The following is a 63,205-nucleotide window of genomic DNA, read 5'->3' on the forward strand; positions in this document are numbered from 1 at the left end:
GGAAGTGGGCAGCGAAGCAGCAGAAATGAGCCTTAAAACAATGGAAGTTGGGAGCCAAGCAGCAGAAGTGAGCCTTAAAGCAGCAGAAGTGGGCCTTAAAGCAGCAGAAGTGGGCCTTAAAGCAGAGGAAGTGGGCCTTAAAGCAGCAGAAGTGAGCCTTAAAACAGTGGCAGTGCTCCAAAAAGCAATGAAAGTGGGCAGCCAAGCAGCAAAAGTGAGCCTTAAAACAGAGGAAGTGGGCCTTAAAGCAGCGGAAGTGGGCCTTAAAGCAGCGGAAGTGAGCCTTAAAACAGCGGAAGTGGGCAGCCAAGCAGCAGAAGTGAGCCTTAAAGCAGCAGAAGTGGGCCTTAAAGCACCGGAAGTGGGGCTTAAAGTACCGGAAGTCAGCCTTAATGCAGCAGAAGTGGGTAGCCAAGCAGCAGAGGTGAACCTTCAAACAGTGGAAGTGGGCAGCCAAGCAGCGGAAGTGGGCCTTAAAGCAAAGGAAGTAGCCCTTAAGGCAACAGAGGTGGGCAGACAAGCAACAGAAGTGAGCCTTAAAACAGCGGAAGTGGGCAGCCAAGCAGCAGAAGTGAGCCACAGTGGGCAGCCAAGCAGCAGAAATGAGCCACAGTGGGCAGCCAAGCTACAGAAGCAAGCCTTAAAGCTGTGGAAGTGGGCCTTGAAGCAACAGAAGTGGGCCTTGAAGGAGCGGAAGTGGCCCTTAAAGCAGCAGAAGTGGGCAGCCAAGCAGTGAAAGTAGGCCTTAAAGCAACGGAAGTGGGCAGCCAAGCAACAGAAGTGGGGCTTAAAGCAGTGGAAGTGGGCAGCCAAGGTGCAGAAGTGAGCTTTAAAGCAGCGGAAGTGGGCCTTAAAGCAACAGAAGTGGGAAACCAAGCTGCAGAAGTGAGCCTTAAAACAATGGAAGTGGGCAGGCAAGCAGCAGATGTGAGCCTTAAAGCAGCAGAAGTGGGCCTTAAAGCAGCGGAAGTGGGCCTTAAAGCAGCAGAAGTTAGCTTTAAAACAGCAGAAGTGGGCCTTAAAGCAGTGGTAGTGGGCAGCCAAGCAGCAGAAGTGAGCCTTAAAGCAGCTGAAGTGGCCCTTAAAGCAGGGGAAGTGACCCTTAAAGCAGCAGAACTGGGCCTTAAAGCAATCCAGTGGGCAGCCAAGCTGCCCAAGTGAGCCTTAAAACACTGGAAGTGGGCAGTCAAGCAGCAGAAGTGAGCCTAAAAGCAGCAGAAGTGAGCCTAAAAGCAGCAGAAGTGGGCCTTAAAGCAGCAGAAGTGGGCCTTAAAGCACCGGAAGTCAGCCTTAATGCAGCAGAAGTGGGTAGCCAAGCAGCAGAGGTGAACCTTCAAACAGTGGAAGTGGGCAGCCAAGCAGCGGAAGTGGGCTTTAAAGCAGCGGAAGTGGCCCTTAAGGCAACAGAAGTGGGCAGACAAGCAACAGAAGTGAGCCTTAAAACAGCAGAAGTGGGCAGCCAAGCTGCAGAAGCAAGCCTTAAAGCTGTGGAAGTGGGCAGGCAAGCAACAGATGTGAGCCTTAAAGCAACAGAAGTGGGCCTTGAAGGAGAGGAAGTGGCCCTTAAAGCAGCAGAAGTGGGCAGCCAAGCAGTGAAAGTAGGCCTTAAAGCAATGGAAGTGGGCAGCCAAGCAACAGAAGTGGGGCTTAAAGCAGTGGAAGTGGGCAGCCAAGGTGCAGACGTGAGCTTTAAAGCAGCAGAAGTGGGCCTTAAAGCAATGGAAGTAGCCCTTAAGGCAACGGAAGTGGGCAGACAAGCAACAGAAGTGAGCCTTAAAACAGCAGAATTGGGCAGCCAAGCAGCAGAAGTGAGCCTTAAAGCTGTGGAAGTGGGTAGTTAAGCAATGGAAGTGGGTAGTTAAGCAGCGGTAGTGGGCTTTAAAGTAGCAGAAGTGGGCCTTAAAGCAGGAGAAGTGGGCCTTAAAGCATCGGAAGTGGGCCTTAAAGCATCGGAAGTGGACCTTAAAGCAGCGGAAGTGAGGAGCCAAGCAGCAGAGGTGAACCTTCAAGCAATGGAAGTGGGCCTTAAAGCACTGGAAGTGGGCAGCAAAGCTGCAGAAGTCATCATTAAAGCAGCAAAAGTGAGCCTTAAAGCAGCAGAGGTGACCTTAAAGCAGCAGAAGTGGGTCTTAAAGCAATGGACATGGGCAGCCAAGTAGCAAAAGTGAGCCTTAAAGCAGCAGACATGGGCCTTAAAGCAATGGAAGTGGGCAGCCATGCAGCAGAAGTGAGCCTTAAAACAGTGTCAGTGCTCCTTAAAGCAATGAAAGTGGGCAGCCAAGCAGCAAAAGTGAGCCTTAAAACAGAGGAAGTGGGCTTTAAAGCAATGGCAGTGGGCAGCGAAGCAGCAGAAATGAGCCTTAATGCAGCATAAGTGGGTAGCCAAGCAGCAGAGGTGAACCTTCAAACAGTGGAAGTGGGCAGCCAAGCAGCGGAAGTGGGCCTTAAAGCAACGGAAGTGGGTAGCCAAGGTGCAGAAGTGAGCTTTAAAGCAGCAGAAGTGGGCCTTAAAGCAATGGAAGTAGCCCTTAAGGCAACGGAAGTGGGCAGACAAGCAACAGAAGTGAGCCTTAAAACAGCAGAATTGGGCAGCCAAGCAGCAGAAGTGAGCCGCAGTGGGCAGCCAAGTAGCAGAAGTGAGCTGCAGTGGGCAGCCAAGCTGCAGAAGCGAGCCTTAAAGCTGTGGAAGTAGGCCTTAAAGCAATGGAAGTGGGTAGTTAAGCAGTGGAAGTGGGTAGTTAAGCAGCGGTAGTGGGCTTTAAAGTAGCAGAAGTGGGCCTTAAAGCAGGAGAAGTGGGCCTTAAAGCATCAGAAGTGGGCCTTAAAGCATCGGAAGTGGACCTTAAAGCAGCGGAAGTGGGGCTTAAATCACCAGAAGGGGGCCTTAACGCAGCAGAAGTGAGGAGCCAAGCAGCAGAGGTGAACCTTCAAGTAATGGAAGTGGGCCTTAAAGCACTGGAAGTGGGCAGCCAAGCTGCAGAAATGAACCTTAAAACAGAGAAAGTGGGCCTTAAAGCAATGGAACTGGGCAGCAAAGCTGCAGAAGTCATCATTAAAGCAGCAAAAGTGAGCCTTAAAGCAGCAGAGGTGACCTTAAAGCAGCAGAAGTGGGTCTTAAAGCAATGGACGTAGGCAGCCAAGTAGCAAAAGTGAGCCTTAATGCAGTGGAAGTGGGCCTTAAAGCAGCAGAAGTGGGCCTTAAAGCAATGGAAGTGGTCAGCCAAGTGGCAGAAGGGAGCCTTAAAACAGTAGAAATGGGCAGCCAAGCAGCAGAAGTGAGCCTTAAAGCAGCAGAAGTGGGCCTTAAAGCAACGAAAGTAGGCAGCCAAGCATCAGAAGTGAGCCTTAAAATAATGGAACTGGCAGGCAAGCAACAGATGTGAGCCTTAAAGCAGCAGAAGTGGGCCTTAAAGCAGCGGTAGTGGGCCTTAAAGCATTGGCAGTGGGCAGCCAAGCAGCGGAAGTGAGCCTTAACGCAGTGGAAATGGCCCTTAAATCAATGGCAGTGGGCAGCCAAGTAGCAGAAGTGAGCATTAAAACAGTGGAAGTGGGCCTTAAAGCAGCAGACGTGGGCCCTAAAGCAGCAGATATAGGCCTTAAAGCAATGGAAGTGGCAGCGAAGCTGCAGAAGTGATCATTAAAGCAGCACAAGTGGGCTTTAAAGCAGCAGAGGTGGGCTTTAAAGCAATGGCAGTGGGCAGCCAAGCATCAGAAGTGAGCCTTAAAGCAGAGGAAGTGGGCCTTAAAGCAATGGCAATGGGCAGCCAAGCAGCAGAAATGAGCCTTAAAACAATGGAAGTTGGGAGCCAAGCAGCAGAAGTGAGCCTTAAGGCAATGGAAGTGGGCCTTGAAGTAATGGCAGTGGGCAGCCAAGCTGCAGAAGTTAGGCTTAAAACAGTGGAAATGGGCAGCCAAGCAACAGAAGTGAGCCTTAAAGCAGCAGAAGTGGGCCTTAAAGCAGGGGAAGTGAGCCTTAAACAGTGGAAGTGGGCAGCCAAGCAACAGAAGTGAGCCTTAAAGCAGCAGAAGTGGGCCTTAAAGCAGGGGAAGTGAGCCTTAAACAGTGGAAGTGGGCCTTAAAGCAGCGGAAGTGGGCAGCCAAGCCACAGACGTGAGCCTTAAAGCAGTGGAAGTGGGCCTTAAAGCAGCAGAACTTGGCCTTAAAGCAGCAGAAGTGGGGCTTAAAGCACTGGAAGTGGGGCTTAAAGCACTGGAAGTCAGCCTTAATGCAGCAGAAGTGGGTAGCCAAGCAGCAGAGGTGAACCTTCAAAAACAGTGGAAGTGGGCAGCCAAGCAGCGGAAGTGGGCTTTAAAGCAGCGGAAGTGAGCCTTAAAGCAGTGGAAGTGATGCGGGGAAAGATTCCAATCTTTGATTCCCAACCCCCCTAGGTAATGTAAATTGCCCTTTGACTCACAAATCCTGGTCCCTTTGAATTCCAATAGAAGGTCCGGACCTGTCCCAGCCCCACCGGGATCTGCCTGTCCCAGCCCCACCGGGATCTGAGCCAACTTTGGGGCTACACCCCAAAGCCCATCGAGCTAAGTCTCCGACTTAAAAGGATCACACTGGGAACCCCTCTTTGCAGAGATTCCAAACATGGTCGCCATGTGAGGACCCTCTGTCCACTGGACCCTCTGTCCAGTGCCCTCCTTATCTCTACCTTCACCTATCTCCTACTTCTAAACTCAATAATAAACCTCTTTTATTAATCTAGCTCTCTGGGCCAATAAATGCTTTTATTGGGAATTCTGCGCTGCTACTACCGCCGTATCCTTGTGCCGAATCCAAGGGGGTTGCAGGGGAACTCTGTTTGACTCCCTGTACCCCAAACTTGCCACTAGACCTTAACTAAACCCTAATTTCATTTAGGTACCCCAAATGTAGACCTCAACATGTGGTCTAGACCTCAACATTTGGTTCCAGACCTCAACAGAAGCGGGCCTTAAAGCAATGGAAATGGGTAGGTAAGTAGCGGAAGTGGGTAGTTAAGCAGCAGCAGTGGGCTTTAAAGTAGTGGAAATAGGCCTTAAAGCAGCAGAAGTGGGCCTTAAATCAGCGGAAGTGGGCAGTCAAGCTGCAGGAGTGAGCCTTAAAGCAATGAAAGTGGGCAGCTAAGCAGCAGAACTGAGCCTTAACACAGCGGAAGTGGGCCCAAAAGCAGCAGAGGTGGGTCTTAACGCAGTGGAAGTTGGTAGTTAAGCAGCACAAGTACGCCTTAAAGCAGTGGAAGTGGGCAGGTAAGCATTATACCTCCTTGGGGCTGCTGTTGCTACATGGGGTGATGAGAGAGATGAGGATGCAGGGTCCCAGTCCTTGGGGGTGGGGTGACAGATATGGTATTGATCTGGTCCACACTGATAAGCTAGTAATACCTAGGACAATGTGAAAATTCTTTACAATTTGTGAAAACAGTTGCATTAGTGAGGATGAAGGAAAGAATTTGAGGAGAAGATGGCTGCTGACTGCTCCCGGGCAGACATGGAGAGCACTGATTTGGACTTACTGGGTGGTCAAATATCCTCCAGATGGATATACTGGGCAGCATGGGCAAAGATGCTGAGAAACCATATGGCATAGTCAGGGCTGCGGGGGCTATGGAAGGGAATAGGGTGAGGTTAGTGGTGGGAGATTTGGGAGCCAGACTGGAGGCTTCAGGCCTGCAATGAGAGAAGTGAGGTACTCTCATATTGGAAGGGGTGCCAGGTGGAAAAAGTAGCACACTTGGTCCCCTTGTCAAAGTGTCAGAGAAGAGCATTTGGGGTTGTCCCCAAGAGGTAGGAGAGGCCATGTTGGTTCTCTGACAAGCACAGGATTATTGGGGAGCTCTCTGGCTCCGGCAGCTTCAAGCCAGGACGGTTTGGCTTGGGGCTTTGTGTAAGCCTAGCACTATGAACATGGCCTGGTGTCATATTGGCCCTTCATAAACACTTGTTGAATTGAACCTGATTAAACTAAATGGCACTGTGGGTGCAGCCGAGGAGCTCAGTGTGAAAGTTGAGATTGATTGAGGGACTCAGAGTTGTCTGGCCCCTTCCCCTCAGAAGATTCTGTTCTTTTGAAAGCTCACAGCCCCACTCAGTCTGGGGTAACTGGTCGAGAAATCCAGGGTTTACCATTTGGGGAAAGCCCTGCTCTCTGCCCCAAGTTGCCTGATCTCATTGCCTTTGTAGGCTTGCCATGGGCTGTGAATCCCTTCTAGGGAGAAACAGCACCGGTGGACCCTGAATTCCACACAGTTCAAACAGGAGACACATGCAAACACAACACTGTCCAGACAAGGTGTAGACGGGGTAAGGGGGGTAGTGGGGGTAGAGAAGGCACAGAGACACTGGAGTACAGGGAAAGCTTTTTGCTGGAGGGAGGGCTGTGCATAGTGTGTGTACTACGGAACTATGTACTCCTAGGAACGAGACCTTCTCCCCATGGAGAAGGATTTAAAGCAGGGGGCTCCTGGGTGTGCCGTGGTCCAAAAGCCCAGCTAGCTAAAAGTCTAAAAAGGGCAAGGCAAGTGAATGGAGCTGGAGCCATCAAGAATGGGCTGCAGCTGGTGGTTTTGTTGACCCCAAAGGATAAGGCAGGGCCCCCTTCCTGCACTTCCCAGCAGCTCCCTCCATCCTTTTTGTCCAAATCTTTCTCTCCCAGGGACCAGGCCATCTCTGAAGAAATGTTTCCTGAATTTCCTGTTCTTAGTAACAAGACCCATTTAATTCCCTTTTTAACAGGGCAGACACTTCCAATTTGCTTTTCTATGATCACAGATTTAGAACTGAAGGGGACCTCAGAGGTCTTCCAGTAACTGTTGGAAGACCCGACTATGAGCTGAAGTGCAGGCTCTGGGCTTGAGATGAAAGGACTGAGGCACTATCTTACCAAAAGGGCTGACGGAAGATGGAGAATACTCGGTCTCCTTAGCTCTAGGGATCCAGAATGATGGACAAGGGTGCATTTGGGCTGAGCCTTAACACTAAGGGTAGTCTGAAAGGGCCCTCTGCAGTGGAGGAAGGCCTGGCCCAGGCCAACCACAAGCCCAGACTGTTCCGGCTGCTTTATTTTTTTTTTCTGGCTTGCTAGCACCTCTGGCAGTGCCGTGAACCGGCCTCATACTTAATAAATGCTTACTGAAGGGAAATGAGTTATTAGAGCTGGGGATGGCTTGTGCCCTCTGACCTAGATTGCCCTAAGTGCCTACCATATGCTGAGGGGAATGCTGGGAAACAAGCCTGGAACAAGGTCCATCCTCTACTCAGCTGTCAAATGAATCTGCCCAACTTGGTCATGTGGCTCCCCATACTCAAGAAACTCCAGGGGGTCCCTGTGACCTCTCAGGGTCAAATCCAAAATCCTCTGGCCTTCAAGGTTCAATGGGGGACTGAACCTGTCACAGGTTCTTTTTTAAAACCTGTCACAAACTCTTCCTACCTTTGCAGGTGCTCTGCCAGATACATCACTATGTAGTCTTCAATCCGGTAAGACCGGCCTCCTGGCTGTCCCCCAAACAAGCCCCTCCATCTCCTGACTCCGGGCATCTGCTCTGGCTGTCCCCCATGCCTGCAAGGCCCCGTCCTCATCTTTGCCTCCTGGTTTCTCTGGTTTTCCTTCATGTTCTAGCTAAAGACCCGCCTTCTCTGAAAAGCCTTTCCCAATCCCCATGTACTGCTGCCTTCCTTCTGAGACTGTCCCCCATTTCTCCTGTGGCCATCTTATTTGCTCAGAGTTGTTTTCACAGTCTGTCCCCCATTAGACTGTACGTTGTTTTTCTTTGCAGCCCCAGAGCTTAACCCAGTGTCCAGCACAGGAGGTGTTTAGTAAAAGCTTGTCGATGTGGCTCTGCTGGCTCTTGTTAAGCTCCTTCAAGCAGCAGAAATGCACTGACCTTGTGCTTGAGAGAAGAGACGGGTTTAGGACTGAAATTCCCAGGATCGAACCCTCCATCCTCTGGCATCTTCCTTCCTTCTAGACCTACTGGAAGCCGGTCCAGGTGGAGGTCTCGGGGGCTGCCCGAACCCTGGAGAGCGAGGAGCAGAGACGCACAGTAGGTCAACACAGTACATTTCTCAGTTGGGGAACTGACTGGTCAAGAGAGAAGAAATGTTGTTTTGGAGTTTCCTGTATTAAGAGGAGCTAGATAGTTGGGAAAACATTGGGTTACATCCCACAAGGGGGCACCCAGAGTTCACAAGAGGATCAGTGGGGCCGGTGAATCAAGTCAAATCAACAAGCTTTATTAAGATCACTATTATGTGCCAGGCACTGTGTGAAGCACTGGGGATGGGGTGGGTGGGGCTGGAGATACAAAGGATGGCAAAACACTTGCCCTGCCCCTTAAGGAGCTTACATTCTCCCTGGGGAGACTGCATGATCAGATTTATCCAAGTTCGTTAAACAGATGATGTTCTTGGAGGGAAGGTGCTAAGGTTTCCGGAGGAGCCCCAAAGGCTTCTTGGGGAAAGTTGGACTTTAAGGAAGGAGGCCATTGAAGCGAGGAGGCCGAGATGAGGAGGGAGAGCACGGTCCTGGCAGGGAGGGCAGCCGGACACATGCAAGAGGATCCTGGGTAAGGAACAATGCACAGCAGCATCACCAGATTGCAGAGTAAGTGGGAGGAGACCCCAAGGGGAGCAAGGGGCCAAGCAAGGAGGGCCTTCAAGTAAAGACATTATCTTTGAACCTGGAGCTAATCGGGAGTCGGTGGAGTGTGCTGATTGGAGGCAGGGTCACCAAGGAGGAGAGGCCAGCCCTGTTTCCTGTGTGACAGCACTCCCGGAGACTTTCTTTACCTCCTGGGGAGCTGGGGGAGGAGGACAAAGAGGATGGGGCTTGAATGAGGGCCAGAGGAATGAGAAGTGGCCAAGAGAGGCCTGCGGCTTGGAACAGGGGCCCTGAGAAGCCCAGATGAATGAATTCTGTGCGGGGAATCCCAATGACTGGGTAGCACTTTTCCTAGCGACCTTTCCAGAGAATCACTGATCGAGAGTACAGATCTTTCATTTCACAGAGGGGACTGAGTCCCAGGTGGCAGGCTGGGTACCCCTCCTAAAGTCAGAAGGAATAAAAGGGGGAGGCCAAATTTGATTATTAACCCACCCAATCCCCAACCAAAGGGTTCTTTTTATTTTTGTATCCTACTAGAACAATAGAACCCTAGAATGCCAGGCTTCCGGGGCCACTAACTGTAAATACCCGTCATCGCGTGACGATTCCTTCCTCTGAGCTACTGCTGTGGCTGCTGTGGGACATAAAGGAGGAAGGTAGGTTTTGAACCCTTGGGAGGCCTGGGGGACACACAATGGTTTCGGGGTTACCCACACCTGATAGTTCATTCATGGGAGAGTTCTATTAAACCTTCATCCAGAAGAGGGATTAGTTAGTGGCGAAATCCGAAAAGGTTTCAGAGAGGAAAGGGCACGGGAGGTGGCCTTTTAAACACGAATGTGACTGAACAGGGCTGATCGAAGGAGGTCAAGAACGCCCCATCCATGTGGAGCGGGCATCATGGGCAAAGGCCTAGGGCTGTAGCTACTCGGCTTCCTTTTTTCCTCCACTTAATAGGATTTTATTTTTCCAATTACATGTAACGACACTTTTCAACCTTCATTTTTGTAAGATTTTGGGTCCCCCAATTTTTTCTCCCTGTCTCCCTCCCCGAGACGGCAATCTGATCTAGGTTCTGCATGTGCAATCAGGGTAACATATTTCTATTTTTCAGGCTGAACATTCTGGGTTTAGGAAGAGAGAAGGGGGAGGGAGGAACAATTGTAACAGAGGTGCTCGGGTGGAAGAGGGGGACACACTTGGACTCCTCAGCTTCAGGGAGTGCTGGGGGAAGTCATCTGTAGGAGGGGGCCTAATAATAAGGACTCTTCCAGGTTGAAAAAGGTGCCTCAGGGAGCACCTCCTAGATAGTCCAGGAAATCTCCCTGTACCAGGATGATTTCAGGTACAGGCTTCTTCTGCAGGGCCTGCTGGCCTGGCATCTGGTAGCAGACACTTCATAAAATTGGTTCAGTTGAATTGTTGACAATCATACTGCAGGGTAAGCTGGGATTGGACCTCAGAGTTGCCTGTCCCCTGTCCCCTGGAAGATTCTGTACTTCTGTCAATTCACAGGTATACTAAGTTTTGGCTACTGATAACTAGTAGAGAAATTAAAGTGACTCCAGTGTTTACTATTTGGAGAAACCCCTGCTCTCTACCCTGGGCTGCTTAATCTCACTTTGTGTGCTCACTGGGGGCTGTCCCCTAGTAATCTGCCAGGTCCTATCTAGTGACTGAGGGTTCGGGCCTGAACAAGCAGGGTCTGAAGCCCTGAGCCTGTGAGCCCCCTTTGCTTTGGCCACCAGCATGATTGAGCACTGAAGTCCACGGGCCTGCTTCTGTCCTCCAGTCCAGACTGTCTAAATACGCAAGGTGACCCAGCCCGGCGATCCCAGGAAAGGCTCACATCCGCAACAGCTGTTTTGAGCAGCAAGCGACCAGGTAGCTCAATGCTCGGCAGAGAGCTCGGGCTAGCCATCTATTGATTTCTCCTCAGGTTGCAGCCCTCCGGACTTCTCCATCATGCCCAAGAAAGCTTTTCATCGTCCTGCAAGATCCCTTCAGCTCTGTAACATGACTTCCTGCGGCATCCTGGGCACCCTGGTTTTAGAGGGTGAAGATATCTCCTCCCAGAAACTCCAGCGAAGGAGGGCCCACAGGCCAGCTGTCTCCTTTCCCACCCCGCCACCTTCCACCAGATGTCTCCATGATGTCCCTGCATGTACCTTCTCTGCCCCACCCCCTTCCACTTCCTTTTGCATGTGGTCTAACCCCATCAGATCGTTAGCTCCTTAAGAGCACGATCTGTCTTTTACCTTTGGAACCCCAGCACTCAGCGTGGCTTTAAGGCACTTAATAAAATGTTTGCTGACTGACCGACCGACCGGACGAACTGACCAACTGACAAATGTTCTTGGCTTGTCTCTCACTTGAGTTAATGTCACAGAACCGCAGATTCTCATGGTGGCGAGGGACCTGCCTGATCTCCAGCTACAGCCCCTCACCCCCACTCTGATTTAATCATCCTTTTCTCTAAAGATGAAATTAAAGGCCGGTGAGAAATATAGCTCCTCCTAAGGCAGAAGATCATCCCCTCTTGGTGCAGCTCTCCTGGCTAGGACCCATCTCCTGAAATCCAGGTTCAGTCTGGCTCTGGACAAATCCCAAGAAGTAGGACTGAGCTAGAAAGAGGGCTGATGGTCATCATGAGCCCAAGAGTCCTGGTAAGAGCAGTGACCGCCCTCTCCTTCTAGGGTATTGCCCAAACATCTTACAGGGGAACCCCTATCCACGTCCTTCAATTGAGCTAGGAAAGAGATAACTCTTGTGGAGGAGGGATTTGCCAAGCCCTCTTTCCCCCAACACTTATTCTAATTGTCAACAGTTACCCACAGAGCTGGTAAGACTGAAAAGTTGGCACAGCAGAGCCCCTGAACTATTAGTCTTGCTTCTGGTCTGTTCCTGAAGCCACCCTCAGGAGAGGGAAACCCGTGAGGTGTCCCTGAGGGTGCTACCCACTTCAGTAGCTACCCTCAAACTCTTTGGCCCACGCTAAAGAAGCCCAATGTCGCAAGAGAATGGGGTGTCAGTGGAAACGCCAGGGAAGAAGCTACGTGACTGTCTGCTTGGCAGTTGCACCCCAGCCTGCCCATTTCCATCTTACTATCTGGGTGCTCTGCCCCAATTAGGATGGGAACTTTGTGAGAGCTGGGATTGTCTGGCTTTTTTCTTGTGTAGGCCCCAGGGCTCTACACAGTCCTTGCGAGGCCCAGAGCAGGCCCTTCAGAAACACCTTTCCTCCAGATTTTCAGCTTCACCAAGTTCTATACTTAACCAACAGAAAGCCGACACCCAGCGAAGTGAAACAAAGTGACGAACATGGGAGAGACTTGGCCAACCCAAGGTCGGGGGGCGAGGGAGGCCGGGGAAATGGCCAAACAGGTCAAGTCAATGTGGCAGAATAAAAACTGGCTTAATCCAGTGGGTGGAAGAGGAGAGAGTCAAGTGGATTGAATGAACCATTTTTTTTTCCTGAGACTGGGATGTCCTTTGTACTTTTTAGACCCCTTCCCCAAAGGTGAAGGCAGCAAGTCCAAGGCTGGGACACCTACCTCCTGGGAGCGTGGACTGTCTCTGGAGAACATTGCCATTTCAGTTTCTACTCTATGGCCATGGTTGATTCCATTTTCAATAGGGCGGACCTTCAACCTGCTTTTCCAGGATCACTGAGAATAGAGTGGAACCTCAGTGACTTCTAGCGCAAACCTTGCATTTGACCAATGGGGAAAATGAGGCCCAGGTGGAGGTCTGTGCCTTTCCCAAAGTCACAAGGGTTATAAAAAGGGGAAGCATTGAACACATTCCATCTGACTCCCAATCCTCTCCTCGCTTTGAATTTTACTGGGACATCATCACCCTGGAATTCTAAGTTTCTAGTGCTAATAACTGCCACACTCCAAACTTTCAAAGAGAACCTGTCCTGGGCTTCTCTGGCTGCTGCATAAGCAAAGAGATGAAGGAGGTGAAGTCCCAGGGCCCTTGGATGTCTGGCTGAGGGACATACCGGACGTTTCTACAGTACATATATATAAATGTAATGTCCAGATTCATGTGAATATCCCATAAAGGCTATGGAAACAGTTGGCGTTAGTATGGGAGGAAAGGTTCTATGTGGGCAGTGTGTGGGGAAAGGCTTCACTGAGGAGATAGCACGTGACCCCAAGGGCCTTGAAACGTGGCTAGGGTGTAACCTGGACTTGCAAAAAGCACGACAAGAATTTAATCAGGGTGCCTAGAGAAAGGTGCTGCCCACGGAATGGGCGGTACGGACAAGGGCCCAGAGCTAGGAAAGCATATTGTGGAGTCAGGGAACTTTTTAGACCATAGAGGTACATGATGGAGGATAGTATATCAGTTCAGGGAGGAAGATTGAGAGCGAAGCTACAGATAATCATGCTCTGGGTTTAGGAAGAGAGAGGGGTAAGGGGGTATTATAATTGAGGGACTCTCATGTGGAGGAGGGCCCGCTACCCTATCCACTGTGCCACCAACTGGAGCTAGTTATCGTTAAATAGCTATGGTGGTGCCCCACTCCCAACTCATTAGACAGGTCAGAAAATAGGTTCAAGGTATTCTGAGAGCACCATGCTGGGCACTTAAGCCCTTCAGAAATGCTTTCTCTACCATTCAGCCCTTCATCTAATCTAAGGCCCTCAGTAAGGAAACTGAGGCCCCGTGAAATGAGTTTACAAAGTATGTTTGTCTAGGTAGAAACCAACCAAGCCAGTTTGGGGCCCAGGTCATGTGACTCCACAGTCCCTAGTCCCGCCATGTCTCCGGAGTCCTATATGAGATGTAAAGAAAAGGCTTCGTTCAGTAACAAAGGCTGACACTCAAATGAAGGTTCATTTGAACCTCAAAGCCATCTGGTGGGGAGATACCTAAATACTCTGGTATTTTTAAAAATGGATAAACTAAGGCTTAGAAAGGGAAATGGTTGGGGTAGAGATCTTCCCCGTATCAGGGCCTCAGACTCGAATTTACAACATTTGACAACGACCGGAACAAGTCTTAGGGTCATTCAAGAGAATTCAAGGTGGGTATGGGGCATTCTAAGCACAGAGAATAGGGTGGGCACTGGTGTGGAGGGGGGAGATGCAGTGAATCCAGTTTGCCTGAATGTGGAGGGCTGAGATGACTTGGGATGACGCCAAAGGGGTGGCCACTTTGGGGGTATCTAATTAAGCTGCTTCGAATGGCAGAAACTAAACTTGCCTGGGAGGGAGGATGAATTCAGGACAGAGTTCCCCACAACTGAGCTCTCCACCTTCAGCACTTCTTTCTGTGCCCACTGGAAGCAGAACCAGGGGGAGCTGTTGGGGCCCCCTGGAGAGCAAGGAGCAGAGCATACTCACTGTAGGTTAACTCAGTGTGTGCCTCAGGTCTGCGCCACCATTGGGCAAGGAAGGAGAAAGTCATTTGGGGATTTCCCATTCTAACCAGAGCCAATTGAGGCCCAGATTTGGGAAAGACTGGCCTGTGCTCCCCAAATAGGAACCCACAGTTCATCCTGCAACCCACAGGGCAGGGGAGGAGGCTAGGCTTTGCTACTTGCCACTCCCCCAATCTTGCTACTCTAAACTAGGCAAGGGAAGGAGGGAGAGGTTGGCATCTGGATGAGAGCTGCCCAAGGAAGACAGAGAAGCTGCTTCAGATGTGGAAGACTACCCAGGGGCTCCCCATTTCTGGGAGCTCAGATCCCAGCTGGCAAAGAGGCAGGTGTGCGTGGGAGGAGGGAGAAAGAAATTGGCTAGGGGAGAGGAATTGGCCTGAGACGCTCAGCAGGGAGCAGGGTGACCCTTAACTCAGGGGGAGACGTGGTGTTAAGGGACAAATGGCCTCCCATTAGCTGCGAGAATGGGAAGGGAAATTCAGGTGAACTCGGTCACTTCTCCTGTGACTGAGTGGCTACGGTAGAGCTTTTTTAGACCTGCAAAGGTGAAGGCGGCACCTTTGAGGCTGGGTCACGGATGGCTGGCTCCGATCCTTTTTGTTCAAAGCCCCTTCTTCCAGGGAACACACCTTCTTTAGAGAACATTTCCATTCTGGTGTCTTATTTCCCATAGTAAGAAACATCAAATTCTCTTTTCAATAGGCCAAACCCTACCTACTTTTCTAGAACCTCGCTGCTTCTTTTTTTATTATAGCTTTTTATTGACAGAACATATGCATGGGTAATTTGTCAACATTGTCTCTTGCAATCACTTCTGTTCCGACTTTTTCCTTCCCTCCTTCCAGCCCTACCCCTAGATGGCAGGCAGTCTTTACATGTTAAACATGTTAAAGTATATCTTAAATACAATATATGTGTACATATCTATACAGTTCTCTTGTTGCACAAGAAAAATCGGATTTAGACAGAAGGTAAAAATAACCTGGGAAGAAAAACAAAAATGCAACATTCATTGCCCAGTGTTCTTTCGCTGGGTGTAGCTGGTTCTGTTCATCACTGATCAGTTGGAATTGAATTGGATCACCTCCTTGTTGAGGAGGGCCACATCCATCAGAGTTGATCCTCATATAGTATTGTTGTTGAACTGTTTAATGATCTCCTGGTTCTGCTCATTTCACTCAGCCTCAGTTCATGTAAGTCTCTCCAAGCCTCTCTATATTCATCCTGTGGTCATTTCTTACAGAACAATAATATTCCATAACATTCATATGCCACAATTTACTCAGCCATTCTCCAATTGATGGGCATCCATTCAGTTTCCAGTTTCTAGCCACTGCAAACAGGGCTGCCACAAACATTTTGACACATACAGGTCCCTTTCCCTTCTTTAATATCACTTTAGGATATAATCCCCTAGTAACACTGCTGGGTCAAAGGGGATGTGCACAGTTTGATAATTTTTTGAGCATAGTTCCAGATTGCTCTCCAGAATAGTTGGATCCGTTCAAAACTCCGCCAATAGTGCATCAGTGTCCCAGTTTTCCCACATCCCCTCCAACATAACTTGTTATTTTTTCCTGTCATCTTAGCCAATCTGACAGGGGTGTAGTGGTATCTCAGAGTTGTCTTAATTTGCATTTCTCTGATCAATACTGATTTGGAGCATCTTTTCATATATGTAGAAATAGTTTCAATTTCATCATCTGAAAATTGTTCGTATCCTTTGACCCTTTATCAATCGGAGAATGGCTTGATTTCTTATAAATTACACTCAATTCTCTATATATTTTGGAAATGAGGCCTTTATCAGAACCTTTAACTGTAAAATGTTTTCCCAGTTTATTGCTTCCCTTCTAATCTTGTCTGCATTAGTTTTGTTTGTACAAAAGCTTTTTAACTTGATATAATCAAAATTTTCTATTTTGTGATCAGTAATGATCTCTAGTTCTTCTTTGGTCACAAATTCCTTCCACAAGTCTGAGAGGCAAACTATCCTATGTTTTCCCAGTGTATTACTTCCCTTCTAATCTTGTCTGCATTAGTTTTGTTTGTATAAAAGCTTTTTAACTTAAGATAATCAAAACTATCTATTTTGTGATCAATGATGATCTCTAGTTCTTCTTTGGTCACAAATTCCTTCCTTCTCCACAAGTCTGAGAGGTAAACTATCTTCTTATGCTCTTCTAATTTATTTATAATCTCGTTCTTTATGCCTAAATCATGAACCCATTTGGACTTTATCTTGGTGTACGGTGTTAAGTGTGGGTCCATACCTAGTTTCTGCCATACTGATTTCCAGTTTTCCCAGCAGTTTTTGTCAAATAATGAATTCTTATCCCAAAAGTTGGGATCTTTGGGTTTGTCAAACACTACATTGCTTATAGTCATTGACTATTTTGTCCTGTGAACCTAACCTATTCTACTGAGCAACTGCTCTATTTCTTAGCCTGTACGAAATGGTTTTGGTTCTCTTGCTTTATAATATAGTTTTAGATCAGGTACAGCTAGGCCACCTTCATTTGATTTTTTTTTCATTAGTTCCCTTGAAATTTTTGACCTTTTGTTCTTCCAGATGAATTTTGTTGTTATTTTTTCTAGATCATTAAAATATTTTCTTGGGAGTCTGATTGGTATAGCACTAAATAAATAGATTAGTTTAGGGAGTATTGTCATCTTTATTATATTTATTGTCATCTTGATTATATTTGCTCGGCCTATCCAAGAGCCCTTGATATTTTTCCAATTATTGAAATCTGACTTTAAATATTTTAAATCTGACTGTAATTTTGCTCATATAATTCCCGACTTTCCTTTGACAGATAAGACTCCCAAATATTTTATACTGTTGATGGTTATTTTAAATGGAATTTCTCTTTGTATCTCTTGCTGTTGGATTTTGTTGGTGATGTATAAAAATGCTGAGGATTTATGGGGATTTATTTTGTATCCTGCAACTCTGCTAAAGTTGTGGATTATTTCTAATAGCTTTTTAGTAGAATCTCTGGGGTTCTTTAAGTATACCATCATATCTGCAAAAAGTGATAATTTGGTTTCCTCATTGGCTACTCTAATTCCTTTAATCTCTTTCTCAACTCTTGTTGCCAAGGCTAGCGTTTCTAATACAATATTGAATAGTAATGGTGATAGTGGGCAACATTGTTTCACTCCTGATCTTAGTGGGAATGTAGAACCTAGCTTCTTAAACTGTGGGTTGTTGCCCCAAATGGAGTCATGTAACTGAATGTGGAGGTTGTGAAATTATGATTTACAGCAAATGTAAATGTGTGTATTATTTTATGTACCTATATATCCAGAGTCACGTACAGATTTCTCAGGTGAAAAAGGTTGGGGAGTGGAAAAAGTTTAAACAGTCCTGGTGTAGAGGATCAGTGATTGGGAGTAGACTTGTACCTAACCTGCCTGAGAATATCTGCATTTTGGGCTAATCCATCCTTCTCCCCAAAGTTGTCGCCTCTCCTTTGCCCAGGCCCCTGCTCCTGAGATAATTAGTCCCAGTTTGGGGCAACTCTTGCTTTGGGCCTCTCTCCTGATGTCCAAGTCCAATCTTTACAGAGTGATAGAACTCTTATCAAGTGAGAAGGGATTTCCCCATTATTGGGGACCCCATTATTGGTCATAGCTATGTTAAGAGGGAAAAAGCCCTGTGGAGAAGGCACTGCCATCCTTGCCATCCCCAAACACTAGCAACCAAGTGCCTCCTTGGTATGGAGCCTCACAGGAGGGGCATGTGTGTGTCCAGCCCATTGACCTTTGCTACCCCCTGGCCTGCCGCCTCCCCTCATACTGCTGGAGAGGCCGGCCAGGTTCCTGAGACCAGAAGGCCTGCGAATACCAACCATGGGAGCACCGACCTTGCTTCAGTCTGGCTCCCCTAGTCATCATGGTAGGGTATGACACTTGTACAAAATGGCATCTTCACCATCACCCGTCACCCCCAGCTGGGCAAGCTGGGTTTAGGATGGGCATCAGACAAGGCTTTATGGGGATCTGAAGTGGGCTTTAAAAGAACACAGGAATTAAATGGGTGACAAGATAGGTGGAGGATGATCTGGGCAGAGAGAACAGAGCATGTAAAGGTGGGGTGGTAGGAGAGGGGCCTGAATGTGGAGGGGAACAGTACAAGACGAGCCTGAAATGCCACATTTTGGAGCATGGCCCTAAAAGTTTCTTCAAAATGCAAACACTTGTTTTCCCTTGATGAAGAAATTGGGAAGTTTTCGGTGACTTGGCCCACCCCAGGCCTCTGTTGAGACTCTGAAGTCCCTTCCCAGTATTGTCCCTTCCCTTCTGGGCTTCAGTTGCTGGTCTGGAAAATGAGACTGTTGGGTTGGATGACCTCTGACACGAGTGTTCCTAGAATCTGAGGCCCCGTGCGTCCCACTTCTCAGGCAATGTCGCCAATGTTTCCAGGGCTTTATCTTGCTAACATATACCATGAGCTGGCGACATCTGGAGCCTAAGGCTGGGGTCCTGCTGGGAGGATTTCTGGCTTTGGATTCAACCTCTGTCTCTTGCTGGCTGACTGGGTGCCCCTCTCTGAGTATTGCCACAACATGAGTCAATCTTAAGGCTGTGTTGAAATCCAACACAAAAGTCTTTCGGTGTCTCCCATGGGTAAGGGTCTGGGGTTACCAAGCTAAGAGATGAAGTAGCTCCTGTTGTCCTGGTGAAACTGGGGCCAAAAATGTGCCCGCCATCCAAGTGGCATTAGCAGACGCGGCCCTTTTCTGGCCTCGGTGCCTCTGTTCATCTTTGTTCTCTGCTTTAGAAGCTTCCTTCTCTTCTGAGAGATTAACCCAGTGCTGGGAGTTTTTCTAACTGGATTTAAATCCTTATCACCTAAGGCAACACCAAGCAGACCCGAACTCTGTCATTTCAAGAAAATGAAGCTCCCTTCGAACAAAAGGAATGCCCTTTGTCGGCTCCTAGACCTCGATTTGGGGAGGGTCTCACTTATATGTAGATCATGGCCCGATATCTGAGTAAACTTATTTTATCATAGCTTTTTATTGACAAAACATATGCATGGGTAATTTTTCAGCATTGACCCTTGCAAACACTTCCGTTCCACCTTTTTCCCTCCTTCCCTCCCCCCTCTCCCCTAGATGGCAGGCATTCCCATCCATGTTAAAGTATATGTTAAATCCAATATACATATTTATACAATTATCTTGCTCTGAGTAAACTTTTCTATGGTGGAGTAACATTCAACAACCTTTGGTGGCTCCCTGTGGCATCTGAGACCACATGACCATGCCGACCCCTCAGCCTGGCTTTTAAGGCCCTTCTCAGCCTGGCTTCCACTTCTGTTTCCAGCCTGATTTCCCATCACTACCACCTTTTACCCAGTGTGTACCCACCAAAGCAGCCTGCTTGCTCTCTGTACCTCACGTCTGGAAAGCAGTCTCCCCCTCCCCTCGGCCTCCCAGATTCCTCTGTAAAGCCTGGCCTCCGCCTTTGTTTGTACTTGCCTTTCAATAGATTCTCTTGTACCAGAAGGTTCCAGGAGGGCCACTGTTTCCTGGGGCATGGCACGTCTGAGAGTGGGGGTTCCCAACTTGCTCCTACCTGCCAGTACTCCAGAAACCACCTGGCCTTCAGCAGAGCAGGGTCTTGAGTGTCCGAGAGGGAAAGCGGGGGTCAGAACAGGAAAGGGCGCCAGGTCCCCAGGTCCCCTTCCGAGAAGGGCCAAGGCTCCTGTGTTCTTGCCCCATCTGGTGGCTTCACTTGTAAACTGACTCATGGTCTAGCTCTGAATTGCTGGCTGGCTCCCAACTGTCAGTCACCAGAGGCAGAGAAGGAGGCCGAGACCCAGCCCTACCATCAGATTCTTTTTTTTTTCTCTTTGCTTTTTTTTATAGCTTTTTATTGACAGAACAAATATGGGTAATTTTTCAACATTGACCCTTGCAAAACCTTCTATTCCAATTTTTCCCCTCCTTCCCCCCACCCCCAGATGGCAGGTAGTCCCATACATGTTAAACATGTTAAAATATATGTTAAATCCAATATATGTATACATATAGTTCTCTTGCTGCACAAGAAAAATCGGACTTAGAAAGAAGGTTAAAAATAACTTGAGAAGAAAACCAAAAATGCAAACAACAGAAAGAGTGCAAAGGCTATGTTCCCACCTTCAAATTCTTAATCAGCTAGTGAAAAACTTAATAGGAGGCCAGACTCCATTACCTCTCTCCTGTACTACTGTACCAGCTCCCTCCTTTCTCCCTGCCTCCACTTCCTCCTCCTTTTTGTCCTCAGAGGATGAAGTGTTCTCAAAGCTCAGCTGTGGCCTTCATTCTAATTAATTCTAATTCACTCTTTCATTCTAATGTGTGTGACATCAAATAGAAAGTCCCCATCCTAGCACTTCTTCCGCCAATGTGTATGTGTTGAGGCAGCCCCATGTCCAAGCGGCTCTTTCTCCTCTGTGGGGAGTCCTTTTCTTCCAGGTCCGGTTCCAGGGTCCTTTTTATTATACATAAAAGCTTCTCAAATACCTCCAGCTCTAAAGATGCCCCCCCTCCAAAAAAAAACAACAGCCTTTTGTCTAGCTCTCTGCTTAGCCTCCATCACTGCCATTCTTGGATTAGGCTCCTTGGTGTTTGCACCCAAATCCACTGCAGAAAAATAAAAGGGAGAAAATATAAGTAAAACAGCTGTGCCATTCTTAATCCCAGGATCCCTAGCACCTCACACAATGCCTTGTACTTATCACACACTTGAATGAATGAATGAATGAATGACATTAAAAAGGAGAGAAACCAAGGAGAGGCCCCACCACAGTCTAATTGGGGAGACATTGACCGCCTGGTAAATTAGAAACAGTTGAATTCTCCAGTATTTCTGAAGAGTCCAGAAATATGAGTGAGAAGTTTTCAAAGCAAGGAACCCAAACTATTAATAACCAGATGGAGAAGTTGCTTCCAATCACTGTTAATTAGAAAAATGAAAATTCGCCCAGTCCTGGAGTTCCCCCTCACCCCTGTCAGATTGGCCCAGATGACCTAAGAGAGGATAAATGCCGAGCGGAGGGGCTGTGTGGAAATGAGCCCACATTCACCACGTCGGTCCGCGTGTTCTGGACAACAGCCTCTGAGCCAGCACCATCACTATGTGGTCTACTGCTAGGTCTAACTAAAAAGTAACCCAGAGCAAGGGCAGAGGATGGAGAAAAGTACCTCTAGGTATAAAGATCTAGCAGCTTATTTTTATAATGGCAAAGAACTGGAAACAAATTGGAGAAAGGTGAAGAAATGACCGTATATATGTAAAATGGAATCTTCTACCAAGGGAGTAGATGGAAGGGTAGGAAGACAGTTTGACTATCTCAGACAATATGTATGAACTTGGGCAAACCATCTGGCCCTTCAGCCTCGGTTTTCTCATTTGTAACACGGGGATAATAACACCACCTAGCTCATAGTATTACGATGAGGATCAAATAAGAGATGTAATTCATTTGTAAACTTTAAAGCCACCCAAAATGATAGAAATAATATCCCGGAAATCTGGGAAGATGTATATGAAGTGATGTGGAGTGAAACAAGCACGACCAGGAGAACCATTTATACAACATTGTAAAGACAACTTGAAAAGACTGGAGAATGCCGATGAATTTAGGGACCAACCATTCCCCAGAGCTGATGAAATTTGCCCCAACCTCTCACTAGAATAGTGAGCAACTCAGGATACGGAATAAAACATGCTTTCAGCCTCAGCCAATGGAGGTTTGTTCGAATTTATGTAGTTGTTGCAAAAGCTTTGGGTTTTTTCCATTTTCCAAAAGTGGGATGATAGAACAAGGGGTGGGAATAAGGCCAGGGGAGCAAAGAGAAAAAGGAAAAGTTCTGTAATATCACTTTAAGGTTTGGAAACGTTATATAGATCATCTCATTTGTTCTTCACAAAAGTCCTAGGAGGTAGGTACTATGATTATCTCCATTTTTACAGATAAGGAAACTGAGGCTAGCAAGATGAACGATCTACCTAAGAATGACCTGGAATCAGGAAGATTGAAGCTCAAATCCAGCTTCAGACACTGCTGTGTTACCCCGGGCAAGTCACTTCACCTGACATCAAGCTTGCTTACTTAAGCTTTAAAATGGGGATAATAGCACCTGCATGTTAGGATTTTGTGAGGATGAAATGAGTATTTGTAAAGTCCTTTAAAACTGTTAAAGCACTATATAAAAGCCATTATTGGAAAGCAGTTAATGCCCAACTCCAGCTTTCAAGTCTAGCATTCTCACCAGAGCACCATCCAGCCGGCTAAGAGAATGAGAATAGAAGCACTTGGAAATCTGTTTTTCTTTTAAAATTTTTTTTTCTATTGGCAAAATTCCTTTCTCCCTTCCTTCCTTCCTTCCTTCCTTCCTTCCTTCCTTCCTTCCTTCCTTCCTTCCTTCCTTCCTTCCTTCCTTCCTTCCTTCCTTCCTTCCTTCCTTCCTTTCTTTCTTTATTCCTTCCTTCCTTCCTTTCCTTCTTCCCTTCTTCCCTTCCTCCAACTCTTATGTCTTTGGACTGGCTTCCTCCCCTTCCCAGAATGCTCTCTCTCCTCATCTAGACTTCCTAATTTTCCTGGCTCCCTTTAAGACAGCTCAAATTCTTTAAATTCCCCACCCCACTCACCACTTAATATTTTATTTTTTCTAATTACAAGTAAATATCGTTTTCAATATTCACTTTTATAAGATTTTGAGTTTCAATTTTTTTCTCCTTCCCCCTTTGTCCAAGATACATCCACATTGGTTATGTGGTGAGAGAAGAATCAGAACAAAAGGGGGAAATCCCAAGAAAAGAAAAGTGAAAATACTATGCTTTGATCTGCATTCAAATTCCATAGTTGTTTCTCTGGATGTAGATAGCATTTTTCCATCATGAGCAAAATGATGGAATAGTCTTTTTGGAATACTCTTAGATCATTGTATAGACGAGGAGAGCGAAGTCTATCACAGTTGGTCATTCTATAATCTTGCTGTTACTGTGTACAGTGGTTCTGTTCTCTTCACTCACCATCAGTTCATGTAAGTCTTTCCAGGTTTTTTCTGAAATCCGCTGGCTCTTTTCTTATAACACAGTAGTATTCCATTCCATTCATGTACCACAACTTGTTCATCCATTCCCCAATTGTTGAGCATATCGTCAATTTCCAATTCTTTGCCACCACAAAAAAAGTTGCTATAAACACTTTTGTATGTTTCATTTTTATGATCCCCTTGAGATACAGACCTTGTATGTGGTGTTGCTGGGTCAAAGGATATACATATATATAGCCCTTCGGGCACAGTTTCAAATTGTTCTGCAAGATGATTGTATCAGTTCACAACTCCATCAACAAAGGGTATTGGAGTTTCCATTTTGCCACATCTTGTCCATTTATAATTTTCTTTCTATTAGCCAATATTATAGATGTGAGGTGGTACCTCAGAGTTTTAATTTGCATTTCTCTAATCAATAGTGATTTGGAACATCTTCATCTGAACACTGCCTGTTCATATCCTTTGACCATATAGCAACTGGGGAATGATTTGTATTCTTATAAATTTGACTCAGTTCTATATATATTTTAGAAATGAGGCCTTTATCAGAAATGTAAAAATTGTTTCCCAACTTTCTCCATGCTTCCTATTATTGGCGGTCCTGGTTTTGTTTGTGCAAAACTTTTTTAATGTAATCAAAGTGGTCCTTTTTGCTTTGAATCATGTTCTCTATTTCTTGGTTGGTCATAAATTCCTTACTTTTCCATGGATGTGACAAGTAAATTACTCTCCCAAATTGCTTCCAGTATCACCCATTTTGACTTTACCTTGGTGTATAGTGTAAGATGTTAGTCTATGCCTTGTTTCTGCCCCATTATTTCCCAGTTTTCCCAGCAGATTTTGTCAACTAGTAAGTTCTTATTTTAGAAGCTAGAGTCTCTGGGTTTATCAAACAGTAGGCTACTATAGTCATTGTCTGTTGTGTCTAAGCTATTCCATTGATTCATCACTCCATTTCTTAGCCAGTATCAAATGCTTTTGTTGATTGTTGCTTTATAATATGGTTTTAGACCCGGTCTGCTTTTAATTCCCTTGATATTCCTGACCTTTTGTTCTTCCAGATGAATTTTATGATTTTTTTCTAGCTCTATAAAAATCACATGTGGTAGTTTGATTGGCGGGGCACTGAATCAGTAAATTCATTTAGGGGGTAGTGTCATTTTTATCATTTTACTTTGGCCTACCCATGAACAATTGATATTTTCCCAGTTATTTAGATTTGACTTTGTGTGAAAAGTGTTTTGTAACTGTGTTCATATAGTTCCTTAAATCCCTTCTAGTGAAGACCATCTTTCTGGGTCCCTCTCGCTGCTAGTCCCTTTCCTGAACTTCTACCTACATTGTCTATATCTCTTATACACATAGTTTCCTATGAGCCGTCTCCCCCATTAAAGTCCAGGGCAGGGAGTGTCTTTGCCTTTCTTTCCCTAGGAAACAGCTGGTGTACTTTTCAGCACTTAAAGCTGATTTCAGAAATAAGCTTCTATTTCTAGAATTCAGAAGCTTCTTTACAAAGGAATGGTTTTGGATTTTAGAATTTCCCTTGGAAGTCTAGCAAACCAAACCAAATGACCCGTCTTTAAGATCCCAGCTGAGAGGTCCCTGGAATCGCTAACTTCCAGAAGCCCCCATTAGCATTTCCAGTATGGCATGGGTCCTTGTTCTTGGAGAGATCCAGGCAGTCTCTGTCCACACTGCAGATGCTGCAGAATATCTGGATACATACAAATACTCAGAAGCGGCGACCATCTGAGAGCAAGTTGTGTCTGTCCCAGAATCCCCACTAAAATAGCCATGATAAGTAGTTATCCTTTCCTTGGGGGTATTTAGTGAGAGGGCATATACACAAAACACCTGTTCTGGGTCTCATCTCGGACCTGAAAAAAAAGTTCTTCCGAATGTTCCAAAGCCTGACTGACTCAGTTTCCTGTGAAATAAATTTTCTCATAGGCAACGTTAATGTTAAACCAAAGGAATGATTCATGGGAAATTAAGACTGTGGGAGGAATACAGAGGAATATGCGTTCTGGAGGCTTTTCAAAACTATACACAATCACCGAATGCTAAAGATGGGAGAGTTCTTAGAGGTTATGTAGTTACCAGCTTCTTAAACTTCACAACAGAACCCCATTTGGGGTTTCATAACCGAATAACTCAACAAAATTATGATTTATTATCAGTAAATGTTTACTCTGCATCCCTATTTTATATCCCTCTATCCCTGGGGTCATGTAAAAATTTCCTGGGTGAAAAGGGAGCAGAAGTGGAACCAATTTCTATTGATGGGCATTGAATTCCAGAGAAGGTCGGGGACTTGGTTAGTCGTTTTTAACATTTTAGGGCCACACCAGAGGCTTCTCCTACTTCTTCCAGACACAGACCAGTGTGACTCTGGTTAAGCCACTTAACGAATCTACCTCAGTTTGTTCATCTGTCAAATGGAGATAATATAGCACCTAAACTCCTAGGGTTGCGAGGACCAAAGAAGATGCTTGTAATTCGCGCTCTTTACAACCAAGCCCTCGTGTAAGAGAGAACACTCCAGGAAAGAGGCTGGAAAGTTTCGGATTCCGTCCGAAACACGAGGGCAGGACGGGGAAGCCCCGTACCAAGGGCTCAGTGTAGCGGAAGAATGGGGCATCCCAGCCTTCTAAGCTCAAACCGTCCGGCGGCGGATAAAGCCGCAGAGCCGCTTCCTAGCTCTAACTTGGAGTGGAAGGGCTCTAGGAACGAACCACCCCCCCCCCACCCCCCAAGGTAGGTAAACGGGTTATTTAAATAACGCTCCGCCCCCGTGGCCATGCTCGACACCGCCCACTGTGCCCCGCCTTCACGTGACGACTGGAGCCCCGGCAAGCTCGGTGGGCACGCCCCTTGCGGCAACACGCTGCTTCTCCATTGGCCGCTGGGCTCGATTTTAAAAAGCCCAGAGACTCCGCCTGGGCTCAGACAACAGTATCGCGGGGCTGGCACGCGGATTGGCTAGCCAAGGACCAATCAAGGACAGTATCTCTTCTCCTGTGGCAGTTTTCAAAATTGGTTCCCTAGCGTCCTGTGGTGCTCGGCATACTGCGGGTTTCTAGCCGAGTTAAGGAGGGACGACTATCCAGGCTGGTGGTGAATATCGCAGCGCAGGGGAGCCGGAGCCTTGGGCAGGTAAGGCGGCCGGGATGACTGGGGAGGAGAGGGAAGGGACTGGCTGCGTGGGGGAGTCGGCACCTTGAGGTTCTGCAGCTGGCAATTGCTGCGTGTAACCCGCGCCCAGGCAGCAGGTTGCCCGGGAGCCCACGCACCTGTGCCCCCGCCCCGAGTCCTGGGGGCCCCTCTCTGGTGCGCGGACCTCCGGGAACCCGTGCCCCACGACTCCAGGCTCCCCAACCACGGTGAGGCGCCGCCTCCAGAAGCCCCCCCCCCCCCAACAAATACCCGGCTCTGGCTGGACGCGAGACCCCGCCCCTGGGAGCATCTGGAGGCGCTCCTACGGGAAATGAGCCCCCCCCCCCAAAGCCTTGCAGCTGTTAGTGCAGAACCCTTACCCTAGTAAAGCCTCTTTCCAGTGGCCTCAGGGCACGTGGCCCCCTGCGAACCATTTCGGCCACCCTTCCCACGGCCCAAGCGGAGCACGAGGTCCGCCCCTGGGCCTTCAAGAACAGCAACTTCCCCGTGTTCTACGAGGCTCCGCCCCCTAATAGCCATAAAAAACCCACTCCACCGTCTGGTGGCCCGGCCCGCTGCCCGAAACTCTACTTGTATCGGGTAGCCAAGCCCGCGTCCCCCATTTTCCACTTGACTCATCCCCCAACTAGCACGAGACGCCGGCCGTGGTACCTAAGGGACAGCTGTCCTCCTCCGCTGTTTCCCACCCCCCCAGGCATAGGGTAGCCTATCCTAGTCCCAAAAGACCCAATCCCGGTGGAGGAATCTGAAGCCACGCCCCCACGAGTACCGTTATTAAGCCCCACCCCTTCCCTGAACTGTCAGTGCCCTCAAAGCAAGCTACTGTCCAGCGAGGCTGTTTGAGCTCCCCTAAAGCTAGTCCTCGGCCCAGGGGCGCCGGGCTCTTCCAAAACCAGGCGTCCCAGGCCTAGAGGCGCGAAGCCGGAGCTTGGGAAGACACCCCAGGGCCCAGGCAGCGTAGCAGAGAGAGGGTGAGATGAGGGGTCCCGTTTTAATCTGTTTCTTTCCTTAATGCACTTTTTACTTTAGTTTTTTCCTTTCTTCAGATATTGATCTTATCTGTTCTTCACTTCCACCCACTTTTACTTGAGCTCCCTTTCTTTTCTAGCCACTTTTACCTCACTTCCTCCTCTTATCCCCCCACTTTTACCTCATCTCCCCATCCTTGGTCCCTACTTTTACCTCAACTCTCCCTTTTCCCTTACGCTCGTCCCTTAGCTCCCCTTCTTATCCTTCAGCTTCCCTTCCTTTCCTAATTTTACCTCAGTTTTTTCTTTTACCTCAACTCTCCTTTTTTTCTTATAATTTTATGGCAGCTCCCATTTCTACTTTTATCTTAGCTCCCATCCTTTTTCCTACTTTTCCTTCAGCTTACCTTCTTCCCCCCATTTTACCTCGGCTCCCCTCCTTTTGCCCCCAATTTTACCTCGGCTTCTTTCCCCCATTTTTCTCTCAGGTGGTCTCCCTTTGTCCCCATTTTCCCTCATTTCTCATGTTTCCCCCACTTTTGCCTTAACTCCCCCTCCTTTTCTCCCCAATTTTACTTCAACTCCTCCTTTCCCCCTAATTTTCCCCCCAAAAGCTTTCCCCCCAAAGCTGAGGAGCTTTCCCCCCCATTTTTAACCTCAGCTCTCCTTTTTTTTTGTTCCCATTTTTACCTCACTTTTCATTTTTACCTCATCTCCCATCCTTTTCCCACCACTTTTGCCTTAATTCTCCCTTTTCCCTTCCACTTCTACCTCAGTTCCCCATCCTTTAATTTTACCTCCGTAACCCATTTCTCCCCTCAAGTTTACATCAATTGCCTTTTCTTTCCTCCCGGTTGTACCTCAGCTAACCTTTTCCTCCTCACTTTAAACTGTTTCCCTTCATTTCCCCCCAAGTTTATTTTAGCTTCTTCTTCTTTTAACTCAGTTCATTTTCCAACTGATGGGCATCTACTAATTTTCCAATTCTTTGTCACCACACACACAAAAAAAGCTGCTACACACATTTTCACAATGTGGGTCCTTTTCCTTCTTTTATGATTTCCTTGGGATACAGATCCACTAATGGCACTGCTAGGTCAAAGGGGATTCACAGTTTGATAGCCCTTTGGGCCTAGTTTCAAATTGCTTTCCACAATGGTTGGATTATTTCACAACTCCCCCAGCTATGCATCAATGCCCAAGTTATCCCACATCCCCTCCAAGATTTATTTATCTTTTATCTTTTTCTGTCATCATCAATTTGAGAGGTGTGAGGTAGTATGTCAGAGTTTTAATTTGCATTTCTCTAATCAAAAGTGATTTAGAGCATTTTTTCATGTGATTATAGATGACTTTGATATCTTTATCTGAAAATTGTTCATATCTTTGACTATCACTTGGGGATTTGTATTCTTATAAATTTGACACAGTTTGACACATATTTTAGAAATGAAGCTTTTATCAAGCAGTGGCTATAATAATTTTTTCCCAGCTTTTTGTTTCCCTCTGTATTGGTTTTGTTTGTGCAAAAAACTTTTTAATTTAATGGAATCAGAGTTGTCCATTTTGTATTTCATCATGTTCTCTAATTCTTCTTTGGTCATCAGTTTCTGCCTTCTCCAAAGATCTAATAGGTAAACTATCCTTTGCTCGCTTAATTTGCTCATGGTATCTTCTCTTTACATCCAAATTATGTCTCTATTTTAAGCTTATTTTGATATGGGGTTCGAGATGTAGGTCTACGTTGAGTTGCTGATGTTTGATTTTGTATTTTTCCTATTAATTTTTGTGAAATAGTGAGTTCTTATCCCAGAGTTTTGGGTTTTATCATATCCTAGAGTTATGGGGTTTATCAAATAGTAGATTGCTATAGTAATTGATTAGTGTTATGTGTATCCAACGTATCCCACTTATCTGCCACACTATTCTTAGGCAGTAGCAAATGTTTTTGGTGACTGCTGCTTCATAATAGATTTTTTGGTCTGTTGCTCCTAGGGTACTGCAGTGTGTGTGTGTGTGTGTTGATTCCTTTGATATTCTTGACCTGAATTTTATTATTTTTTCTAGCTCTACAACATTTTTTGGCAGTTTGATTGGTATGGCACTGAACGAAGTAGACCAATTTTGGTAGAATGGTTATATTTATTATATTAGTTTGGTCTACCCATATGCAGTTGATGTTTTTGTAGTTGTTTAGATCTGACGTCGTGTGAAAATTGTTGTGTACTTGTGTTCTTATGGTTCCTGGATTTGTTCTTCTTACTTTTATCTCCCTCCCCTTTTATCCTTTATCGCCAATTTTACCTCAGCTTCTACTTTAATCTCAGTTCTCCTTTTCTCTCTACTTTAATATCGGCTCCTCTTCTTTTTTCCTCACTTTTATCTTAGGTCCCTTTATTTCCATTCAATTTTACCTCACCTCCCCTTCTTTCCTCCACTTTTACTTTAGTTCCTACTCTTTGCCCCCATTTTTGTTAGCTCCCCTACTTTTCCCCCACCTGCATCTTAGCTCCGATTCCTTTCCCCTACTTTTTTCTCCCCAATTTTGCTTCAATTTCCCCTTGTGTTCTACCCACTTTTACTTCAGCTCCCTTTCTTTTCCCTTCACTTTTACCTCAGCTTCCACTTTTATCTTGGCTCCCATCTTTTCCCTCCAACTTCTGCATCAGCTACCCCTTCACTTTTTACCTCACTTTGCCTTTTTCACCACTTTTACTCCAGATCCCCTTCTTTTTCCCCCAAATTTTACCTCAACTTACATTTTTACTTCATCTCCTATCCTCCCCCTGCCTTTTGCCTTCTCTCGCCCTTTTTTCTTCTCTACTTTTACCTTGGCTCCCCTTTTTCCCTGATTTACCTCAGCTCCCCATCTCTTTCCTGACTTTTATCCTAGAATCCTTCCCCCCCCCGTTCACTTTTACCTGAATTCTCCTTCCCCCCATTCGTCCTCACCTCATTTCCCCCCCCCCGCTTTTGACAAGGCTCCCCTTCCTTTCCCCCCCACTTTTGACAAGGCTCCCTTTCCTTTCCCCCCACTTTTGACACGGCTCCCCTTCCTCCCCCCTCCCGCTTTTGACACGGCTTCCCCCTTTTCCTTCTTTTATCTCAGCTCCCCTTCTCTTTCCCCAACTTACCTCAGCTCCCCTTCTTTTCCCCCAATTTTAACACAGCTCCCCAGTTCCCCCCTTCCCTTTTACCTCAGCTCAAAAGTGAGGACAAAGGAAAGGGAGCTGAGATAAAAATGAGGGAAAGAAACTGAGGTGAAATTGAAGGGAAATGAGAAGCTGAGGTAAACCTGGGGAAAAGAAGAGCTGAGGTGAAGCTGGAGGAAAATGAGGAGCTGAAGTTAAATTGGGGGAAAAGAGGGGGAGCTGAGGCAAAATTGGGGAAAATGAGCTGAGGCAAAACTGGGGGAAAGAAGACTGCTCCACAGTCCCCCCCCTCGGCTTTTGCCTCAGCTCCTCATTTCTCCCCAGTTTTACCTCAGTTCTTCCCCCAATTTTACCTCAGCTTCTCATTTCCTTTAATTTTTACCTCAGCTTCTTTCCCCCATTTTTATTTCAGCTCCCCTTCCTTTGTCCCGACTTTTATCTCACTTTCAATTTTTTTCCTTATCTCCCATCTGCTTCCCCCACTTTGGCCTTAACTCCTTTTCCCACAATTTTACCTCAAGTCATTTCTCCCCACTTGTACCTCAGCTCCCCTTCCTTTCCCTCCACTTTTAACAAAATTTCCCCTTTAACTTCCACTTTTACCTCAGCTCCCCTTCTTTTGCCCCAATTTTGCCTCAGCTCCTCTTCCTTTGTCCCCAATTATACCTCAACTCTCTCTTTTTGCTTATACTTTTACCTCAGCTGCTCTTCTTCCCCCCAGTTTTGCCTCAGTTCACCTTCCTTTGTCCCCACTTTTAACTAAGCTCTCCCTTTTCCCCTCTAATTTTACCTCAGCTCTCCTTTTACCCCAATTTACTTGAGTTCTTTTCCCCTCAATTTTACCTCACCTCCTCATTTGTCCCCAATTTTACCTCATTTCCCATCCTTTCCTTTCTACTTTTGCCTTAATTTGCCCTTTTTTCTCTCTACTTTTATCTGAGCTTTCCTTTTCTTTCCCAGATTTACTTCAACTACTTTCCCCCCCACATGTACTTTTACCACAAGTCCTTTCTCTTCCATTTTGACCTGAGGTCTTCTTTCCCCCTCAATTTTAGCTCACCTCCTCATATCTCCCTAATTTTGCCTTAGCTTTTGCCTCAACACTCCCTTTTTTCCCTTCCACTTTTACTTCCACTCCCCTTCCTTGCCCTCTACTTTTAACTAAGCTTTTCCATTTTCCTTCCACTTTTCCTCAGCTCCCTTTCCCCCGCTTTTGCCTCTGCTCCCCTCCCTTTCCCCCCAATTTTTCCCCTGCTTCTAATTCTGTCTGTGTTCTCCTTTAACATCAACTCCTTTTCTTTTTATCCTCACTTTTACCTTACCTTTGACCTTTTAGGTTTGTTTTCTTATTAAGTTGGTGCTTTGACTTGTCTTTCTTTGACTTGTTTTCTTATTAAGTTGGGACTGTTTGACACATTTTAGATATGAGACTTCTCAGAAGCAGTGGCTGTAATATATTTTTTCCAGCTTTACGGGTTCCTCTTAATCTTTGTAGTATTGGTTTTGTTTTTGCACAAACTTTTTCATTTAATGGAATCAGAGTTGTCAATTTTGTATTTCATCATGTTCTCTAGTTCTTCTTTGGTCATCAATACCAGTCTTCTCCAAAGGTCTGCTAGGTAAAGTATCTCTTGTTCTCTTAATTCGCTCATGGTGTCCTCCCTTTAGGCCCAAATTATGCATCCATTTTGAGGGTATTCTGGTATGGGGTTTGAGATCTAGCTCAATGGTGAGTTTCTGACATTTTATTTTGCTGTTTCCCCAGTAATTTTTATGAAAGTGAGTTCTTGTCCTAGGGGTTTGGTATCCAGTTGACTTTCCCCCAACCAGCAGAAGAAAATGCCCCATGGTACCCACGGGTCAGCTGCCTTCCTCTGCTGTACCCCTCTCCCAGGTAGATGATAGCCTGTCTTAGTCCCAAAAGACCCAGTCCGAAAGGAGTCTGAAGCCACGCCCCCACAAGTACCTTTATTAAGCCTTTCCCCTTGCCTGCACACACTGTGCTCTCAAAGCAGGCTGCTACCCAGTGAAGCTGCCTGTGCTCCCTGAACCTAGTCCTCGGTCTAGGGCGCCGGGCTCCTCTGAAACCACGTGTCCCAGGTCTAGAGGCGCGAAGCCGGAGCTTGGGACAACGCCCTACGGCCCAGGCAGCGTAGCAGGGAGAGGCGCTGGAAGATTGAAATTTCGGATGAGATATAAAGGCGTCCCGTTTTAATCTGTTTCTTCCTTTCCTTAACGTACTCTTTACTTTAGCTTCCTTTCCTTTCTTGGGATCTTATCTGTTCTTCACTTCCACCCACTTTTACTTGAGCTCCCTTTCTTTTCTAGCTACTTTTACCTCAGCTCCCCTTCCTTTGTCCCTGATTTTATCTCAGATTTCACTTTTCCCGTGATTTTCTTTTTTCTTACTTTTACCTCAACTACCCTTCTTTCCCCCACTTTTACCTCCTCTCCCATCCTTTCTTTCCCACTTTTACCTCAGTTCTTCCTCCTTTTTGCCCCAATTTTACCTCAACTCTGCCTTTTTTTTTGTCCCTAATTTAACTCGGCTTTCACGTTTCCCCCAACTCTCCCTTTTTTCCTTAAGCTTTTACCTTAGCTCCCCTTGTTTTCCCTCCACTTTTTCCTCAACTCACCTTCTTTCCTTTGTAATTTTACTTCATCTTTTACTTGTACCTCAACTTTCCCTTTTTTCCTTACAATTTTATGGCAGCTCCCATTTCTACTTTTACATTAGTTCCCATCTTTTTCCCTCCTACTTTTACCTAATCTGTTCTTCTTTCCTCTACAATTTTATCTCATCTCCCCTTCCTTTGTCCCCCTTTTACCTCAGCTCACCAGCCCCCCCTCCACTTTTACCTCAGCTCCTCTTCTTTCTCTGATTTACCTCAGCTCTCCTTCTTGTCTCCCCCAGTTTTATCTCAGCTTACCTTCCCCCTCAATTTTACCTCAGCTCCCTTTTGTCCCCAATTTTATCTCAGCTTTCACTTTCACCTGAACACTCCTTTTTTCTTTTTCTTTTCTTTCTGTCTTCTCTCTCTCTCTCTCTAAGTGACTTTTGCACAGGGCCACACAGCTAGGAAGTGTTGGAAGTATCTGAGGCCAAATTTGATCTCTGGTTCTCCTGATTTCAGGGCTGGTGCTCTAACTACTGTGCCACCTAGCCTACCCCAACACTCCCTTTTTTCCACCCACTTTTACCTCAGCTCCCTTTATTTTCCTCCCACTTTTACCTCAGCTTCTCATTTCCCTTCAATTTTGTCTCAGCTTCTTTTCCTCATTTTTATCTCAGCTCTCTTTCCTTTTCCCCCACTTTTTACCTCATCTCCCATCCTTTCCCCCCACTTTTGCCTTCTCACCCTTCTTTTCCCCCAATTTTACCTCATCTTCTTTCCCTTATTTTTTTTTCTCAGCTCTCCTTCCTTTGTCCCCACTTTTACCTCACTTTTCATTTTTTCTTCATCTCCCATCTGCTTCCCTTAATTTGGCCTTAACGGCTTCTTTTCCCACAATTTTATCTCATTTAATTTCTCCCTATTTTTAACTCTGCTCCCCTTCCCTTTCCCTCACTTTTGACACAGCTCTCCTTTATCCCTCTACTTTTACCTCGGCTCCCCTTTTCTACCCAATTTGACCTCGGCTCCCCTTTTCTACCCAATTTGACCTCGGCTCCCCTTTTCTACCCAATTTGAGCTCGGCTCCCCTTTTCTACCCAATTTGACCTCGGCTCCCCTTTTCTACCCAATTTGACCTCGGCTCTCCTTTTCTACCCAATTTGACCTCGGCTCCCCTTTTCTACCCAATTTGACTTCGGCTCCCCTTTTCTACCCAATTTGACCTCGGCTCTCCTTTTCTATCCCCCATTTTCATCTCAGCTCCCTTTCCTCTGTCCCCACTCATACCTCCCTTTCCACTTTTACCTCATCTCCCATCCTTTCCCCCCCACTTTTGCCTTAATTCACCCTTCTTTTCCCCCAATTTTACCTCAGCTTCTTTCATTTGTATTTTCTCAGTTCCCCTTCCATTGTTGCCACTTTTACTTCACTTTCAATTTTTCCTCATCTCCCATCTCCTTTCTCCATTTTAGTATTAAATCCTTCTCCCCCCCCCCCTCTCCTTTTTCCTCAGCTTTCCTTTTTCCCCGATTTACCTGAGCTCTCCTTTTCCTCTCAACTTTACCTCACTTCTCCTTTCCTTTTCCTTTTGGGGAAAAGCCCAATTTTGACATAGCTCCCCATTTTCCCCTTCCACTTTTACCTCAGCTCCCCAGGTCCCCCCTTCACTTTTACCTCAGCTTTCCTTCTCTTTTCATGATTTACCTCAGCTTCCCTTTATTCCACCCACTTTTTGCCTCAGCTCCCCATCCTTGTTCCCCCAATTTTTCTTCTGCTTCTACTTCAATCTGTATTCCCCTTCTTTTCTCTCTGCATTAACATCAGCTCCTCTTTTTATTCTCACTTTTACCTTAGCGCCTAGAGGCACGAAGCCGTAGCAGGGAGAGGTGAGATGAGGGGGGGTCCCATTTTAATCTCAATTTCTTCCTTTCCTTAACACACTTTTTACTTTCGCTTCCTTTCCTATCTTTGGCTATGTTATCTGTTCTTCACTTCTACCTACTTTTACTTGAGTTCCAGCTACTTTTACCTCAATTCCTCTTTTTCCCCCACCTTTACCTCAGTTCTCCATCCTTTGTCCCCACTTATACCTCAGATTTCAATTTTACCTTAACTCTCCCTTTTTTCCTTCTAATTTTATGGCAGTTCCCCTGTCTTCCCACTTTTACCTGATTGCCCCCTGCTTTTCCCCCTCTTTATCTCAACTTCTCATTTCCCCCCACTTTTACCTCACCTTCTTTCCCCCATTTTTACCTGAACTCTCCTTTTCTTTACTCTATTTTACCTCTGCTCCCCTTCTTTCATCCTATTTTTTGCCTACATTATTTCTTTTTAACCCTCCTTTACATTAACTTCCTTTCTGTTTTTATTCCCTTTTTTTATCTCAGTTCCTTTTATTTCACCATTTTTACCCCAGCTCTCTTTTTCATCTAATTTTTGCCCCAGTTCCCTTCTTTACACTTTACTTTTTACCTTAGCTTTCCTACTCTTTACTTCAGATATACCACAGCTCTCCTTTCTTGCAGTTTTTCCTGTTAACTTTTTTCCTTTACCCCATTTTACCTCAGTTTCCCAGTTTTTCTTTACCCCATGTTTACTTGAGCTCTGCTTTCTTTCATCTAATTTTTAACTTGTATCCCCATCTTTTTATCTCATTCCCCTAATTCAACTCCATTTCCTCTATTTTTGTTAGTTTCTTATTATTCTTTCCCCATGCTTATCTCAACTCCACTTTTCTTTTTTCACTTCATTTTTATATTCAACACCCCTTTTTCACTTTACCCTATTTTATTTCTTCTCCCTTTTTTCTTCACCCATTTTTCACCTCTGCTACTTTATCTTTGCTGTTTATTCTGTGATCCTCTCTTCACTTTATTGATTTATTTTTTTTTTTTTTGCATCGTCTCTTCTTGTCTTACCTTATTTTGACCTCAACTCCTTTTTTATACCCTTTTAAAATCGACTCTCCCATTCTCTTCATCCCATTTACTTCAGCTTACATTTACTCTTCCTTTTTTTTTAATCTCAGCCCTCCATGCCTTCCGGCCCCTTTCTCCCTCATTTCCTCTTCTTTTTTGCCCCATTTTTTTTTTACCTAAACTTACTTTATTTATTTATTTTTTGCTTCACCTCATTTAAAGCTCATCTCCCTTTCTCTTCGTCCCATTTTTATGTTAACTCTCCCATCTTTTTATCCCATATTTTCTTAGACTTCCTTTCTTTATTCCATTTTACCTCAACTCTCCTGCCTCTCATTCATTACCCTATATTTATCTCACTTCTGCTTTACCTCCATGTTCTCCTCTATTATGTTCTTACTTTACCCCATTCATCCTCTCCTACTCCTCTCTTCATCCTGTTCTACTTCATTTTATCTTCCTTTCTTTATTTTTGTGGTTCCTTTACCCCCCCCCCCTTTTCAGTTTTCCTTAGTTCTCCCCTCTCTCTTTTCCTGTTTTTCCCATTCATTTGGGCATCATGCACAATCACTCCTCACAGTGGTCAAGCTCACTGAAGTTGGAGATCCTTGGTATATAAAGAGAAATCTGGCTTCTTACTGTAATGTAAAGAGAACCCAGGAAAGTCAAGCTGCCTTTTCCTTTACCCCTCAGCATTATTTCAAAGTTATACTTCATCTATTGGAGTTTCATTTTCTTCTAAAATGATTGTTGGAATTGCGAGATACCCAAGGTATCTCCCTTTGGGAACTTCAAAACTGTTAAAACGTCAACTTTTTGGTTGATTTTTGGGGTGTTATTTTTATTTATTTGTGGTTGTTACTGTTATCTATATCTATATCTATATCTATATCTATATATATATATTTTTTTTTTTTGGCGCTCTTACTTTGAGTGTCTTTGGCTTGTTGGTATCTCCTACTTTTCCTCTCCAAGCTGCTTTTGAGAGTGAAGGGCTGCTCTAGATCTTGGCCTATTTTTTTTTCTCTGACCCTTGACCATTCTTGGAGTGGAGAATGTAACTGTCCCAAACTTGGCCAGGGCTGTCAGTCTGGAGACCAGCTGAATGACTTAGAATAGTAAATGAAGGATCAATGGAGTGACCCTTATTTGTCTAGCCTTTTGACTTCTGAAGCTTCACACCATGTCCTGTAGGGCTTGACATGCCATCCTAGCAGTTTTTTCTAGTTCTTTCCATTCCTCCCTTTTGGATTTATGTTGTTGTTATTTTTAAAAACCTGATAAAGATTTGAATCTAATTATTCAATCCCTCAGGATTTGAAATTGCATTGCTTTTTTTTTTTTTTTGGCCAGGATTTTGTTTTTCCTTCCCTTCCTTCCCCTCCCCACACAGGGTACACTGGGTATTTGGAGGGGAGAGAAAATAAATTTTTATTATTTTATTTTTCCAAATAGTAGTTTTATAATTAATTACTCTTTAAATTTTTGGTGCAATTTGCTTTTGAATCCATTTGGCCCTGGAGATTTTTTCTTTGAGAGCTCGTTTATGGCTTGTTCAATTTCTTTTTTCAAAATAGTTATTTAAATATTCTATTTCCTCTCCTTTTAATCTATGCAATTTATATTTTTGTAAATATTCATCCATTTCACATAGATTATCAGTTATTGTTGTATGATTGTGCAAAATAGGTCTTAATAATTACTTTAATTTCATTTTCATTGGTGATGAATTCACCCTTTTTATTTTTGACATTGATGATTTTTTAAAAACCAAATTAATCATTGGTTTTAACTACCTTATTGTGTCTCCCCCCCCCCCATCCCCATAAAACCATCGATCTTTTTTCATTTTTGTTATTTCTCCTTTGATATTCAGGATTTCCAATTTGGTGTTTAATTGAAGTTTTTAAATTTGTTCTTTAAAAAACAAATTTAGCTACTCTTCAGTCTGTTCTTTTTCTATTTTGTTGATCTTTCCTCCTAAGTACTGTTTTGCTGCATCCCATAAATTTTGGTCTGTTATCTTGCTGCTCTCTTTAATGAAATTATTGATGTTTCTTTGCTTTGTTGTTTGAGGTTATTCTTTAGGATTAGATGATTTATTTTGCAATTAATGTTTAAACATTTATTGACTATTGAATATAGTAAACATTTATTGAATGTAACTGTTGCATTATTATTTGAAAAGAATTATATATATATATATATATATATATATAAAAGAATATATATAGATATATATAAATATAAATATCTATGCTTTTATTCATTTTGCTGTGAGATTTTTATGCCATAAGACATGGCAGTTTTGTGTAGGTGCTATGTTAAAGATATATTTCTTTCTATTCCCATTCAGTTTTCTTGTGGTCTAGCATGTCTAACTTCTATGAAATTTTATTCATCTGCTTAACTATTTTCTTTTTACTTTTTGGTTAGATTGATTTGGTTCTGAGAGGGGAAATTTGAGGTCCCCTACTAGATTAGTTTTACTACTTCTTTCTGCAACTCATTTTTCTTTAAGAATTTGGATGCTATATACCATTTGATGTATTTATGTTTAGTGTTGGTATTACTTCATTGTACTTTTTAGCATAAAATGTAGTTTCCATGAATTATCTCTTTTAAATAGATCTGTCTTTGCTTTTGCTTTGTCTGAGATCATGATTGTTACACCTGTCTTTTATTTTTTTTTAATCAGCTAAAGTGTAATAGATTCTGCTACAGTTTCTTTTGTGTGTGTGTGTGTGTGTGTGTCCAGTCTGCTATCTGCTTTCATTTTATGAATGAGTTTTTTATATTCTGAGATTTTGTTTTGTTTTTGTTTGGCTGAGGCAATCGGGGTTTAAGTGACTTGCCCAGGATCACACAGCTAGGAAGTATTAAGTGTCTGAGACCAAATTTGAACTCAAGTCCTCCTTACTTCAGGGATCCACTGTGCCAAGTAGCTGCTGCCCCCATATTCTCAGTTTTGATTACTATTTTCCTCCATCCTATTTTTTGCCTTTGTCTTTCTCTTTCTCCTTTTACTCTATCCCTCCTCAAAAATGTTTTTTTTTTTCTATGACCCTCTCACCACTTCTGTTATCATCCTCTCCTACTTCCCTGTAGGACAAAATAGATTTCAGTACCAAATGGAGTTTTGTATATTCTCTTTTGAGCCAATTCCATATGAGAATAAGTTTTAAGTGTTGTCCACCAATACCTTTCCCTTCTTCCCCTCCTTTGTCAAAGCTCTTCCTTTTCAGCCTCTTTTAGGTGAGATAATTTATCCTATTCTATCTTTTCCTTGTTCCAGTGCATTCCTCTTTCTAATCCCTTAATTTTATTTTTTTGAAATCATTCTGTCATAGTTCATTCACACCCATGCCTTCTAACTGCCCTCATAATGAACAAGTATCATCTTTCCATATAGGAATTCAAACAGTTTAACCTTTTTGAATCTCTTATGATTTCACTTTTGTGTTTACCCTTTTATACTTTTCTTGAGACTTTTCTATGGAATTTCAGTTTTCTATTTAGCTCTGAGTCCTCTATTTTATTAAATGTCTACTTTTCACCCTGAAGGTTTATACTCAGTTTTGTTGGGGTAGGTTATTTTCGATTGTGACCCTAGCTCCTTTACCTTCTGGAATATCATATTTCAAGTGCTTTGATTACTTAATGTGAAGGCTGCTACTTCTGGTGTGATCTTGACTGTGGCTCCATGAATTTGAATTGTTTCTTTCTGGGTGCTTGCAGTGTTTTCTCCCTGACTTGGAAACTCTGGAATTTGGCTATGATATTTCCAGGAGTTTTTGTTTAGACATTCTTTTCAGAAGTTGATCAGTGGATTCTTTAAATTTCTATTTTATCCTCTGTTTTTTTGGCAGTGTTCCTTGATAATTTCTTGAAATACAACATCTGTTTGATTTTTCAGATAGTCTAATAATTCTTAGAATTTTCTCTTGGATCTATTTTCCAAGTCAGTTGTTTTTCCAGTGAGTCATATTTTCTTGAATTTTTTTTTCATTCTTTTAATTTTGTTTTATTGTTTTCATGATGTCTCATGTAGTTATTAACTTTCATTTGCCCAATTCTAATTTTTAAGGAATTATTTTCTCGAGTGAGACTTTATACGTCTTTCTGTTTGTCCAATTCTACTTTTTAAGGAGTTCTTTTCTTCAGTGAATTTTTGTGCTTTTTACCAAAGTGGTGACTAACTTTTTTCATGATTTTCTTGTATCACTGTCATTTCTTTCCTCAGGTTTTCCTCTACGACTCTAATTTGATTTTTAAAATCCTTTTTGAGCTCTTCAGGATTCTTTTGGGCCTGTGACTAATTTACTATTTTTTTTGAGGTTTGCATGTAGTTGTGTTGACTTAGTTTGCTTCTTCATTTGTCTTGATCTTCCATGTCACCATAGTAACATTCTGTGGGCAGGTTCTTTATTTGTAGTTTGCCTGTTTTCCAGTCTGTTTTGACTTTTAACTTTGTTAAAGTTGGGCTTTGCTCCTGGGGAAAGTTAGAGGTTTTTTGTGTTGATGTTTTCAGAGCTAGGTTTTGTGGGGATTTTTTGGAGGGTGTAAGTTAGAGTTCTTTCAAGGTAGAATGATCTAAGGAAGAGGGGCGATCATTGCTTTTGTGGTTTGTGAGTTACCACAAGTACTTTTTTTTTCCACTCTGGAACTGTAAATTAGAGTTCCCACTTCCCTGTGGCCACAAATGTAGCACATATACTAGTGTTCCTTCTCGTCCTGGGACTGCGACTCTGTGTGTGTGTGTGTGTGATTTTTTGCATTTTTGCACCTGTGGGTTCTTTCCCCTCTTTTATGATCTCTTTGGAATACAGTGACACTGCTGGATCAAAGGGTATGCACAGTTTGATACTCTTTGAGCATACTTCCAAGTTATTCTCCAGAATGACTGGATCACTTCACAACTCCAGCAATGCATTTGTTCTCCAGTTTTCCTACATCCCTTCCACCATCTTTTTCTGTCATCTTAGCCAGTCATTATAAGTGTGCAATGGTACCTCAGAGTTGTTTTAATTTGCATTTCTCTAATCATTAGTGATTTAGAACATTTTTTTCATATATCCCTCTAGATGTTTTTTTAAATTTTTTCATCTGAAAATTGTTCATATCCTTTGACCACTGAGCAATTGGGGAATGACTTATGTACAGAACTGAATCAAATTTATGAAAATACATTTGAGAAATGAGGCCTTTATCAGAAACATTGACTATAAAAATTGTTTCCCAGCTTTCTGCTTCCCTTATAATCTTGGCTGAATTGTTTGTGCAAAATCTTTTTAATGTAATCAAAGTTATCCATTTTGCATTTCATAATGTTCTATAGTTCATCTTTGGTTGTAAATTTCTTCCTTCTCCAAGATCCAACAGGTAAGCTTGGATAACTAGTCTTGCCAGGCTCTATGGGCTTCATAGGACAAGAACCTAAAGGAAAATGTTTCTGTAACTGTGAGGGCAGACCAGTGCTGTCCTCTGCAGGTGGGGAGTTCAGGTTCAAAGCCTAGGAGATGAGGTGGGGTTGGGTCTGTCCTCCCCCTCCCTCTAAAAGATGAACATTTTCTTGGCTGCGTTTCTCCTGGAAATAATCTGGAGATCTGGCAGCAGCATCTCTGTTAAGTGCCTTCTTTGTCATAAAGATGAGCTTTAGGGAGTTGGAGAATTTCCTTTTACTGTTATCAGCTGAAGGGAAGGGACTATTCCAATCTAACATGGTATATAGTTAACTCTGGGTTTTGAAATAGCCTGATGATCTATAAATGGTTTCCAAGGGAGACTAAGGAAGGTAATAAAGGGGAGGGGTAGAGAAATTCTGAAGCAAAATAAGCTAGATTTCAAGTATTGATGACAGTGACTTGGTTCAACAGTTTGTTTCCTTTACTTTTTGGAATAAAAAATTTTAAGTGCTGTGTTACCCATTCAATGCTGCTGTTTAGAAGACACAGACTCAGTCTGATAAAAGTGAGAATGCTTCTAGATAATATCGGTGTGTGTTGCTAATGTGAGTTCTTATGCAGCCCCTTCAAAATAATTAAAGCATCACTCTTCTTTCTAGGGCAGATTTTCATCTGCCCTTGAAATTGTTTCTGGACTCAGTACTGAAGGCCATAACTTTGATCATCCATAGATATGGATGCCCTGACGTCCATTCTCAGGGAAGAGCCGGGATCTTTTAGCTTAGTGATGACTGTTTCCAAGGGTCTCTAGATCTTCTGCTAAAGGGTACTGTGCCTTTTTGATTGCAGTGCTGTGGGGGAACAACTGCTGAAATTGTGGAAGATGCCAATGCCTCGGAACTCCAGACCTTCCCGTGGCAAGGGATCCCGATCCACCAAAATTCAGTCCATGGAGAATACTAGAAGTGATGCAGTTAAAGCCATGGAAAGCCAAGAAGGGAATAAGGTTAGCTAGCTAAGCAAGTCGTCGTTCTTACCGATGCTTGTTTTGCTTTTCTTTCTCTACTCGAATCTGTTCATTGATAACATGCATAACCCTCTCCCCAAAGTGTATCTGTATGTGTTTTATTAAAAATGAAATAGGTGTTTTATTCATGCTTTTTATTTTTTAGATTGGTCACTTTCTTTTTAAAAATGTCTTTTTTATGAGCTTGACAAACTGCAGCTATTATTTTACATGTAAAGAAGGACAGAAAAAGAGAATTACGTATAAAACCTTGAATCTATTGCCATATAAGTATATAATACATTTAACATAGTTCCAAAATTTTCCTCTTTATTTGTATCCCTCTGAACATCCTTGCATCTTCTATGCATTTTTAAATCTTCAGTTGACCCAGCTTAAGTAGCCCCATGGATAGTGCTGAAGGTCAGGAAGACCAGAATTAAAATTCAGCTCCAAACATTTACTAGCTGTGTGACCCTGGGCAAGTCATGTAATCTCTACTTACCTCAATTTCCTTATCTGTAAAATAGCATCTATCTTCTAAGGTTGTTGTGAGAATCAAATGAGAGAATAATTGTAAAGCATTTAGCACAATGCCTTGCATGCAGTAAGCACTACTACATATACATAAATAGCTGCTATTACTATTATTAATTTTGGCATCTTCATCACTACCCAGACTTCCCCTCCCAATAAGGCTTTTTAAATACTAATTTCTAATAACTACACAAAATACAAATCCATTTCTCTCTATAACAAAGAACAATTTAGCTAAAACCAAAGCAATATAGTAACTTTGTCTGATATGGCATATGTACTAGTATGCACCTGCAAGTTGGTCTCCTTTGTGCTAAAATGGAAGGAAGTGTTTGATTGTGAAAACTGTGGAACTTTGGTTGTTGTGGATAACCTGGATTCTGATAACACAAATATTTGCTTACCCTTTCCCCCCATGTATCTCTGAATTTCCCCCATTGGTCATTTTCAACAGTGCACTAATATTCCATTATATTCATATGCCACAATATGTTTAGCTATCTCCCAATCAATGGCCACTCGCCTTTGCCCCAGGTCTTTGTGGTTTCTAAGAATCTTCCTAAAATATTTTGGTATATATTGGACTTCTCTATCATTGATCTCTTTTGGGGCTTATGTGATCCCTTCATTAAAAGATTTGACTTAAATATACTTAAATATTATTATTATTAAAATAGCATTTATGGTAGTAGCTATTATGTGCCAGGCTCTGTGCTAAGGCCTTTTATTTTTTTTAAACAAATATTATCCCATTGTGTCTCACATTAAACATTCTCATCAAGTTGCATTTATATAGCACCTGGTGGCTTGTAAAGTATTCTGTTATGCCATCTATTGCTTACCCTGTAAGTGTTAGATCTGTTACTTATGACTTATTCAGAATTATTTTAATCAGATAATCTACCTGTGGTAGAGCTGCCAGAAAGGAGGGAGGGAGGGAAGGAATCTAGACCCAGCAAAGCATATGGAAACTGGTATCAGGAGACTAGAAGAAGGTAAAAATAAGTGGAGAAAAAACATCAAAGGCAATTTCCCTTTATTCGGAGTAGTTTTTGACTAGGCCCTCTGGTTGTTAGATTCTAACTGCATGTCCCCATGACCAGTGACTGCTTCCTTTGGGTGTGGCTATATGTACATGAGCCTTGCTTTTTTATGTTAAGTGTTTCTGATGTGTCAACTGAACATGGATCTCCTAACTGGCTAGCCCCAGACATTATTATACATATTTTCTTTTCTAACAGGAGGAAAATAGCCAGGCCAAGAAATCGCCATCTTCACCACAGGGAGTAGCCAAAAAGCGACCAGCTTTTGGAGATCTCACCAATGTGAGTAGCTTGGTTTTGTTTTGACTTGTTAGTATCTTCTAACCAAATGATGGCTGATGAGCTCAGGGTTCCACATGGCAGCTGGAACTTATTTGCTGTCTAGCTTGGATAGCTTTGCGCTTGACTCTGGGACTTGGAATTTGCACCTAGGCCTTGAGCTAAATGTTAGCAGTCTTTGTATGCCTATGGAGTCGAACCAGATTCAGGGCTCTGAGTGACCTTTTTTTGAAATTTAAAGTACTTTAGTGGGAGGAGATTGGAGTAATACTTTGTCTCTTCTGTAGTCCTTCCTTTAAGCCCCCATGTTGGCTTATCAGGTAGATAATAATCTCCAACTTGGGCTAGTTGATAGAGATCTTTAGGTGCAGTTGTCAGTGCACACACTGGACATTAAATAGCACATTATCACAAGGCGGGAGCTGGATAACTGCTTCCAAGGGCACAGGAGTTAGTTTAGTTGCTTCCAGTTAAGTAGACCTCCTAAGCTGATATTGTAACATTTGACATCTCCCTAAGGCAAGGGTTCTTAACTTGGGGTCCATGAAGATATTGTAAAGAAATAATTCTGATAGTCCTGTTTTAATTTTGAGAAGGGTATGTTCAGTTGACCCAGCTTAAAAGTAGCCCCATGGATAGTGCCTGGCTTTACCAGGCTACTGCCAAAGGTATCTGTGATACAAACAAGGTGATTAGGGCCTGCTTAAGGGATGCTCAGAGTACAGGTTTCAGGTACTTTAACAGGGAGAAGTTTGTGTACAAGTAGCCTGAGAAATGTAGCCTCTCTAGCTGTTATAGAAGTTCTCCTTCTTGGACAGTCTGAGAAATCTCCTGTCCCTTTATGATTTCTGAACAGACATGGAGAGTAGGAGGAGCCTAGGGGCTTCAGCTAAGTCGGATCACATAAAATTCCTTCTTATAAAAGAAGCCCCCAGAGGCAGCTTTGCAGTTCTGGGACATAAGCAGTGGCACATCTGTGGATGTCTTTTTGGTTCTGGTGTAATTGAGAAGGGCAGGGAGGAACAGTTATCAGATCAGAACTTTAGGAAGCTATCTTGGTGATGTTCAGGTAAGTAACATGTTGTTCAGCATTTGGGAGAGTATGAATCTGTTTCTTTTATCCCTCAAGATAGTGTTACATATGAGGTCCCTACAGCCTATCATTTTCTCTTTTTCCTTTAATTTGATTTAACCATAGCAATTTGGTCAGTTTTTGGTTTTGCTAGTATAAGAAATGTTTTAATTTAAAAATTAGTAGTTTTCAATCAGCCTAATGTGACCTGCTGAGATTCTCTACCTTGTGCCTTGTTAGCCCAGCCTGGACAGTGGGGTAATATGACTTGAATAGTAAGTATTCTCAAACCAGAAGAGAAGGAACTAGAACCTATATCCAGGTACATTTGTGTGGTTTATTAACCTCATAAGTAGGCCATAGGAGTCTCTTTTTTCATTTTGTGAGATAAGTAAGGATTTCATTCCCTCCTACCTTTTGGTTACTAGGTTAAATAAAAGTCAAGGATCCAGAATACTACCCCAAACTTGGTAGCCAGTCAGATACCTTGATGTGATAAAAATATATTTTCTAACTAGTATTACTTGTACCTTTTTATTGAATGTCGGACTTTCCTGGGGAGGAGTGGTTTTGCTACTAGAACTGCAGTGTCTCTGTTCATTTGCTTTTCCAGGCTCACCAGAATCATCCCAAACAGTCCAAGAAGGTGGCAGTCAAGGATACTGCTAAGAAGGTACTTAGAAATGCAGTGGCTCATGATGTCTGCAAAAACTCAAAAAAGTAAGTAAGAAAAGCCCTGTACTAACTAGAAGTTCAGGGGGTGACTTCCTTTCTTCATTGCAGAATTGGGTTAGTAAGTTGGTGATGTTAACTTTAAGTACTATGTTAGGTGAAGTTCAAACTATGCCCAAGCTGATAGTTTTGAGTGGAGTTGTAGAGAAGTCTTGCTTTGGAAATCAAGAAAAGGGCTTTGTGCTTACCTCTTAGGAATTTACTGACCCATTTTCATGGCTAATTTGTGGCAATTTTGATCTTTCAGAAAGTTTGCAGGAAGTAATCAAAGGTTTGCCACTCCTACCTTCTGAGAGAAGTTGAATCTTTCTTGTTAGAAAGTAATCCTTCCTTCACTGGCCCTAACCATTCTTGTTCTTGGTTTCTGTCTTTATCTAAAAACCCTGATGTATGAAAGGACTTGGAACTATTCTGATGGCCAGCCACTTTGCCCAATCAGATTAGTGATTCTTCTTTCCCTTCCCCTCACCCCTCCAATTTCTATTTAACTTGATCTTTGTTGCTTTATTCTTCTGACCTGGCCATTAACATTTCCCCTGAAGGGAATATATTACTGTTTAGTTTATAGCTATAATCATATTCTTGGCCTCCTGCACCATGATCTGATTTCAATCTTTCAATCTTTTCTAGTCCATGTTGTCTGCTGGGCAGTTCAGACCAAATTAACTCTGTTCAGACCAACTCTGTGTGGATTGGCTAAGAACCTGATCTGGCATTAACCTCTAGATTAAGGGTTCTGCCTGGCTTTTCGGCTCAACGTGCTGTTTAATTTTCTATTATATACAAGTCTCTATTAGGGAAACTGTCTTTCTATCTGATTGATAAGGATTTCTCTGCACGTTGCAGCTCTAATCTTCCAGGTTGACATAGCAAACAAGGTTCCTTGAATCTCTTCAGTATCTTCTTTCTTTCTCAATTACTATTTTTATGTTGAGATTTCTAAACTCGGTCTCTGTTGCCAGCCCGGAATTCTGGCTTTTGAAGGTCATGACCAGAGAAAGCTTGGCATCTTTTGCTTTTAGTCTAGATCCCATTAGCTCTTTTTTTATTCTGTACAAAAAGAATCCTTATCTAGGTCCAAGGCATTTTCTACTGCCTATTATGTCTCCTCTGCCATGGGTAATCACAGAATGTGTGGAGAAATAAAAATTATGAAAAGTGTAAAGGTCTTTGTCAGAGCCTGCCCATTGTGTTGCCTGGCCTGTTTATTTAGCATGATGACCATGGGGCTCAGAAGTTCTGTTTGTGCTTTGAGGTCAAGACCCTTTTCCCAGTCAGATTCCTTAAGAAACCATATCTGAAATCCCTTTTCATGCTCTTTCCCAATGAGACAGTAGCCAAGCTCCTGAAGCAGTTTGTCCTAAGTCTAGTTTCTTCCACAGGTATGGTCCCAAATCCCTTCCAGAGGAAGAAGCCTCTGTCAGCTCTGAACCCATTGTCAAAGAAGAGGCCATCCTTGTTGAGGAGGAAGAACCCAGTGTTGAGGGGTCCTCAGCTGAAGAAGAACCAGGACCAAGCAAGGTACTCTTCTTTCCCTATGTCTCCTTTTTTCTTATTCTTTGACTGGCTGGAATTCAGAGGATCCATGAAATGTCTCAGAAAAGCAAGCATGGAGCTCTGGGAGATTTTTGTTTACTCTTAGCCAGAGAAGTATTACTTCTGAATTTATTTACAACCAGGTAGATGAAGTACTGATTTCTTTTGGGAGGGGTTCCTGAAGATCTGGGCTCAGCAGATCATGTTCCTTGTCTTCTGGTACAAATTTGCCCCCAAATCAGGCCACCTGTGGATCATTGCTTATTAATAAATGTTCAATAAGTATTTACTCACTGAATGATATTAAATAGTTTAGTTTTAGGTTTGAGTTTAGGTTTCTTTTCCCTATGGGAATTTAGAGTCCAATTGGATTTAAACAACAAGAAAAGATTAATGATCAGTTAGCTTAAGATCAAGGAGCACTTACCTCTATTACCCCTAGAATATTGGTAAAGGATGAAGGGAAAAGACTTTTAGAGAAGATAGACGTTGAACTATGAATTAGAGGGCTAGGATTTGGCAAGCAGGAAAAAGGAAAGTCATCATATAGGTAGACCAGCTTCAGAGAAGATTTAGAAGGTGGGAGGAGACTCGAGCTGAGAAAAAAGAAGCCAGTTAAAAAATGCATTTAGCGCCACCAAAAAGTATATACTGAACTCTAGCACGCAACCTAGGGAGACAGAGAAGAGACAGATGGGGTTCTCGGGCACAAATTCCACCGGATAGACTTATCTGTTGGTAAGGAGACCCAGCAGCATCAAAGCATCTTGTACTGGTATGTTTTCCCAGAAAGAACTGTCCATCTCTGTGTGGTACAGCAGGCATGCCCAAGGGGGAGTTCTCCGAGCAGTTCAAATATAGAAACCTCTCTTAAGTATGCAAAGCAGCAGTATTTTGTAATCTAGCCCACGTTTCAGAGGAGTTCAGCTTTGAAGCTACTAAGGGCTTAGGCTTTTTGAAATTACCTTAGCAGAAAGATGGGATAGGTGGCACATTTATAAGTCTCCCCTGAGAGCTGTCTCTTCCTGAGGGGGCCTTCTGGTGTCTCCAGCAGATGCCTACGAATGAAACTAGAAAAGTTGAAGACGACCCATACGCAAACAATGAATATGCCAAGGAAATCTTCACGTACATGAGAAAGAGAGAGGTATGTTGTATGCAGGGGGTTCAAGAACCTGGTGAGGTTATAGAATTGGGAGTATTAGCTTTTTCTTTTTTTTTTTTTTTAACTACTGTTCCATGTCTCCTATCAAGTCTGTAAGTTGAAAATGTTGAAAACTTTGGAGGATCCATAAAATCATTATCTGTAGAATCAAAGAGACAGGGCCAAGAAGAGAAACTAGCTATATAGTTTGAGGACTAAGTTCTAGACCTCATTTTTGGGACTATTGTAGGAAATTTGTTCTTTGCTGTGGACAAATTCCCTCCATTTATATAAAATAATTTTTGATTTTTGCCTGATAATTAGATACTTTAGATATTAGAATTTTTTTTCTTTTGCCAGTTTGTTTGTGGATCTTTAACGGTGTGATTCTTTTATCTGATCAAAATCTGCTGTCATTCTACTTTTTCCTCTGCTTTGTAACCTCTAACTCTGTTGTCCATCTTTACTGTGCCCTCTCATCCCTTGATCCCTCAGTTCTTTCCCAGGCTATCACTTCAGCCCTTGTTAGGCTCTGCTCCCTTCCTTTTTAGTCTTGACCCTTTGGTGAACTAGTTCGGCTCCATGATGTCTTCTACTTTTGAGGCTCTTGCTCCCTCATTCTGTTGCTGATATTGCCCTGTCAAGCCTCAGCTCTGAATCATTCCCACTCCCTTACTCTCCTCTCTCTTAATTATATATATGCTGCTGAATGGAAAAATAATGAAACCATGCCAACTGGGTCCGCTACAGATTTATGTTTCATAATCTCAACTAGGCCCTCACCGTGGCAAGGCAACCCTTTTACACTTTTCTGATTGACCTCTGTTCCATTCACCATAACACCTTTCCTAAACATTTTCATTCTTAAATCAAAAGCTCCCATGGCTCCCTTCCTTCCTATCCTCTCAACTAAGAATTGTCTCATGTCTTCCTGAAAAATTTAAGACTTTTTGCTGAGAGCCTTCTTTTTTCTTCCTCTTCCATTACTGAGATCTTTTCCAACTCTCTCCTCCTTCATTCCTGCCTCACAAAAGGAGGTGACCCTTCTGGTAAGGGAGATTCTCCTCTATGTGGACAAATGATCCCATGCTACCCCATCTTCTCCAGCAGATTTCCCCTTCTGTCATCCCCACTCTCACTAATTTACAATCTGTGTCTACTGGTGTCCCAAACGTACCTTTGTCTTCCCCATCCTTGAACCCTTCCATTCCTACTAGCTGTTGCCACATCTTTTAGTCCCTTTTGTGACTGAACTCCAGAGGGCATGCTATAACTGGTGTCTCATTTCTTTTTTCTCCTTAACTCTCTGTAGTCTGGCTTCTTCCAGCCTCATCATTCTGCTGAAAGTGCACTCTCCAAAGTTACTGATCTCTTACTTTTAAGTTTAATGACCTTTTTTCAGTTCTCTTCTTGATTTCTCTGCAGCCTTTGACATTGTCCCTCAGGCTTATTTGACATTGCTCTCTCCTGGTTCTCCTTCTCCCTTGGTCACAATTTCTTCTCAGTCTTTGTTTTCAAAACAATTTTAAGTTATGTATTAATTCATTTAAAACAACAATAACAAATGTATTACATGTTAAAATAACATTTTATAGGGGAAAACAACTATATTTCTAGAAGAAAAAAATGAGAAAAGTAGCATTGTTTTTCGTTTTTGAAAATCTCACGTCTGGCTTAAGAAGACGACAACTGGATCGTCCCATCTATTTTGCCATTTGGTCCGTTCCTGTATGTTGTTTTCCTTGAAGTATATGTAGAAAATTCCTTTCCTGGATCATCTTTGAGGTTGTACCCACAAATTGTGGATGTTCCTAAAGCTCTCTTTCAGGCCTTCTTCTCTTCTCCCTCTTTGCTCTTTCATTTGGTCTCATTAGCTTTCCTGGATCCCGCTATCATATCTGACAGCAAGGTGTTAACAGTGTATAGTGTGCTGGGCCTGGAGTCAGGAAACCCTGAGTTCTGATCCAGCTTCCTTATTAGCTTTGGCACCTGTTAATCTCGGTTTGCCTCCATTTCCCCATTTGTAAAATGGGCACAATAACATAGCACTCACCTTTCAGGGTTGTTGTGAGGATCAAACAAGATGATTATTGTAAAGCAGCAATAGTAAGCCTTATATAAATGTTAGTTATTATTATTGTGGTTATTTTCATCATAATCTGTATAGATGATTCACTGATATATTTTTCCATTCCTTATTTCTCTCCTGACCTTCAGTCTTACATTTCTAGCTGCCTGTTTGACATCCAGAACTGGATGTTACCATTAGACGAAATCTTAAATTCACACTGTCCAAAATTGAATTCATTATCTTTCCGTCCAAACCCTCTCTTCTTGCTAATTTCCCTATTATTGTCAAGGGTGCTACTTTCCTCCCAGTTATTCAGACTGGATACCTAAGTGTCTTCTTCAACTCCTCATTCTCACCTCCCCATATCTAATCAGTTTCTAAATCCTTTTGATTTCCTGCTGTAATACAGCTAATCTCTCCCGACTCCATTCATCTTTCTAGTTCATGTCAAATAGATTTTCCTTAAGTACCTATCTGGCCATGTCCCCTTTCTGTTTGGCTTTTGCAGCTCTTGTCTACCTGGCTTCTTCCTGCCTTGCTACTTTTCTTCTATATACTTTATGACCCAGTCCCCCTGGCCTCCTGGCTGGTCCTCACATAAACAATACTGCTTCCCAACTCTAAGCCTTTTTACTCTGTGTGTCCTAGAATTTTCTTCTTTTTCATTAAAGTCTCAACTGAAGTCTTTCCCAGACGCCTTTTTTCTTCCCTCCTGTCTGAAATTATCTCCATTGTCCTGTCATGATCTTGTGTGTATACATCATCGTTTGCGTGTTGGCTTCTTTGACAGAAAGTGAACTCCTTGAGAACAGACTTTTTGCTTTTCTTTGTATCCCCATTCTTGGTATAATGCTACCACGCAGAATTTTCTTGAACAAGTTAACTAATTTTTATTATCTGCTTCCAGTTTTCATCTGTCTCCGCCACTGGGACAGATAGATCTTGACTATGCTTCCAGCTAGAGTTCTGGCAAAGAGGGGAGAATGAGCTGCCAGTCTTCTCTTTGTACATGTAAATGAATGAGCCAAAAAAGCTGTTGTGTTGAAGTTTCCATTATTGGTCTTCCATAATCATACAGGCATGATTGCACAGGGACTTGAGACCTTAGCTTTCTTTGGTTTCGTTGATCTCTTAGTGTGGAGATATCTTTCCTTGGAAATTATGCTTTCATAAAACATTACCTCATGTTCTCTTACCACTTGATTCTGCATGTACCATACCCTTTGTGAGCACGGGTTCAAGAACTAAGGGCTGTTCAGGGAGCACCTGAATTCGGGAAGGAAGAGGGAGGTAGCAGCTGTATGGTTTGACTGCTCTGATTTTGACAGATCCCTTCACCTTTGTTTCATTCATCTTTGTTCCTCTTGACTATCAGGAGTTCTTCCCAATCTCAAACTACATGGTCAAGCAGCATGATATCAGCAAAGAGATGCGAGCCATTTTGGTGGATTGGATGGTGGAGGTGCAGGTGAGTGTGCCCTTCACTTCTGGCAGGGAGGTTTGTGGTAAGATGTTTCAGAGAGCAGCCATGTGGCTAGTTGTTCCTTGCCTTAGGAGGAAGAGCTTAGGTAGCAGGCCTAGCCCATCTTTGTTTACATGCCTTCTCTTCTAGACTTCTTAAAATCTATTCTTGACACTTTCCGTTATAGGGTCCTTTTTTCACAAAAAATGTCTGATTGGGGATTGGTGTGATGACTCCAGAGGGATTTACATTTCTGTAGGGAAGAGTATTTGTGGGGATAGAGTCTTCCTTAGGCTCCTAAAATCTAGCTCTACCAAATGGTGTCTTTGGCAGAAGGCCTCTGTGCTTTGGGTGGGAAAGGTAGCATAGTAGTTTGATAGATTTAAAGAAATAGAATTTTATGTCTTTTCATATTCTCATTTGATCCTTGAGTTCTTAAGTAGAGAGCATATGCTGGTAGCTATTTTCAACTATGGATTATGAAATTAAGGCTTAAAAGCTCACTTGCCTAAGGCCATAAAGAAAATGACAGAGTGGAGACTCTTGGTCCTTTGATGCTGTAGTGATATATGCTTCCTTGTCTCTGCAGAAGTGTCCTGTTTGGATTATTTTTCTAGTGCTATTACTCCATTTCCTCATTGTGGTATAGAGATGACCCTGAGTTCTGAAGCCTAAAGCAGATTCTCCCAAGCTAGGCCCACTGACAAGACTGTCTGTTTCCCAAGAACTAGCCTGGTTAAACTCGGAGAGTTTATCCTTGGGTTGGTTGTGGGGTGATGAATTTTTTAGCCACAGCTTCTTTGATATAGAGGACAGCTCTGCCCTCGAGGGACTTAAAACTAATTAGAGAGAAGATGAGAGAAATGGGGAAAAAATTAAATAACAAGACAACATGTGATTGTTGTATAGAATTGGGGTGTGCATGGAATTATTGTGGCCTGAGATGGTTGACCCAACCTCACTGAAGAGGTAAGACTGAAGTTAAGCCTTGAAGGAGAGAAAAGTTGAAGGGAAGAGCCCCAGGTAGAAGGGGCTGTGGGCTGCTAGACTCACGGGTACAAACTATGATCATGTTGTTTCTTTCCATTGTTCATATTATCACTCTCTCCCGGCATAGCTGCTGGCAAGGTTAGGGTAAAAGACAACATGAAACATTCAGGGCTTCTTGGAATCATTAGAAGCTGATGGCCCCCACTCTTTTTTTATGGCCTGGAGTTATGGCAGCTTTTCCCAGAAGGCATGAGCTATGGACTTTGTGACAGGGAGGAGTTGTGTCTTGTTCTTTTTAACAACCCAAAGTTTCCCTTTTGTAGCACTGAGGTAAGTAACTATAACACTTGGCTGACTGTTCCCTAGATGTAGGCTTTTATTAGCTATAGCTAGAGGTACTTTTGGGTTGGGCTCCCAGGGACGAACCTGCCAGGGAAAGGGCTTCCTGTTTCTGCTTGTTTTCCCAGGTTTTTGTCTCGACCCTTTCTTATTCAAGAACTACAGCCCTGTCTGATTTCTGACTTGTAGCCCTGTCCCCTCTGAGTATGTGTACACCAACTGGTAGCAGGAAGCCAAAAGCAGCCAGAAACAGACTGGAAGACAGAGGTTTAAATATGGCATGTACTGTCTCCTTTTGCAGGAGAACTTTGAGCTGACCCATGAGACCCTGTACTTGGCAGTGAAGTTGGTGGATCACTACTTGATGCAAGTGGTATGCTTGAGGGACAAGTTACAACTAATTGGATCCACTGCTATCCTAATTGCAGCAAAATTTGAGGTGAGTCCCTGGTTATGATCACAGAACCTTGAGAGAAGCATCATGTAAACCATTTCTTACCCAGGAGTAGAGAAGTCTGAATGAATAAATAACCTTGTTTAACCTCATCAAATTGTATCTGCCCTGCCCAGGCTGTTCTAATATTAAGCTGCTTTAGCAGAGTGGAGTAAGGGTTGGAGTTTTCTCCATTTCCTAGGTATCTTCAGCTTCCTTCAACACTCCCTCCTTGGGAGAGGTCGGAGGGGTAGGGGTTGTAAATCATAGGCATGGAAGTGTAAGTAGAATGAGTACAATGCAGGCTTGCTGCCATCACGTGTGTCTTCCTACATAAGATGTCAGGGATTTTACTCTAGTCAGAGAAAATGTGCCAGAGACTTTCTCTTTTTTCCTCTTGTTCACAGTGATTTTGAAGTAGCACAGATGAAATGAAAGTGATTTCAGAGGGGCAGCTTGGTGTCTTATGTTCCCTACTTGGCCTAGCCTTTGTTTTCCCTTGGTCCCTTCTTGATAAAGCAGTTGCCTTTTCTCTCCGAGAGCCAGTCTTGATGGTTTTTGGGCAGTGACCAAGGCTCTTGGCTCTTTCTTCTCTGACCCTTTTTTTTTCAATCAGGCATAAGAAATTCTCTGGCTTTGGAATAAAGAGATAATACCTTTTTTTTTTTTTTATTATAGCTTTTTATTTACAAGATATATGCATGGGTAATTTTTCAGCTCTGACAATTGCAAGACCTTTTGTTCCATCTTTTCCCCTCCTTCCCCCCATTCCTTCCCCTAGATGGCAGATTGACCAATACATGTTAAATATGTTGAAGTATAAGTTAAATACAATATATGTATACATGTCCAAACAGTTATTTTGCTGTACAAGAAGAATCGGACTCTGAAATAGTGTACAATTAGCTTGTGAAGGAAATCAAAAATGCAGGTGGATAAAAATAGAAGGATTGGGAATTCTACGTAGTGGTTCATAGTCATCTCCCAGAGTTCTTTCCCTGGGTGTGGCTGGTTCAATTCATTACTGCTCTATTGGAACTGATTTGGCTCATCTCATTGTTGAAGAAGGCCACGTCCATCAGAATTGATCCTCATATAGTAGATAAACACCTTTTGAAGGGCCTTAGAACAAGGTATTGTTTCTAATGAGTCTTTCAGGTCAGCCGGTGGTTTTCAGACTTGATGTGAAAACTTATGCCAAGAATGAGGGATTTTTTTTCTCCTATCCCTCTCCTCATTCTTTTGGGCACCTTGATTTAAGGGGATAGGTGCTATCTTATTCCTATGTAACTCTTTTAACTTTGCCTTTAGGAACGCTGCCCACCCTGCATAGATGATTTCCTATATATTTGTGATGATGCTTATCAGCGAGAGGAGATTCTCCGCATGGAAATAAATATTCTCCACACACTCAAGTTTGATATTAATATTCCTATTGCTTATCGTTTCCTGCGCAGATTTGCCAAGGTGAGAGATAGTAATTCCCATGGGCCTCTCTCTACCCTAGTTGAGTCTTCTAGCATGGGATAAAGGGAAGTTCTAAGAGTCTTCTTTTCCAAACTTCCTAAGTCGGGACATGACAACATTTCAGGAGAGTGTCCTAGGTGGGGGAACTAGCTAGGTGATGTATTAGATCAGGAGTCCTCAAACTAAGGCCCGTGGGTCAGATGCGGCAGCTGAGGATGATTATCCCCCTCACCCAGGGCTATGAAGTTTCTTTATTTAAAGGCCCACAAAACAAAGTTTTTGTTTTTGCTATAGTCCGGCCCTCCAACAGTCTGAGGGACAGTCAACTGGCTCCCTTAACTTAAAAAGTTTGGGGACCCCTATATAATTAGATAGATCACTATACCTGGAATTGAGAAGACCCGAATTCAAATCTACTTCACATACTTAATAGCTGTGTGGCCCTGAACAAATTATTTAATCTCTATCTGCCTCAGTTTCCTCATCTATTAAATGGAGATAATGCATCCATCTCCAAGGGTTCTTGAGAAAACAAAATGAAATATCTGCAAGGCATTTTGCAAGCCTTAAAATAGGTATATAAATGTTAACTATTATTATTCAGAAAGCAATATATGAGTACTATGGGGCTGTAGAGAAGGGAGCAAGGTAGTCTTTTGGGTAATTTTGTCTACGGCCATTGCCACTCTACAAACATCCTGTGCTTCCAGGATGCTGGAAGCTATCTTTAAGTTGCCAAATTCCAGTGTTAGGCCCTGGGGAAAAGAGCTCAGGCAAGGAGAAACTGAGAAGGAAAGGTGGTTCTTGTTGGAACTGACTTGTGGGAACAGAATTTCAGATGTAAGGGATCTTGGAGACACTTTAGGACAAACCTCATGAGAATATGAATTCCCTACATCATCCCTGACAATGCTTTCCTAGAGTGCTCGTAGACCGTTAGTTTAGGGAATGTTCCCCATTTCTGGATGGCCCAGTCCACTTCTGGATATCTCAAATTGGTAGGAAGTGGGCTCCTTTACTGAGCTAAGATCTCCCTCTCAGCAATTTCTGTCTCTTCTTCCTGGTTGGATCCCTTGAGCCCTCTTCCACATGACAACCCTTCAGTACTTAAAAAACTGGAAAAAATAGTTCCCCCCACCTTTCTTGGTACCTCAAGCTTTACCTTCTGCAGGCTAAATGTCTTCAGTTTCTTTAATCAGCTTTTCTGTATCTTTCTATGACATCGTTTTGAGTAACCTCTTCATCACTTGGCTTTAGACATGCTCTATCTAATTAATGTATTTCCTGAAGTGTGACACTTTCTCTTATTGGCCCCACTTCTAGTGTGCTCATGTCGACATGGAGGTCCTGACTTTGTCCAGGTTCATCTGTGAGTTGACTCTGCAAGAGTATGACTTTGTGCAGGAGAGGGCCTCAAAGTTGGCTGCTAGCTCTTTCTTCTTGGCCCTCAAGATGAAGAATCTTGGAAACTGGGTAAGCATTTTTATGGGAGCACTGAGTTGGGCAGAAGGCAACAAAATAAACCTAGAGGGAATTCAATTTGCAACCTAGGAGGCTGATGGGGAGTGGAAGAAGGACTCGGAAGAGGTTTAAAGTGGTCTGCATGATAATTGGCACAACTGCCCATCACTATAGGGAAGACCTTTGGGACACAGAATAAAAGGATTAGAATGTGGGGCAGGCAATATCCCTCAAATTCAGTCTTCCTGGTATGACTCATGAAAGGTCACATCCACATTCTTGGGCTCACAAAGACTACATTTCTTGCTTACTTTAGACTCCCCCATTAGAATGTTACAGTGGATACCAGAGCACAGATCTCTTCTCCTTGGTCAAGAGACTCAATTTCCTGTTGACTTACCAGCCCCAAGACAAACTCAAGGCTGTGCGGACCAAATACTCTCACAAGTAAGAGGCTGGGTTCTATGCTTGAAAAAGGGTTGATCCTTTGGAAAAGGCTTTGAAGACCAAAAGTTGTAACTTTTCTGACTTGAAGAATACTAGTAGCTTCTGGCTTCCAGATATTATTCCTTTTAAACTTTCTTTTCTGATTACTAACTGCTGGAGTAGACAGTGAAGGGAGCTTAGGGTTTTTATAGTCTTGGATACTACCCTCAAAGTCTGTTACGTGGACATGATGGTTTCCTTAAAAGGAATACAGTAAAAGCCTTTTCTTAGATCTGCCCAGAAGGGAAGGCAAGACCTTCATGCTCATTGGGGCCTCTTTATTCAATTTTCAAACATGAATAAATAATTATTGAATCCTCCAACCAAAACAACTATTGGTAATTTTAGATGGAATGTCCCATACTACTTATTAATCTCTTTATGGAGAGGAAGGAGGGATATGTTGTTGTTTTTTCCCTTGGGATCAAGATGAGTCATTTTAATTAATCTGTCTTGCAGTATGTCAGCATTTTCATTTACTACATTTGTGTGTGTGTGTGTGTGTGTGTGTGTGTGTGTGTCCTTTTTGGTTCAACTATCTTTTCTTTGTATCAGTTCATAGTTTAAAAACCCATGTTGCTTTGAAATCTTCAGTTGTCATTTCTTATGGAACAATCATATTCCATCATATTCATAGAACTTGAGCCATCCGCTGATCAGTGGCTGCTCATTTTGTTTTTAGACTTTTTTGCTTCCACAAAGAGTGTGTGTGTGTGTGGGGGGGGGGTGTATGTACACGGGCACATAGATTAGGTCATCCTTTTGGTCTATTCTTTGTTTGGGGTCTAGAATACGTTGTCTGAATCAAATTTCTGACCACCATAGTGACTTCTGGCTCTGTTGGACTAACTCATAGCTTCGCCAGCTGGACACTATCAATATGTGTCTGCTTTTGCTGTCTTGCATCATATTTGCCAGTTGGTTGGGTATAAGGTGAAACCTCAGTTTTCAATCTGCATTTCTCTCGTAATTAGTGGTTCAGAGCATTCTTCCATAGGATAGTTGATATTTTCTTTTGAGAAATAATTGTTCTTATTTTTGACTATTTTGTGGAGAATGACTCTTGGTCTTCTGTGTTTGTGTGTCTTGATATTATACTTTTATTGGAGCTTTCTGAAGATACCATTATTTTTTTTTCTGCAATCAAGTTTCTCTTCTTTTTCTGGTTACCTTCCTTGGTGTTTTTTATTTGTCTCTATATGCTTGCATGTTGTTTATCAGAAATAGTAAATAGCAGCTAAAATATGATACTTTAAGGTTAGCAACAAATTCTTTTGCATATATCATCAATCAGTCACCATGGTATTAAGTGCCTACTATGTGCCAGGTGCTGTGCTAAGTGCTTAGTTCTTTTGTTCCTCACAATAACCCTATCCTCATTTTATAGATGAGGAAAAAAGATATCTCTCTCCTGTTGATTTAAGTGATGTGACTTTTTATATGGAGGTTGAGTGTCTTATCTCTTTGGAGCTTTTGGTGGTATATGGTGCTCTAAAGGAAACTTTTCTGGTTTTCCACTAGTTCTGATCAAGTAAGATGTTCTTCCCCATATAATTTGTGGTTTGGCATTTATTGAATACTCATCTATTATGTTTGATTTTATCTGGGTCTTATCTAATCTGATACCCTGGTTTACTTTTTTCTTTACCCCTTCCCCAAACTTTTTTTGAAATCCAAAAAGTATTTTGGATTATTATTGCTCTCTATAGTATAGTTTGACATCTGGAAATTCCCTTCATTCCTCTTTTTTATTCTATTATTTTTGTTGAGATTTGAGATCTTCTGTTCTTCCAAGTAAGTTTTGATGTTTTTCTCAAGTTTTGCACTATTAGCTCCTTGAATGTTGAATTGATAGAGGAATAAATCTTAAAATTAATTTGGTGTTTTGGACTTGACCTAATTATCAACAGTGAATCTCTCATTTTTTGAGTCCTTTATTTTTATAAAGAATTTTACACTTTAAATTTTTGTATGTCACGTATACCTGTTTTTTTTTGGTTGATAGTCTGGTAGAAATGATAACTTTTTGTCAGTTTGTTTTCTACTCTGCTACTTTACTGTTGTTTGTCTTTGATTATTAGTCTCTTTGCTGCTTCTTTTGAGTTTTCTTAGTATAAAATATTTTGCCACTTGCAAATGTTTTTCTTCTCTTTTTGTCAATAATACTACCTTGTGTTTTTCTTAGGTTGTAGCTATAGCTAGTGTTTTCAGAACTTCTACATAATGGTGAGAATGGGACATTTTTGCTTTGCTCCTGTTTGTTGGAAAGTTTGTGTTTCTCCATTGCAGAGCTTTTGCTTTGAGAGACTTTGGGTCATATTAAAGAAGCGCCCTGTCCTGTCTCTACTTTTTATAGTGTCTTTCATAGAAATGAATTGTCCTCTTTAGAATAATTTTGTTTCTGTGATTTCTCCTTTGACCAGAAACCTCCATTTAGGCCTGTATCTTTTATTTCTCTTTACTTCATTATTATTTTTGTGTTATAGTCTGAAAAGGGATGTTTATTTCTGCCCTTTTGTTTGATTTCTTTCTGCCCTAGTCCATGATCTCTTTTTTTTTTTTAAATGTGCCATGTGATGGTGAGAACTAGGTATAATTTAAACTATCTCCATGTACCAAAGCCTTTCATATTTGATTTGGGAGACTTTACAACAAATGTTAATAAGAAGCCTGACAAAATGCTGGAAAAAATAGATTTAAAATATCTTTGGTGATTTCTGAACTGCCTTCTCCCCTCCCCTCCCTCAATTCTTACAGAATATTCTTTGAAGTTGCTAAAACTCCTACTTTGGATATGCTGGAGCTGGAGGAGATTCTGAAGAACTCTGTCTGAAAAACAAAGCAAGGACTCATGGGGAGGCCAAGTCTAGCCTTGTAAATAGATTGTAAATATTTTGTCTTGTCTTTGCCTTCTTGTCAGTGTATCTGTCCCTTTCTTTTCTGTCCAAACTCGTTATTTTAAGGAAAACAAAAACCCCCAAAACTTTTAAAGAAGAAATAGTTGCGATGTTTTGATTAGAAACTAAATAAAATTTTATTAAGTGCCTTCCCTCTTATTCTCCAGGGGCCGATGAGGTGTCAGAGGGTAGAAAAAGGCAGCCTCCTACCCTCCTTGGGGGGAATATGCCAAGGGCTGCTGGCATAAGGCAGTAATTCCTTCCCTGCTGGTAGTTGTCCCCACAGCCTGTCCTCTTCTAACTTCTCCTTTTCTACCTCAAGCTCTCTTCTATAATTCTCTAGTCACTGTTCAAGGAGAGAAGTATTGTTACTTGGATATCAAGTTCAAGGGTGCCTTCTAGCCCTTACCTGAGAGAGCTTCCCATTCCCAATAAATGGGCTTAAGAGTTGGAGCAACCAGCAGTGCGCATGATAGCCTGTGCTTTACCTGGTGCTTTTCTGCGTTCTGCAGAACAATCTTTAGCTCCTTATTTTATAAATTCTATAAGCAACTATTTTCCTTTTTTTCTGTAGTTTTGCTTTTAGTAATTTAGAAAGAATTCCTAGAGTTGGTAGTTCAGGAAACTGAGTAAAGAGTAGGTTGGGGAGGGTAGCGCAAAACATTTTTTCTCAGCCTGCCTATGAATTGGCAATGTGTTTGTTTTTCCTGTTCCCTTTTATTTGTCTGTATGTGACGTCACTAATGCATTGGTCAGAGGTGCTTGTGGAGGCCTTTAAATTGTGGCAAGTGTTGATTAACACTTTGAACTGATCTGTGTCTTCTGCTGATATCTAGCTTTAATGGCTAGAAAAGAAAATCTGTGCCACGGCCATCCCTCTGTATTCATAGGGGCAGGGATTGGAGATGAAAATTCAAATTGTGTCACTGCCTCAAAATCCCAGTGGTTGGCAGGGTGAGACACGTCATTCTCCCATTCTTGAAGATGAGAAAGCTTGGGAAGAGTAGCTTCGAAGTAATGGGGATTCTGTGCTAATTTGGCCGATTTCCTTTGTCTTTTTCTACCTCTCTCGGCTAGAGGTGCTAATGTACTATGAGTGGCTAAAGAATTAGGCTGGGCTTGAGGCCAGAGGCTTGGAAGTAACAGCAGTAAAGCCATGATTCGTCAAAAGAGGAAGTTAGTTTGGTGCCGTTTTTTTAGTGGTCCGATATTAACCTCATGGCTGATAGCTTTTAGGGGGCATGCATTTATGTACAATTGAAGCATCTCCTTCCCAGGCCCTACTCTGTACTTTGGCCTCCAAAGCCACAATGGAGGGTATTGAGAGAGGCTGTGTTAGAGAGGAGGGGTGTGGACCCTCAAAGATATTTTGTAGTTGTCCACCAAAGTGTTCCTGTGCCCTTCCTCCCCTTTCCATATTATAAAGGGACTGGGGCTGTTGCCTCTCAACCAGCATCTACCTACTTTGCTGCAAGCCAGTATAGATCTTGCCTCTGTGTGCTCCCCTTCACCAAGCCCTTTATTGCCCTAGGAATGAGGAAGAGAGACACCTGTACTGTGGCTTTTTTTTTTTTTTTTTTTTTTTTTTTTTTTTTTTTTTTTTTTTTTTTGTAGCCCCCTTCCATCTGGGTTCTGTGCACTGGCCTTTTATTGTCATTATTTATGTTTTATTATGTGTTTTGGCTTAAAAATTTATTTGAAATTTAATAAAGAAGTTTGAAGAACAGTACTCTAGTTGTTTTTATAGTCTTAGGCCCAAATTCCAATAACTTGTGACTACTTTTTAGCAGTGGAACTTGACTTAAAGAATATAACTACTGTGTAATGTAAAGGAGAGGGGTAAGTATCCCAAAATAATATCCTGCAGGCTGATCTCAGTCAGGAAAAAAAAGCTGGATTTTCAACAAAAGAATTGCAAATTGGAATTCTTCAAAAGAATCTAGAGATGGACAAGAAAGTTTCTTCTTGATAACTAACTGGTAAATAAGTACATTTATCTCATGCTGATATGGGACAAGGTTATTGTTTAGGTCTTAGTCCAAAACAGTTACTAAGAAAGTGAGATTCAGAAGCTAACACTCAATTTTTAGGGATAAGGGCAGCTTAAAGAGATAAAACAAGGGAAGGAACAAGTAGATTATACTATTCCTTTACAAATTAATCTGGATGAGAGAGGGAGGAGGAAATGACACAGGAGGGGCAAGAGGGAGGGAATCTAGAGCCGGTATTTCAATCTGGCTTGGATGTGAATAGAGAGGGAGTACTGATTTCTTTGGTGTCTTGAAAGGGGTGTGGTGGGGCTCTGGGGAAGTCGCTTAAGAATAGTGGAAGGATTTCGATGATGATAGGAAGCTGGTCGTCTTCTACAGAAGAGAATACAATGGAGTGCCATTGTTCCTGGCATGAACCATGGCAGAAAGCATGTTTCTGGGTAGGGTGTAAAGCCTTATCACAGACTTCTTTGAAGGGGAATGATGAGTTCCAAACAAAGGTCCTGCTTCCCGTCACATTTTAAAAAAAAGTAGGAGGGTGGTTGTTTTCTGATGAGTCCAGGGTCTCCATGTGGATTCACAGATAGGAGGATGGGGGGATGTACTGGGCTCAGTAATGGAAAAGGTAGGAAGTAAAAAAGTTGCCAATTCTAATGACTTTTCTGAGCCCATAAAAAGCAGAATGAATAAGATAACAAAACCCAGCAATTCAGTGTGTGTAAAAAAAAATCTACAACTACAGATGTAATAATATGGGGGGAAAAAAGAATACGACAAGGAAGCTGAACTGAGGTAAGTACAGCCACCACTCTGGGCTTGGGAGAAAAGGGAAGTACAAGTTAGTGGAGTGGGTTTGGGGGGATTACAGGTACAGAATGTGGCTGATATTGTCATTGTGTCAGATGTTTTTTTCCTCGTTACAAGGAAATTTTTCCTTATGTGGTAGTGGTGTATGTCCAGAAGTTGCCGTATCT

The 63,205-nt window shown here is 43.0% G+C and overlaps 1 protein-coding gene across 3 annotated transcripts; it reads left to right on the forward strand.

The window, feature by feature from the left end:
- The first annotated feature begins 25,987 nt into the window (after positions 1-25,987).
- CCNB3 (cyclin B3) lies at positions 25,988-60,490 on the forward strand. 3 transcript variants are annotated; one of them, XM_012553457.3, is made up of 12 exons: positions 25,988-26,206; positions 42,135-42,291; positions 44,070-44,153; positions 45,836-45,942; positions 47,337-47,475; positions 48,542-48,637; positions 52,081-52,173; positions 53,798-53,935; positions 55,241-55,396; positions 56,720-56,869; positions 57,174-57,304; positions 60,101-60,490. In XM_012553457.3, exons 2-12 carry the CDS (start codon positions 42,169-42,171, stop codon positions 60,174-60,176), a joined length of 1,293 nt encoding a protein of 430 aa, XP_012408911.1. In that variant the 5' UTR covers positions 25,988-26,206; positions 42,135-42,168; the 3' UTR covers positions 60,177-60,490. The 3 variants fall into 3 exon arrangements, with proteins under 3 accessions (XP_012408911.1, XP_023362897.1, XP_023362896.1); XM_023507129.2 differs by having other exon boundaries at positions 25,989-26,206; positions 48,545-48,637; XM_023507128.2 differs by lacking the exon at positions 25,988-26,206 and adding an exon at positions 27,024-27,198.
- Positions 60,491-63,205: the final 2,715 nt, after the last annotated feature.

The sequence above is a fragment of the Sarcophilus harrisii genome, chromosome X (genome assembly GCF_902635505.1).
Source record: "Sarcophilus harrisii chromosome X, mSarHar1.11, whole genome shotgun sequence".
Lineage (NCBI taxonomy): Eukaryota > Metazoa > Chordata > Mammalia > Dasyuromorphia > Dasyuridae > Sarcophilus > Sarcophilus harrisii.

Coding starts and splice junctions, on each gene's coding strand:
- CCNB3 (XM_012553457.3), top strand. CDS start 42,169: ATGCCAATGCCTCGGAACTCCAGACCTTCCCGTGGCAAGGGATCCCGA. Junction 45,943..47,336: donor GTCTGCAAAAACTCAAAAAA/GTAAGTAAGAAA, acceptor TTTCTTCCACAG/GTATGGTCCCAAATCCCTTC. Junction 52,174..53,797: donor ATTGGATGGTGGAGGTGCAG/GTGAGTGTGCCC, acceptor CTCCTTTTGCAG/GAGAACTTTGAGCTGACCCA.